Source organism: Suncus etruscus, chromosome 6, assembly GCF_024139225.1.
Source record: "Suncus etruscus isolate mSunEtr1 chromosome 6, mSunEtr1.pri.cur, whole genome shotgun sequence".
In the NCBI taxonomy this organism is placed as follows: Eukaryota; Metazoa; Chordata; class Mammalia; order Eulipotyphla; family Soricidae; genus Suncus; species Suncus etruscus.
The window spans coordinates 44321155-44392415 of record NC_064853.1 but is presented as its reverse complement, the minus strand read 5'-3'; the positions used below and the strand labels follow the sequence as shown (position 1 = coordinate 44392415).

General features: G+C 46.5%; 2 protein-coding genes across 2 annotated transcripts; one reads left to right on the top strand and one right to left on the bottom strand.

The window, feature by feature from the left end:
- Positions 1-19133: 19133 nt before the first annotated feature.
- Positions 19134-46343, bottom strand: TRIM62 (tripartite motif containing 62). The gene is made up of 5 exons (XM_049774818.1): positions 45936-46343; positions 33143-33238; positions 26437-26693; positions 25394-25509; positions 19134-19784 (listed from the first exon to the last, which is right to left on the bottom strand). Exons 1-5 carry the CDS (start codon positions 46341-46343, stop codon positions 19234-19236), a joined length of 1428 nt encoding a protein of 475 aa, XP_049630775.1. The 3' UTR covers positions 19134-19233.
- Positions 46344-61193: 14850 nt separating this feature from the next.
- LOC126011377 (small integral membrane protein 30-like) lies at positions 61194-61742 on the top strand. Its single transcript, XM_049775142.1, has one exon. The coding sequence runs from the start codon at positions 61361-61363 to the stop codon at positions 61538-61540; it is 180 nt and encodes a 59-aa protein (XP_049631099.1). The 5' UTR covers positions 61194-61360; the 3' UTR covers positions 61541-61742.
- The last annotated feature ends 9519 nt before the right edge of the window (positions 61743-71261 follow it).

The following is a 71261-nucleotide window of genomic DNA, read 5'->3' as shown; positions in this document are numbered from 1 at the left end:
CTGGGGAGAGATGCAGCTGGCACCAAGTCTGAACAGATTCCTAATAGAAGCTTTTTCAGGGTTTAATTTGCTGCAAAACTTACTTTTCTGCAAAAGAAACGGAGCTGCATGTGGCTTGTTTGAGAATAGTAACAATTTATTTTCCGTTATATTGTTTCTGTCTCTTTCCAAAGAAGGAAAGCTAGCTGTGAAGCCAGGCAGCATGCTGGGAAAGAAAGAGGCTTCAGCTGGTATAGGGGCTCTTCAGAGGCCTCCAGGAGTCCACAGTGAACAAGTCTTTGACTCCTTAGAGCACTTCCCTAAGTACTCATGAGCCCTAGGTCATCTGGATGCCCCAGAAGTCAGATGTTCTTGTTTGACTCCTCACAGACCTGCCCTGGAACTCACCTATGAGCATTATCCACTCAAAGTCCCAACATCTCACCTGTGTTTCCTGAGGTTCCTGTGTACTCATTTGCTCAGGTTTATGTTGTTGTTCTTGTGGGTTTGTGTGTTTGTTTGTGGGCCTCACCCAGTTGTTCTCAGGGCTTACTCCTGTCCATGCTCAGAGAACCATATGGGGTGCCAGGGATTAAGTCTAGGTCAGTTGCATGTAAGACCAGAACCCTAACCACTATCCCATCAGTCATTTTTTTTTTTTTTTTTTTTTTTTTTGGTTTTTTTTTGGGCCACACCCGGTAACGCTCAGGGGTTACTCCTGGCTATGCGCTCAGAAGTCGCTCCTGGCTTGGGGGACCATATGGGACGCCGGGGGATCGAACCGCGGTCCGTCTCCTAGGCTAGCGCAGGTAAGGCAGGCACCTTACCTCCAGCGCCACCGCCCGGCCCCACCATCAGTCATTGTTACTCACAGTCTCATTCAGTAACTTACTTGCTCACTCAGTCTCCCTGAGGGTAACTAGACATGCATCTAGCCCACTTCAAAACCACTGCCTTCTCACCCAGCCACTCTACATTCCATAGCAGAACCTGTCACAAATGATTCTCATTTCACTAAAAATACACATCCAACCTCACCCAGCTCCCTCTCCTGACTCCCTGCTTCCTGCTTTCTCACCATTTCCCATTCACCCAAGGCCACCAGGTCCCCAAACAATGGGGAGAAGGGAGTCCTTCTGGGTCAGTATTTACTATCTCCTCTGGATTGATCTTCCCAGTTTATCTTCAGGGATGGTTCACTAAAGTTCTGCTTGTCTTCTCTCAGGTGAATCTTCCCTGATCACCCCTTAGAAAATAGTCTCTCTTCTCCTAGAAGGCTTTCTATTTCTTCAGAGAACTGATATAACATTGACTTTGGTTATAACAGGTCTGCTTGTGTGTCATCTGACTAGTGGCCCCTCCAGAAATCCTTCTAGCAAAACTTTTTTTTTCTTGGCTGCTTTGTCTTGTCACCTAAAACAGTCAGTGTTCAACTATGGTGTGTTAAAATGCACAAACCGGGGCCGGCGAGGTGGCACTAGAGGTAAGGTGTCTGCCTTGCAAGCGCTAGCCAAGGAAGGACCACGGTTCGATCCTCCTGTGTCCCTTGTGGTTTCCCCAAGCCAGGGGCAATTTCTGAGCGCTTAACCGGTGTGGCCCGAAAAAAACAAAAAAAAAACAAACAAAAAAAATCTAAAATGCACAAACCAATAAACACAGCACTTGCTTGGTCTATTTACTCACTTGAAAAACAGAGATAGTATAGCTGGCAGGGCACTTGCCGTGCATGCAACCAACATGGGTTCAATTCCTGGTGCTCTATATGGTCCCTGATGCCCCTGCAGGAGTGATCCCTGAGCACAAAACCAAAATAAGCCCTGAGCACCATCAGTGTGGCCTAAATCCCAACATAAATAAAATGTGGAAAGGCAGCTTCTTCAGTATTATTATTACAAGTGGTTTTGGGCCACACCCAGTGGTGCTTAGGGGTTACTCCTGGTTCTGTGCCCAGAAATCATTCCTGGAAGGCTTGGAGGACCATATTGGATGCCAGGAATCGAACCTGGGTCAGCTGCATGCAAGGCAAATGCCTTACCAGCTGTCTATTGCTCCAGTTCCTCTTGAGCATTTATCAAGCACTTACTGGGGCCATGGCCTGTGGCAGACACAGATGCTGTGAGTCTAAGTAGTCCTTAGAGATAAGTCCTAAGTAGTCCCTAAGGTACTTTCCAGTCTGGGCAGTTAGACTAAGCTCTGAACAGGCAGGGAGCCTGTATTGCATTCTAAAGGGAGTCAGGAACCTTAGATGATGTTGGAGCAAAAGCACTGTCATCCTTTGAGACCTCTGAAAGTGTATTCCAGAATGGCAGAGATTGTGTCGCTATGCCAGCATGCACTTGCTTCCCTCTATGGGCTGGATGTGCAGGCCTGACCAGAAGCCTCTGAGGAACACAAATTGCCATCTCTAACCACCCTGCTCCAGAGGGAGATGCTGGCTCTGGGGTGTCATCTATCCCCTAGGAAACTCACCTGTTCAACCAGGCTCATTCCAACTGTAAAGAGAACATTAGGAAAACAGGTAGGACTTCCTACTTAACCCTCTGCTTCACTTTATTTTATAGTAATTTAGGTAAGATTCTAGTGTAGAAGTTTCTAGTGTATAAATTTGGTATTGATGTACAAAGTTACTGCATATCACTAAGAGACCATGACTCTTCTTCACTGTGTTTGTCACCTCTAGTTCAATTGCTCCCCACCTTCCTTTGCCCACTACTTGGTAACTCAAGGCTGAGGCTTTGACATGGCTCAATACATTTAGCCCCAAGTTTAGTCTCTATTCCACAAATGAGTGAGGGCACCTGGTATTTATTCTTTTCCTACTTACTCTGCTTCAAATAATGCCCTCCAGTTCCATCCCCTTCACAGTGAAATGCACTATGAATAAGAAAACTTCCTCCTGGCACATGAGCAGCTGAATCTGTATACATATGAGCAGCAAATTATCTGGCATAGGGCCCAGTAGTAATGTGACTTCCTTACAGGTGGGAGACCACAAGTTCAATCCCCAAGAACACTTCCATATGCAGAATACAATCCTAGCAGCCTGTTGTTGAGCCCTGATAGCACAAACTAAGCATGTGACCCATCCTGTGAATATTGCCACCATGTATGACCTGGACATAGCAACAGCAATTTCCACTACGAAGGGAAGGGGGAAAACTGATCCTATATAACCGATCCTAGTATTCAGAGGCTCCTTATGAAACATTCAATGTTGAGGACTTTCAGCTGATTTTCTATGGGATGCCAGTGAAAGCTATACTACCTTGAGACTTCGGTCCACCTTTCTGATATCTCTAATGTCATTTTACTTAATGTGCCCCTTGCCCATAGGGCTCTTCTCACGTCTTCACATTTACCAAGTTCTTTTCTGCCTCCAGGCCTTTGTTCTTTCTCTCCACCTAAACAGCTCTTCTCCAACTTCTCCACTGGCTCATTTGTCTCATAAAGGCCTCAGAATAAACACCACCTGCTCTAGGCGGCTTGTTCTCAACACCTTATTTGAAGACATTCTCCTTGGCCCCTGGTTATGTGAAGCCACACTTTATAAAAATTAGATTCTAAATGTAATACTCAAGCCAAGAAGTGTGATCATGATTCCTTAGAGGCCGGCCAGAGTTGCTGTCCAAGCCTCTCAAAGGCTGCTATGCCTCCTTATCCTCTGACTTTTCTCCCTCACTGCTTCAGGCTTTGACTCAGATGTCATGGTAGTCTTCCAAAACATTTAATTTTTTTTGGGGGGGGGCACACCTGGTAATGCTTCAGGGATTAATTCCTGGCTCTGCACTAGGAATTACTCCTGATGATGTTAAGGATTCCATACTGAATACTGACATGCCTTGCATGTCAGCCACACACAAGGTAAGCACTCTGACCCCCAAACACACTTTTAAAACACTCACTTCACCACATTCTAGATCCCCTGCTATGAAACTAAGCCCTGACACTTTCTTTAGAATTAAGCTTCCGGGACAGAGGCTTGTTTACTGCTGTGTCCCTGTTCCCTAAACCAGCATTCTTCTATGTTTCACACCTGTCTGTGCACTCCTCCAAGCATCAACTATCATGACAAAGTTTCCAACCTTTTCAACATCTGCTCCCTGGCAGCTGAAGTCTATCCGAGTTGCTTACACCTTTTCCACTAGCAAATTCTTTTTGTCCAAAAAAGGTTTTATGTCAGCCCATATATATATATATATATATATATATAGGTATACAAATAAAAATGTACTGAAAATGAATCGTAAGTTTATTTTAAAACAAATTTTATCAGCCTCTAACATTAGGGGACCCCAGTTTAAGAAGCTAGGTTCTAGAGGCTGAAGAGATTCATGCAGTTGACCCAGATTCCATCCCCTGCATCCCTAAGCACACAACTCTGAGATGTTTAGTAACTGTTGACTGAAGGATTTCTACTGGGTCTCTCTGTCCCTTATCTCCTGCTTTACTTGCTTAGGTATTACTTGAGTTTTCAGGGCCGGAATGATAGAACAGCGGGTAGGGCGCTTGCCTTGCAAGCGCTCGACCTGAGTTCGGTCACTGGCATCCCACATGGCCCCCTGAGCATGCCAGGAAGTCGTCCTGAGCAAAGCTAGGAATAGCTCCTGAGCATCGCCGGGTGTGGTTAAAAAAAAGACAGAAAAAAGGAAAAAGAAAAAAGAAAATACACTATTTTCTTTTCCTTTCTGCGAAACTTTGTCCTACATCCTTTCTCCTACTTGCCATTGTGATCTTGGCTTGTGCTTGGCAGATAGGGATAATTTGTCCCAAGGCAAGGGATCCTAGTCCCTCCTTATACGGAGATGTACAGTGACTGGTGTGGGTTTGAGGGTCTCACAGGCCCCCTTGAGGTCTTCTGGCCCTTTCATGTAATCCCTCCCCGTAGTAGGGACGCTTGATAGGTCTGTCCTCACAATAAAATACCAAAGGACCGATTAACCCTGATGTCAGCAAAGCTATGACTTTCTATCCTTATATAATCATTATATTCTTTTGCAATATCTGAACATCACACTAAAGCACCACGTATTTATACGAAACGCAACTCAAATGGAATTCACACCCTGGGGTGTGAATCCCCCCACTTCCTACACCCCTAAAATCAGAAGCGCTGCGCCTGGGGAACAAAAGCAAACGACTACTCTAGAAGTCCGTTTACTCATCAGATGGTCAGAGCAGGAAGCAAAGTATCCACCACTCTATTAGGAGCGTGGACCACTCGAGCCCTAGCCACGGAAAGTCCACGGAAGAGGCCGTGAACACCCCTAGTGGTGAAGTCACTTCCGTGTCCGAGAGGCTCCGAGTGTTCGCGCACGCGTGCTCGCGCCCTCTGCCGGCCGGGAGGAGTGGCGTAGCGGCTCGGCGAAGTCCATTGGCTGAGAGACGCCGCCTCCACCAATGGCAAGCCGGGCCTTCGGGGGAGGGCGGGGCTTCCACGGCCCGGCTCAGCGCGCCACGAGGGTGTGGGAGGTTACCCCGAGGGTCCAGGCAGGGAGAAAGAGCTGAGCGGCCCGGGTCTCCCTAAAGTAACCATCAGACTCAAGCACAGGGCCGGGCTCTCCTTGTCCACAGCTTCCTTCTCTTCCAGCGCTGAAGGGTCTTGGAGGAAAGGCCCTGGCTCTCTCGCGCAGCCATCCCCTTCAGAGATGAGGAGACACGCCTTATGCATTTGCCCGGGGTCGGGACCCTTTAATTAATCAATTTATTTATTTTTGTTTTTTTGGATTCCATTTTATTTATTTACTTTTGGTTTTAGGATTCTATTTATTTTTGGGTTTTGGATTCTATTATTTTTGGTTTTTGGATTCTTTTTATTTATTTGTTTTTGGGTTTTGGATTCTATTTATTTATTTATTTATTTTTGGTTTTGGATTCTTTTTATTTATTTTTGGTTTTTGCTTTTTGGGCCACACCTGTTGACGCTCAGGGGTTCCTCCTGTCTCAGAAATTGCTCCTGGCTTGGGGGGCCCTATGGGACACCGGGGATCGAACCCTGGTCCATCCTAGGCTAGCACGGGCAAGGCAGACTACTTACCGCTTGCACCACCGCTCCGGCCCTACAACCGGATTCTTGACTTCCTAGGCCACGGTGTTGCACTTTCCGGAGTTCGCTTGTTGCCCTTCCTGAGGATTTCATCGGATCCACACACGCCCATGGCCAGTGCCGCCGGCCAGACTCATGCCACGCCTCGCGCTGCCCTCTTGGCATCCTAGTCTTACCAGTTAGTCCCTGTGCCAGTTTCGTGGCACAGGGAAATGGAAGCCTTCCCCTTCGCGCTGTTGTTCTAAGAATTAACACATTCTCCTGGAAGGGGGCTGGAACAGCACTTGACAGGTGGTAACCAAGTAACCGCGAAGTATTTCCACTTAATAATTAGGGAGCAGGCACAGACAAGGAAGAAACTTGCCTATAGCAGGAAAGCCAGCCGAGGCAAGTTGGGGAGCGTCTGTGTCACGCAGTCACCATACCCGGCTGGCATCATTCTGGACTTAGAGGAAAATTTTAGTCACCATTCTTGCTTTTAGAGTCACAGATGGGTTTATTTGGGAGAGCCCCATTATCTGTGGCTGCTCTCTGGGCACTTCGCATCTCTGATTAAGATGAAAGAGCTTTTCTATAACTAGTCCTCCAAACCAGGAACAAGACTTTCGAGAGGTTAATAGGAATGACTAACCCACCACCACAATCTCACTGATAAAAGAAATGAATAGTTGGCAAGGAGCAATAGTTCAGCTGCTACACTCACTGTCCTTCAAATCATTGGAGGGCCAGACTGTAGTTTAAAAACCAAACTGAACAAATTTCTGTGAACACTGCACTTATCTTATTTTGAAGTTGAAAAGAAAAGGAACAAATACAGTATTTAAAATGAAGAACAAGGGGCCGGGCGGTGGCGCTAAAGGTAAGGTGCCTGCCTTGCCTGCGCTAGCCTTGGACGGACCGCGGTTCGATCCCCCGGTGTCCCATATGGTCCCCCAAGCCAGGAGCAACTTCTGAGCGCATAGCCAGGAGTAACCCCTGAGCGTTACTGGGTGTGGCCCAAAAACAAAAAAAAAAATGAAGAACAAGTAAAATTAAGTCAAAAAACCTACCAATATTTCAGTGGGAACTATGGGCTTGCTTGTGGTGGGCTCATAGTTTGAGGACCCCTGCCCGAGATTGAGTGGAGGGGTAAAGAGTCAGAGAGAAGGAGGGGAGTTGAAGAGTGTGGTGTACACCCCCACACATGTGCACTGCAAGCCTGGGAAGAATCAGGCTGCTAAGCAAGACAGGTAAGCAATGGCAAAAACACTGGGTAGGCCAGATATAAGTCCTCATTGAGTAGTATGTGGTCTGCAGGTTGTAGTAGGAGAACCCCTGCTACAGCAGGTAGGGCGCTTGCTTTGAATATGGCCTACGCAGGTTCAATCCCCCCACATCTCATTTGGTCCCCAAAGCCTTCCAGGAGTGAGTCCTGAGCACAAAGCCAGGAGTAAACACTGAGCACAGCCAGGTATGGCTCCCTGCCCCCTCAAAAAACAAAAAGGAAAAAATAAAGAGAAATGACTTTCTGAGAGTGTTGACTTTGAGTTCCTGTGAGATAGCCAAGTGGAGACCGCTGTATATGGTGTGATATGAACTGAGTTAGTGTCTGATGAGGGACAAACAGAATTGCCTGCTAGGGTAAGGATGGAGTAGGCAGCAGTAGCAAGTTGGTAGATAAATAGAAGGTAGCAGTAAGGGAATGCCTTAGCTCACTCCCTAAGAGGATTATAAAGAGGGCGTGGCCAGCCACTTTAAGATATTCCCAGTGACCTCACACTCAGTACCCACACTCATTCTGATGATGGAGTAGGCTTATTATACTGCCATGAATAGGTTAAAAGTGACAGACTATCAGGTCAGAGAGATAGGATGGAGGTTAAGGTGCTTGCTTTTGCCTGTGGTTAGATCCCTGACACCATAAATGGTCCCCTAAGCACCACCAGGAGAAGTCCCTGAGCAGACATGGCCCAAAAATAAAAGGTGACATGATAATTTCTGAGATTAGACTTCATAAATATGGTGGCTTGTGTGTTGGGTACCCTTCGTTCTCTTTCAATGCTTTTTTTTTTTTTTTTTTTTGGTTTTTGGGCCACAACCTGTGATGCTCAGGGTTTACTCCTGGCTATGCGCTCAGAAGTTGCTCCTGGCTTCTTGGGGGACCATATGGGACGCCGGGGGATTGAACCGCGGTCCGTCCTAGGCTAGCGCAGGCACCTTACCTCCAGCGCCACCGTCCAGCCCCCTCTTTCAATGCTTTTTAATAACTTACATCTCTATAGTAGCCAGTGAGAACTTGGAGATTTCTTTTCTCATTTTTTGGTTTTTGGGCCATACCCAGCAGCACTCAGAGGTAAAGTTACTCTTGGCTCTGCTCTCACAAATCACTCCTGCCAGGCTTGGGACATCATATGGGATGCCGGGGATCAAACCCAGGTAGGCTGAGTGCAAGGCAAATGCCCTACTGTTGTGCTATCACTCCTAACTCCAGGACTTGGAGATTTCTAACAGCCACAGCTTGGAACTTGAATGTGGATCCTATATCTCTGGTTAATTTTAATATGATTTTGGCCAACATCAGAGGGCAGCCATGTGAGACCCTAAGAAAGATATCTGGGTAAGTCACAACTAAATTCCTGACCCACAGAGACTGTGCTATAATAAATGTGCTTTTAACATGTTTTCAGGTCATTTATCAGATAGAAACAGAAAAGTAGATCATTAACAGAGGTGAGAGAAAGCTGACAATTGGGAGGAGATGGTTGTAGCTCAGGGAAGAAATTGTATATTGGGACAATAGAGAGTATTTGATGAACAGGGGATGCAGCTGAGATAAGTCTGGCAAAGAATGAACATTAACAATAAAGCTATATATGTGAATGAGGCAGAAGATAGAGAACAACAAAGCCAGTGTTGAGATAACAAGGGAGTTTAACTAGTTAGAGCTGCCAGCATGTGGGCCACTGGGGATAAGTTTAAAAAGTAGCTTCTTAAGATTCTGGGCAACAAGAGAGATTATCAAGGTAGGCAAGAGAAAGCTACTGTTGTGTGAGGAAGAAATAGTAACAGAAGATAGAATACAGGATAAAAGAACTGAAGAGATAGCTCTTGCATGAGTTAGGTTTATTTGTCAAGGGTGCAGTGTACTGCTCTTCTTTTCATCCAGACCTTCTCTCAATCAAGAGAGTTACTTAGTGTCTTCTCAGTACTAGGCATTGTTCCAAGCCCTAGAGACAGACTTCCCTAGTGCCCAATGGACATGGCATTCCTGTCTTGGTTGGAGAAAGAGAAACATGATTTTTAGCTTGAGGCTATCACTTTTTCCAATCCTGCTTCTCTCTGACACTTTGATAATTTCAATATAGAGATGATCTTCCAATATTCTGTCCCTAGTCTCTTGACCTCTTTTAAAGAATGCCCTTATTCTTCTCACTGTAGTGATGCCATTGTGTGGTCATACCCTAGGCCTTACCACATGTAATTTTGTAAGCAACAACTCAAGCCTTCTCAGTTATTCTCCCTCCCTATTCAGATTCCATCAGTTTTTCAAAACCATGCCCACAGGGGCTGAAGAGATAGCACAGTGGTAGGGCGTTTCCCTTGCATGGAGCAGAACCAGGACTGATGGTGATTTGAATCCCAGCATCCCATATGGTCCCCCATGCCTGCCAGGAGCAACTTCTGAGTGCAGAGCCAGGAGTAACCCCTGGGTGCTGCAGGGTGTGACCCAAAAAGCAAACAAAAACAAAAACAAAAAAAACATAACAAGAAACCTCTTTTCCCACTGCCCCTTCTAATCACAACCTTCCTAAAAGGCAACATGAGCTCAAGCTTTTTCCACAAAGGGTCAGTGAGTGGATATTTGGTGTTTCAAATCAAAGTGTTTCTTGACCTTTATTCACCCCTTTCAACCTTGTTTTGTTCTGTGTCCCACTGGCCCCTACCTTAGTCTTATACCATGCTCCCCCACACACACTGATGCAATTTTCACCTGTGATTCTCTTAGAATATCTGAGGGTTCCCATAGTCATGTCTGAGAAATGCAGGTAGAGCAAACATAGCCAGAGATAAATGGCAACTGAATGGACATGGCTGTTTTAATAATGTTATTTTGGGGGGGAAAGTGAGGGGAAGATCACACCCAGAAGTGCTCAGAGATCACTCCTGTAGGTACTTCAGAGACCATATGTGCTGCCAGGAATCAAATCTGGATCAGATATATACAAGGCAAATGCCCTACCTACTGTGCTATCTCTCTGGCCCCATGTTTAAAATTTTACTTATAGGGACTGGAGAAATAGCACAGCAGGTAGGACACTTACCTAGCATGTGATCAACCCAAGTTTGATCCCCAGACATCCTATATGGTCGGTCCCCTATCATCGTCAGGAGTAATTTCTGAGCGTATAGCTAGGATATATCCTAAAATAATATTGGCTTTAAAGGAGACCAAGAGACTGGGAACAGAATATTGGAAGATCATCTCTGTTTATATTGACTATCCTTGAATATCATTGGGTATGGCCCATAAAACAAAATCTTTACTTACAAAGACAAATAGAAGTGAAACATTATTTGCCAACTTTACATTAATTACAGCTTCAGTTCCCTTTTCTGGATGACTCTTTTCCATTTTCCTTCCAGCAAACACAGTCAGTTGGGTCTTAGTTTAGAAGATGCTTGTCTTGGAAGGCCAGAACAATAGTACAGCAGATAGGGCATTTGTCTTGCACATGGCCAACTCTGGTTCAATCCTTGACATCCACATGGTCTCAAATATCCACTCACGGACCCTTTGCAGAAAAAAGCTTACTGTTGCCAAAAGTTTCATGTTGCTTAGGAGTAACCTCTGAGCACCTCTGGGTATGGCCCAAAAACCATAAAAAAAGAAATAAAAAAGAAGATGCTTATCTTGGAAGTTTTTCTTTTTTGTTTTTGTTTTGTTTGTGGAGGAGGAGAACACCCAAAAGTGCCTAGGGCTACTCTAATGTATTTTCAGGGGTTTGCTCCCAGCCTTGTCCAAGGCATACCATGCAATATTGGGAAATGAACTCAAGTCTCCTTCAAGAACTCCAGCCCTTTTAGCCACATTCTGGAACCTTCATTTAATTCTGTCCGTTTCTTGGACAGTGGCTCTTCTCTTGGCTCGCCCAGGCTTCTACACCTCACCCAAGCACTTCTCATACTCTGTTATTATTGTTTTGTTATAACCACAAGAGTCTAACTGGGGCTTCTTTGTAGTTATGGCATACTCCTGGGGCAGTTATTAGTGGGACTTATCTCTGCCAGGTGCTGGTGAATGGTAGGAGTATATGTCTGAGGCCTTGGGCTGCAAGAAGTCTGAGCTTTTGTTTAAGGCCTCCCTTAAATCCTGGAGCTGAGGTAATCGCTAAGAGATTAGGGAGTGGAGGCTTTAGCATAGGCCCCTGAGCCCCCAGCAGTTCCCACACTATTTGAGTTGCATGGTCAGAAGGGCACTGCTTTTTACAGAATCATGCCATGACCATGACATCAGAAAAGATGTGTTTTCTGATGGAGTGGGGGTGGGTTTTAGAAAGATGTCTTAATGGGATGAACACATACTTTGCATGTAGGAGGCCTGGATTTGATCCCCTTCACTATAAGCACCACTGGGAGTGAAACACACTGTGGATGTGTCCATAAACAAAAACAATAAAGAAGGAAATTATCTATTTTTGGGGGGGGGCACACCTGGTGATGTTCAGGCTTATCCTGGCTTTGCACTCAGAAATTACTTTTGGTGATGCTCAGGGATATGGGATACTGGAGATTGAACCTGAGCTGGCTGAATGAATGGCAAACATCCTACCTGCCATACTACTTCTCCAGCCCCCAAAGGTGAGCATGAGAAAGTCTGAGAGTTATAAGCCTTGGATAATGTGAGAGATATGCCCCAATGTGTGTGTGTGTGTGTGTGTCTGTGTGTGTGTGTGTCTGTGTGTGTCTGTGTCTGTGTCTGTGTGTCTGTATGTCTGTGTGTCCTGCTTGGAGGACTTCATGGAGGCTTCAGCAAACCAGAAAAGATGTCCCAGGAAAGGCAGGCCAGCAGGTGACCAAGGGAAGCCTTAGTCTACAGTACCCCAGGGCCTAGTGCCAGGGGCAGCAGATGCCTGAGGGACTAATGAGTGATGGGCACTGGTAGTGGGGACCAATTAGGGCCCAGCTCAGCCTAGCACCCCTTGTTCCCTACAGGTCTCTGTACATCTTTACAGTCTCAATTGGGCCCCTTCAGGCATAGGAGATGGGGCTCCATGGGTCTTACCTGGGTCCTTCAAGGGGATGGTGGGCTGGGTCGGGTGAGCCGGGACCACCGGCGGCAAGTCCTCCATAGGAAGTAGCTGACAACCAGCAGAGTAGTTGAGGAGAGCAGGGTGGGGATGACGATCACTTCAGCCAGCAGGCCAACATCTGGCCCAAGGGAGAGCAGCATCAGTGCAGATCTCTGAGACAGGCTGCCCACTCCCACCCTTAGCAGCTACAGCCCAACAGTAGGTTTCAGTTTAGAGTAGGAAGCACAGAGAAAATTCTGGTGCAGAAGCCACATTTGAATGACTTTGAGCAAGTGGCCAGGAGTTCTTTTCTGCTAGTCCTCGGAACATGTTGTCCTGAACCCTTATACAGCAGGTTAAAACACTATGAGCTGTATATCTGTACACATGTGGTAAGTGTATTGTACATGCATGTTACAGCAGGTGTTAGTTTCACTCCTTCCTTTGGAGAGAGATGAAAAGGGAGTGACACCAGTTCTTCTCTATATACCTGGTCTTTTCTGCCCCACAAGGAAGCTGAGCTGAAAGGCTGGAAGGGGCTCAAGGGGTTGATCAATTTTGCAAAACTCCTGTGAATTCTCTGCTCCAGTTTTGCCCACCCCAAGCAAATGAACCCCTTACCTGCTTAGAACTGGCGTCACTTTAGGGTCACTGTAAGAAATGGTGCATTCTTCTCTTCCTCCCTCCTTTCCCTTCCCCCCTTTTCTCTTCTCCCTTCCCATTCCCTTCTTCCTTCTCCTTTCTTACTGTAGGGAATGATATGGCCCTATATCCCACATGTGGGCTGAGCCCTACTATTCATCTTCCTAGAACAGCAGCTCAACTCTTGCTAGGCTGACATGACTGAGTGGGAATGGAAGCGTTCCTCCCAGGCCAGTGATAAGGATTAGATGAGAAGAGATGTCAACATTCGTAATGTTTCACAGTGTATCAAGGACTGGTCAACATGTCAGGGACTTTGAGAGGATAGAGAAATAGTGTTCAAAGTTCAGGATCAGAGTAGGTTTTAGATTCGGGAGCTAGGAAAGCACCTAGTGAACTGGTGAGGAGACTGGGCATCCCCCATGCCTCATATGTACATCTTCACCAGAGAAGGGTCTCATCCAATATTGATACTTTATTCCACACTATTTGGCTATTAAATTCCCAGGCTTACCCTGGGTTGGGGCTGGGTAGTTAGTTGGGTGTTTGCTTTGGGAATCAAAAAGAAGCTTCCAAGTGGCTGAGTCCATTTTACCTCCTACCTGACCCTTCTCCAGTTCTGTCAGTATGAGGCAGAGCTGGCAGGGGCCATGGGGCCTCCCCAGTCACTACAAGTCCAGATGCCTCCTGCACTTTCTGTCAGATCCATCCAAAGTCCCTCTCCATCCACTGCTCTGGGGCTCTGATGCCCTTCCTTCAGAAAAGCTGAGTACTTACTGCAGCGGTGCCCAGCAGAGAAGTTGCAGGGAGGCTGTATGCCCATCAGTGGGGTGTAGGTGGCCAGTGCTCAGGGTCCCCCCACGACACTCCTTTTCTGAAGGGAAGAGGGCAGGTGCAGCTGTACCAGGACCCACTGCAGACCCTCCTCGCTTCTCCTCACTACAGGTGGGCCAGGAAGAGCAGGTCTCCAGGGCTCCCTGAAGTCAATCATTCTTATGTTAAACTGCTGTGTAGGAGACAACCTATCAGCATGAGGAACAGCGCTCAATGTTTCTTAAGAGCGGTAAATTAGGCTGCAGTAAGAGGGGGTGTCAGGATTTTTGTCAATAAACAGTATCAGTGAACAGCTCAGAGAGTTTGGACTTTGGTTTTGGACTTTTGGTCCAAAGAGTCTGGACTTTGGAGGGGCAGTCTACTGGGAAGCAGAGGGCAATGTCCCTCTGTGGGCAAGAGATTCCCAAGCCCCCCAACCCCACCACCACTACCTGTGGGCCAAAGTCCAGTCTCTATTGATCAGGGCCCCCATAAACTTGGCTTCCCATACTCACTTCCTGGCAGTCACTCCGTGGCCCCCACTATGTCCGCCACATATGTGCCTGCCACAGCTCTGACTCAAGGCTCCTGCAGGCTCCCTACTCCTCTCCTGCCTGGGTTTGGGGCCCTGACCACGCCCCTTCTCCTGGGCTCCAGGTTCCCCGGAGTGGGAGGAGGAGGGAGAGTCCACAGGGGAGCAATTAGAGGAGCAATTGCTGAGAAGAGCTAGTGGCAGGGAGTCAAGAGGTCAGCATCTGGCCTGGCTCTGGCCCCCTCTGAAAGGTAAGGCTGACTTGGAGGATCGCTACAATGGCCAGTATGTGACCCTGGCTGCCTTCACCCTGGTGGACTTCCTGACTGCACCCCTAGATTCTGTGTCCCTAACTCAGAGCACCTAGTACCCCTGCACCTTGGCAAGGTGACCTTGTCCTCAGCGCTTCCTCTCAGCCTGCGCCCGCTCCCACAAACATGTTTACCCTCTGTGCTTCATCCCTGATGTAGGCAGCACAGTGTGACCCTGAGCTAGAAACAAATCACCCTGGGCCTCAAGATTGGGTGGCAGCTCCTCAAGACTCCTCACGCCCAGCTTCCAGACTCAACACAGTTAGCCTGAAGTTTTGTGGGGGGCTCAAAACTTTGGATCTGGGTTGGGTCCCACCCATTGTCTTGTCATGGAGCAGAGTAGGAAGCCTCTGGGACCTGGGGAGCAGTGTGTTACCCTTCATATGAATTTTGGGGCATGTAGGGGCACTCTGACACTATTGTAGAGCTGTCAGTTTTGTGCAAAAAGGTAGAAGATGGATGTATATCTCGGGTGGAACAAAAGACATAATTTCATCCAGATAAAAAAACAATGAGTTGAGTTGAGTTTCAAAGTAAAAGTATACCAGCTCCCCCTCTCCCCACCTCCACCTCCAACCTCCAGCTCATCATCTCTTATATGTGATTCAGGATCCTAGGGGCTGCTGGGTGGAATCACAGGGGTCAAAACAAGAAGGAAAAACCAGGCCTGATGAGCAAAGATGAGTCAGACTTTGGACCGTACTGCACTCTCTTCCAACCCCCACCTCCCCTGCCCCACAACCTTCTCACCGGAAGCCCTTCTCTTTGCCCTTCTCTTCTGGGAAGAGATAAAAATGTTGCTTCTCTCCCTGGCTGGAAGGGAACCCCAAGGCATGAGCAGTCAGTGATTCGGCCCCAGAACCCCTGAGCTAGAGCGGAGCTGCTGAGACACCTTATCTCCGTTGTTTTCTGCTGTGCTGCCTCCCCTGGGAGGACCAGAGTTAAAGGACTGGCTAGAGGCCCCCAGGGCCCAGCTCTCCCCATGCATACAGTCTCACCCAGCTCTGGACCAGCCTACCTGGCAATCCATGAAGCTGATTCCCTCCAGGAGTGGGTGTTCTGGAGAAATGGGGGTGCAGGGTGGGGAGAGGGGCCTGCAGTACCGTTCCCAGAAGCTGGAGGAAGAGAGCAAGTTACCATGGCAGGGGATCGGGGCAAACTCCTGCTCTAATATCTGCTTACTCTTCATCTGGTCTCTGAAGGGGGTCCCTAAGGTAAAAACATATTTCCAGTATGTGGGGATCATCCAGTAAATTCTCCTTTCACTTTAGATGGCCCTGAATCTGTTTTGTAGTGCTTCTGAGTACTATGGGTCCCCCGAGAAGTAATGCCTCACCCTCAAACCAACCTCAGCCTCATAGACTCTCTCCACTGTCAGAGTGCTGTCAGAGGGGTAGACAGCATCTGTGGACCATCACTGGCCAATCCAAATCTATGGTATCTATGGATTCTCTCAGAGACTTACCTTTATCTCCACCTCACTCAATGCTGTCAATACAGGGAACCCCCCAGATTCTTTGGCTCAGAAATTCCCTGGGACCCAGGAATGAAACTATTGGCTCAGCCCCTGAACTGTTCCACGTGCCTGGTCCAAGTTCCAGGGCATTGTCATTTAGGATGCTAGGTGCCACTCCAGAGTGTGAGACCATAGCTAAAGATGTATGAGCACTGGGTATAGCACCAAGAGAGAATCAGAGGAAATCAGTTCTCTGGTCACTGAAACCCTTGGTTTCTGGGTCCAGCCCAGAGGTCCACAAACAAGCCAGACTCTTAGAATGGGGGCTGGGATGGAGTAGAGGCCAGTGTTTGTGGGACCTGGAACTGAGGATGAAGAGAAGAGAGCAGGAAGTAGCACGGTTGGAGTCCCTCTCACCAAAGGGAGATAGATGAGAAAGGGCAGATCCACTGAGCATGACTTTGGGGGGACCACAGAGGTCTGAGGGGTGCATGGAGGAGAATCTAATCTCAGATACTCCCTAACTTCTCCATAAACTGGAATGTTCTCCCTTTCTCCCTGGCAATAGGTCTTGAAGTCCTTGCCCATGATTCTCTTCTTCCTAGAATCCTAAATCATCCAATGAATGGCTTGTTCCTTTTACCCCTATCAGAAGATGAGGACTGGGAAGAGTGAACACACCTAGTACAATGGGATATGTGTGTGTGATGGGGGCAGTCAACTGCTCTTCACTGTAGCCCATCAGGAGTCAAACTTCCAGGGATGTGGTGGTCTGTCCATATGTGGGGTACACTGCTCTGCTTCTCTCGGTCTAGGTGGGAAGGGCTGACTACACAACAGGTCTTTCTGGCCAGGGGGCACCCAAATTCCTCACAAGAAATGAGGGAGAAGGTGGATTTTTTAGGTTCAGGCAGCTCAGAGACTCAGACTTCACCTCTAGCACAGATTCAGGTTCTGAATGTGGAAGGCAGCATGAAAGAGGTGGGACTTTAGGACCCAAGCAAAAGTGCAGCAGGTAGTGTTTTGTTTTGCACACATCTGACCCAGGTTTCATCCCTAGCAACCCATATGGTCCCCAAGTGAGCACCACCAGAAGTAATTTCTGAGAGCAGAACCAGGAGTAACTACTGAGCATTACTGGATATGCCCTCCCTCCAAAAGGCAGGCTTGTTTATTACCCCCATTTTCATGTGAGAAATGGAAACCCAGAGAAGTTAAGTCATTTCTCTGAAATCATACAAGAGATGAAGTTTGGCTCAAGTTCAGGTGGTTAGGTGTGTGAGATTCCAAAAATCAGGCTGGTGTTACTTTTATTTTTTGTGAGGGGCAAAGGACTTCTGGCTGTGCTCAAGGACCACTATTGGTGGGGCTGAGGGGACCATATGGGGTGCTGGCAATTGAACCAGAGTTAGCAGTGTGCAAGGCACACTTACTATCTCTGCTGTACTATCTCTCCGGCCCATGCTATAGTTTCTCTTATGAGGTGTCCTATCTCTGTCTAAGGCTCCCATACTTCCTCCCCAGGGCAAAGACTAGCTGTTTCCTGGCTGGCAGATTGTGACAGGCATTGGCTTAGAACTCAGGTCCAATCTAGAATCCTTCACTCATCAGTGTGGGACTTGGACTATAGGTAAGTCATGACCTTTTTCAGAACTCATTTCCCCTCCAATGTGAAATAGGAACAAGACTAACAATCTGACAGGATTGCTTGGCAGGTTAGTACTACACCCATATATGTACTGCAGAGGACAAGAGAGGTAGGCGTTTGTGCTTGTCAACAGAAACAGAACATCTTGCAACTTTAATTTATACAAATTCATCATAACACAGAAAAAGGAAATACTTAAAACAAAAATACTGCTGGGAGTGCCCAGATTCTGGCAGCTAAGCCAAAAGGGTAGAGGATGAGACTGAGGATTTCACCTATGTCCCCAAGTTCTATTAGCCTGTTTCTCGGGGTGGGTGTGGTCAGCCCTTACCCCTCTACCTCCCCAGTTCAGAATCTGGGCCTGGGACCAGAGAGGAGAGACACAGTTGGGGAGTCCTTTCAGCTGATACTCAAGTCCTGGGCAGGTACATAAGCCCATCACATCACTTTGGAAGCTCTGCTGCTCCAAAGTCATGCCTAGAAGAGACTTCAGCATCAACAAGCCTTGCTCTGTTTGAAAGGTTGAGGCTGGAAAGAAGAAAACTGCATTTCCCAGACTCCCTTGCAGCCAAAGTTCTGGATAAGACTGAGATTACCCTGAACAAAATTCCTGGGCGATGGATCTGGATTGGAAGGGTTGAACTGAACTGAGAGAAAGAGAGGAGGCCCCTTTGCTGCTCATGTGGTCTGCAGTCAGGGAGCTGTTCAGGACTGTATTTAAATCCTGTCCAGTCAGACAAGTTTGAGCAGTGCTTGTGCTGTGCAACAGGATCCTCAGAGAGGATGAACCCCCAAGGCTGAAGCGGGTCCCATGTTTAGGCCCTAACTACAACTGCTCCTGGCAGTCTATAGCACCCAGTTCCAGAGGCCTGGTCAGACCCTGCCCCAAAGCTGCTGGGGATTCCTTGTGTTTTGTAACCCTATTCCTGCTACTACCTTTAGGTTCTTGGGCATGGGGGTCAGGAAGGTGGTGGCATAGTGACAGGAATGTGCTAATAACTGGGACATGTCCACAGGCCCCAGGTCATCTCTCCTTGCAGAGCAGTAAGTAAGCAGGACCACAAAGCTCTAGGAAGAGTGGGTCTCTGACAATCTAGGGCCAGGTACAGTCTCTGGGCTCATTGTGAGCAGAGGGCAGGGCTAAATAATCCATCACTAGCTTGACTGGGGAAGTCCTGGAACCTGGGAGTCAAAGAGGGTACTGGTTATCTTTGGGGTTGCCAACTGCTGGCCACACTCAGTTTTCTGTAGCCAGGGCATCTAGGTAGAAGGAAGAAATGAGAGGGCAGATACCTGCTCTGGAGAGGAGGAAGAGAGGGCTGGGCAGGGGATGCCTGGAGAAGCCAGGTGGTATCCTTAGATCACATCTACGTCCTCTCAAGGTCAAGGCAGCAGCACATTAACACCAGAAGAACTGAGCTATATTGGAAACTCAGCTTCTGTTTCACAGACAGGGACATGGAGCCTGCAGGGGAACCAACTGGCCTGTTGCCTCGGGGAGGCTGAGCAGGGGCCCAGAGCCAGTTTGGTTCTGAGGCCTCTAGATGCGGACAGTGTTGATCCGTAAGGGCTGCACATTCTTGCCATTGGCATGGCTCTGCCCAGGGCTGAAGTAGGAACAGAGCTTGCCCGGGAACTTCTCACGGAAGGTATAGAGCCAGGACATGTCATCAGCATTGTAGAAGATGAGCAGCCCCTGGTCATAGTCCAGAAAGACGCCCACCTTGTCCAGCTTGTCTCGGACATTGAGCCGCGTCCAGGGCTCAGTGCAGGCACTGTACTGGTTGCCGTCATGCATGACGATGCAGTAGAAGCCACGGCTGGGCTGGATCTGGATGCTGCCTTTGCGGCTGGCTGCCTCGTGGGCCAGCCCGATCACCCACTGGGTTTTCTCTGCCACCACAACCTCCCAGTAGTGGACACCACTGCTAAAGGCCTCGGAGCCCAGCACCGAGACCTCCACGTCAAAACGCTTCGGAGAGTCCTGCAGTGGCTGTGGGTGCAGGTTCCCGTAGGCCACGATGGTGCAGTCATCAGATAGGATCAGACGCTGGTGGGCAGTGCCCGGGTCCAGGGTCAGGGCAGCAGGTACTGTGGGAGGATGAGGAGAGAGAATGAATGGGGAGAAGGTCCAGGAACTCACTCTGAAATGCCTCCCTGAGTGCTGGATTCTGGAGGGGTCCCCAGAAAATTGTATGACTTCTCAATATCAGTTTGACCCCTCTGGGTCTCAGCTTCTTCTGTGCAAGGCAAGGGTAATGGCTGGGGTCCTTTGAGATTTCAGTCGGGCTGCAGGGAAGGAGGAGCTCTGGGCCCTGTGCACTGAGATGTCACACTAGATGGGGCTACACTAGAGAGAGGAACTATGTGAAGCATTCACTCCCCACCATCCCTCAATTTCCAAAGCCTCACCAGATATGCATGCAAACAAAACTCTTTATAGTGATTTGAACTATTTTGTATTATCTGGTTTATATAGAAGAAAGGGTTGTGGTTTTTTTTTTTTTTTCAAATTAAAAAAAATTCTTGGAACCACACTCAGCTTTCCTCATAATTTACTCCTGGCAGTGCTTAGGTGACCATGGTGGTGCCAGGGATGAAAATAGGGTTGGTAGTGTGGAAGAACAATCATGCCCTCCTGTACGGTATCTTCAGCTCAGAGAGATCTAGTTTTAATAGACACTGAATAGTCTGGGAGGCAACTAAGAGAAGACTGAATTTTTTTTTGGAACCATCACTAGGAACTGTTATTCTTTCTGGAAAGCAAATCCCTAATAAGAATGAAGCCACTGCTCTGCCTTTCTGCCTAGGCCCTTACTAGGGCGGATGTTGAGCTCAGCAAAGCACCTGGCCAGGGCAGCGTGTCTTTCACGTGGCATGAATGGACACCTTCACATTAATATGCCCAGTATTTTGTTATAAGTTATTCCTTCTGTACTTCCTTGACATGACAGTCAAATCGATATACATGTAGGGGTTGTATTCACACGCAACCCTGACATTTTAAACAGTCAGGTTATCTTTAAGACACTGCACCTTTATAATAAAACAGAAGACAGGTGGGCAAACTCTGAAAGTCAATGACTACAGGCAATGGCTGTCTCTCTCATCAGAGAGACAAGGAAACTGACCTACAGAAGAGATGGAGACACTCTCAGCTCCTGCAGCAATGCCTCATGGAGACAGTGCAGCCCTAGTCCAGTTTTCCAAGGCCCCTCCTCTTAGCTATCTATCCCATCCTCCCACTCAGTTCCAAAGCCTTTGCTCAGACTTCTGGGTCCTCCATTCACCCCCATACAAAGTTCAATGCAAGGGGCTAGCCTCTGGGAAGCTTTCTGTATGCCTTTTGGGGTGCTCACTCTCCTGCCCAGATCACTTGACAAGAGGTATAGTTCTTCAGACACACTTAACCCCACTGGCAGCAGGAGGATAAGGCCCATGTCCAAGGCATGCTCAGGGCCGGGCTAGAGACTGGCAAGGGGGAGGTTTCTGAAAGGTTCACCAAACCAAACATTCTTTGGGCAACAGCACAGCCCCAGGCATCTGGCTACTGGCTCCTCGAAGTGAAGGAAGATTCCCCTCAGCTCTCTGATACTGGTAGAGCAGGGAAAAGACTACACTTGTTTGGGACACTGATCACTGCTTCTGTCACCCTTGCTGGCTGCATCCATGCTTAGAAATAAAATGCCTCAATGATAGCCATTGCCTCCACAGAGAGCAAGAGCTAGGCAACAAACTGCTTTTGCTCACATATCCAACAAAGTAAACTTACTGTTGTCTTTTCTAATAAAGTAAACTTAGTGTTGTGTTTTCCACTCTTTTCTTCCTGTTTTTAGAACTCAGAGGGCTGTATGGAAACTATTAGCCCTGTGACTAGAGGGGTCACTGGAAACATAATTTTCTGTGCAGGGATCTGAAGAGGCCGAGCTATGAGAGGACACTGAATCAGAGGATAAACATTCACTCTCCTGGCTTCTCAGAACCAGAAAGTTCCTGCCCAGAGGAATGTGGGGATTCCTACAGAGGGTCAGAGGGCAGGAGGAGTATGTGTGAGAGCTTGGAAGAGAAAGCTAATCAGATACAGATGGGACTTTTCCACCTGGGAGGGACAATACCAAGGTGGTCAGCAGCAGTTTTGAATGTCTTGGGCTGCTCAGCAACAGGTGGAAATGGAGGCTGAGGACAGAAGGCCAGTGGAGAGACTGGCATATAGGCAGGAAGGCTCAAGTCCTAGTTCTTTCTTTCTTTTTTTTTTTTTTTGTGTGTGTGGGTCACACCTGGTGGTTACTCCTGGCTCTGTGCTCAGAAATTGCTCCTGGCTGGCTCAGGGGACATATGGGATGCTAGGAATCGAACCACCTTCAGTCTTGGGTTGGCTGCGTGCAAGGCAAATGCCCTATCACTGTGCTATCTCTCTGGCTCCAAGTCCTAGTTCTTAAGTCTACTATGGGTAATAAGGGCTACTTCGGTGTTACAAGTTCATCAGGCAGAGATGAGTCTGGAGAATAAACTCTTAATTACAATGAATGTCAGCTCCTTGATTACAGCTCTGTTACTGCAAGTCCCAGGGACTGGATGAAGGCAGAGTTCTTATTGGGTGAACTAGGGGTAGTGTCTGCTGTTCATTGGCTGGTGCTGCAATGGAGGAGGTGCCAATGGCTTGTCCTTTTCTTATTAGAGGGTGTGACCTATTTATATCAAAAAAGGTCCTACTGGTTATTGCCTACCATCCTGGCCCCTCACTTCATCCTAAGCAGAGGTCCTGTTTTTCAGGTCTCCTGGCTACCTGATTGTTACAGCCCTCAGCACAGAGAGGCTTAGATGGCTAACTTCTTTTTCCCTTCAAAGAAGTTGGTGCCCGACTGTCATCTTTTCACCTCCTCTTTCTTTCTCAGCCCCTGGGTGCACTAGTTTACAGCTTCTTTACTAGAATTTAGGCAAGATTCTATAAAATACAAAGCAAGGGTCAGAGAGAGCTCAACAGGCTGAACACATACTTTTTGGCACCTCATGGTCCCCAGAACAATATTGAGAGCCACTCACAAGCATCACCAGGAGTAACTCCCAAAGAAAAGCAAGAAAAGCCCCTGAGCACTGCTAGATGTGGCTGAAAAACAACAAATATTTTAAAATTAAAAACGCAAAGCAGGCACTGAGACAGCCCATCCATCCTCTGGTTGTCTTTGCTCTATGGACATGAAAGCCCCAAGAAATGTCTCCTGACCATCAATAGCTACACTCTGCAGAAGTACATGAAAAATCAGCCTCAAAGAAACAATCAGCTGAGTTCCACATTAAAAGAAAACAAAAACAAAACAAAAACAAAAAAACCTGATAAAGTAACTCCCTGGGCAGGAACTGTTAAATTGTTGAAAATGTTTCCTTATTGTTCCTTCCACCACAAGCAAGCCGGAGTTAAAAGCACACACTAAACTTAACTAGAAGCCTTTCTTTAGACTTTAGACAATGGAGTGCACCTCTGAGGACCTCTCCCCACTGCAGAGTTAATGACTGTGCAGGTGCCCACCAGTCTGCACAATTTTCCCTTTCTAAAAATTGATTTTGTTTTTCTATGTATACCATATGGCCATATGGCAGACTAGATGGTTCATCTTCTAACCTACTGCCTTTTGCCAATAAAGCTCATTTGAGTTGTCACCCTATCTCTCCATTGGCACAAGATTGCCTTGGTGGCTATGTGAGCCAGAGACACCCAAAGCTCAGTGTGGTTAGCCCGTTTTTCAAGCCTCTGTCCATGAGAACGTGGCTTTGAGCCCACTAGGATGGCAGGTAGCAGTGGATTCCCTATGACCAGGTCTTTAAACAATGCCATTTAAAGCCTCCTGCCATGCAGCATGGGAAACATCTGCTCACTCTCCAAGTCATGAGTACTCTGCAGCCTCAGGAGCACTCATTTTTCTTTTATTCTTTCCTTTTATTTTCATTTGGGGGGGGGGAGGTCACACATGGCATTGCTTAGAGCTTATTTCTGGTTTTATATTCACAAATCACATCAGGCAGGGCTCAGAGGACCATATGAGGTGCTGGGAACTGAATCCAGGTAAACTATATGCAAGGCAAGCACCCTGCCTGCTGTACTGTCTCTGGTCCCAGCACCCATGTTTTGGGAAGAGGAAACCAAGGCTCTAAGATGACTTCTCTGCTCTAGAGGGCTTGCTCAATTTGCCATGGGACAGAGTGGGAATTCGAGCTAAGGTTCTTTCATACCATGGTCTTTCCTCTCTGCTGAAGTGCTCAAGTCTGACAAGATGCCCAGCTTAACTTATTCTAGAACATCTGAGACCACCCTGCTCACACCATCAGCTATGCCCAAGACACTAGAGGCTGTTCAGTTTTGCTGCTCAATTCCTAACTGGTCCAGTCACTCTCTTTCCAGAATATGTTCAAATTATGTTACATGAATCTCACTCCCTTCCCTGATTTGACTACACTTATGCTCACTCACTTCTCAGAATGAACTAATCTAAGAAAGCAGGAAGTTCCTGCCAAAGCTGCGCAAAGACACAGTAAGAGGCTTCCCCAAGAATGCCAGACAGATCTCTTTTCTTCGAGGCCTGTGTCAGACTGAACAGTGCATGCTTCTTTAATGTGTTGAGCTTGCCTGAATAGTCTTACTCTTTTGGTAGCTTCTTTGTACCACCCTTCTTTTCAGACCCAGTGGGACCTGCATTCAAGTCCAAGTTCACATTTATCTGTGGCCATTCAGCCAGACTGAGGAGCTGTGAGATGTGTCACAGTCATAGGGCAAGCAGGTGTCAAGTTTAGTGACAGGATTATTATCACAAAGACATCACGTGATTTGATATTCATAACTGAGATAAGTGCAGAAGAGGAGAAACAGGTTCAGAGATGGTAGACATTGACCCTGTGGCACACAGCAAGGCAGTGAGCCTTCTAGAACTCCAGATACTTGGATTCAGATAAGCATCGGGGATGATAGGAGTGAGGGGAGCAGGTGCTGGTGTCTTGGGGTCAATGGCCCAGCTGGGGAGGAAGTTGAGAGGGAGCTGGTGGGGGGAGTTAGACCAGGAAGCTGGAAGATTTACTGTGTTAGCTGAGAGCTGGGCTGGATCGGGAGGGTGGAGAGTGAAGGTTCTGGTGCAGGGGAGTGACAGGTGCTAAGGGATCTCAGGTGACCCTTTAGAAAGCCTGTGCCAGAGGGAGAGCAGCAGGAAGCTGCTGGAATCTATGGGCGAGGTCCCTGGGGACCCCGCCACTCCCACTCAGACATAAAGGGCCCAGTCCTGGCAGAGGCACCTGCCTCACATCAGAAGCCTACAGACAAAGGAAGGGGCCTGGCTAACCAGGTCATTGCTTCCCCAGCTCCCCAGGGACCCCTGCCCTTGGCAGGTGTTTGGGAGTGGGTGTGCTGCTGCTCCCTCAGCCCCTCTTGTAGGCACTGCTTCTCACGGGAGTGAGGGTGGGGGTGGGGGTGCCTCTCAGGGGACACTGAGATCTCTGAATGAACTGCCAGCACTTCGATATCTTCACCTGGAGGCTAAGTGTACTAATTAAACCTACATCCCAGGGTTGAGGAATCCTGGAACACTCTAGGAGCTCACCCAGGCATTTTCACGACCCTCAGTCTATACCCTGCACTGTGTTCAGGGAGGGATTCGGGGCTCAGGGTATCATAATAACACTTCTCCTGGCTGTGTAAGTAACAGGCTGGGCCTTACCTGGGTGGATGTCCTGGAACAGAGACTTCCAGATGGTGTACTGTAGGGGCCCTGTATACTTGGACGTGGGAAAGTCTTCGTAGGTCAGGTTGGTCTCATGGACTTTCCCCTTCAGCCTGGAAGGAGGGTGAGAGAGAACAGTTTTTTGGCATGTGGGGTCCCTGTGCCCACACAATGGTCCTGCAGCCACTTGGGCCAGCTGATAGGGAGAAAGCATGCACATGAAGGGTGGCTGTGCTATTCTTTCCTCTCTAGTCTTTCTTTCTTTTTTTTTTGTTTCGGCCAGACTGGTTTGATGCTCAGGTGTTACTCCTGGCTAAGCACTCAGAAATTGCCCCTGGCTTGGGGGGACCATATGGGACGCCGGGGATTGAACCGCGTTCCTTTCCTTGGCTAGCACTTGCAAGGCAGATACCTTACCTCTAGCGCCACCTCACCGGCCCCTCATCTCTAGTCTTAAGCTTGGTCTCTGCAACTGTAAGAGGTCCTTTGACAGCACATGCTGGGCTCAGTGCTGGGCATTCGGTCAGTACAAAACACACTCCACCAACTCTCAGTACAGAGCCTCAACACGCTAATGACTCAGGAGTATTATTACATTATTAAAGATGACTCTCTGGCCTGGAGACACATGATTTAATGTGGCCTGGGAACTAATAATACAAACTCTTCCAGATAATAAAAAAAGGTAATAATCCACTGCTCACTTTTTAGTGTGTGGTTCAGAGATATAGCCATATTCCGCCTTTCCTCCCTGACAGACACACATTATTTTCGAGGCAACATCCAATGATATTCAGGGCTTATTATTGGCTTTGTTCTCAGGGATCACTCCTGCGGGACACAGGGGATCATATGGAATGCTGGGGATTGAACTTGGGTTGGCTAATTTCCTTAACCCCTTAGCCCCTTAACCCATCTTGATATATTTTAAGGAAGATGTGTGTGATTCTCTGCTAACCAGCCATCTGCTTTCATTCCCATTCCTGAGTAGGCTAGGGAGGGTGCCCATCCAGGGCTGGCCCTTGCAGGCAGGCACTCACCGCTCAGAAAGCGAGGCCACCCCAGCCAGAAAGGAGTGTCGGTCGGTCTCAGCCAGCCGTTCCTGCAGGATCTGGGCGCCCTCCTGCACCTTCCGCAGCTGCTGACTGTAGCGCTGCACCTTCTGCTCAATGTCGGTCAGTGTGCGAGCGGTGTCTGCCTCCAGCTCCTCCAGCATGGCCTTCTGCCGCTCCCGCAGCAGCCGGTGCAGCCGCTCGAAGGCCTCACCAATGGTGGTCCGCAGGCTTTTGGTGGAGGACTGTAGGGACAGGGGAGGGGGTTATGTCAGGGAGGGCAGAGAGTGATCCCTGAGTGAGAAGAGAGAGGAAAGGGCATGCTATGGGGGCAGTGAAGCACCTGCAAGAGCCTGTGGAACAAAAGGGTCTGCATGGCAGGGTCAGCAAAGGACCACATGGAATGACACTGCCCAGCAGGACATGGGGCTTGAATGAGAGGAGAGTGTAGACCCTGGTGGCTTGCAAGGATACTTAGGGGGGAATCTCTTGGCACTGAGTGACAAGAAACAAAGGGGTTAAGGGTGATGTGCAGACTTCCATAGCTTGTGGTTGTGCAGCTGGGAGGGATAGGAAATCTGGGAATGTGGGGGAGTGAGAAGATGCTCACTTCAGGGTGGATAGCACAAAGCCCTAATTCTGATCATAGGGCGAAGGGGGTGGGGAAGAGGGCAGATGACTGGCAAAGTTCCTGCCTGGCAAGCATGATGTATGAGTTGCATCCCCAGCATCGCCCCGAGCAGCGCTGCTATTTAGGAGCCGCTGGTGCCGCAACAAAGATGCACTGTCTTTGGTACATACCAGGCATGCGCGAGCACAGCAACAAAGGCCTGGCCCTTCCGCTAAGCATGGCCATGAAAGTGTGCGAAAGAAATGCTACTGGGTTGGGAGATAGCACAGTGGCTAGGGTGCATGCCTTGCGAGCTCCCGAGCCTGGTTTGAAGGCCTCCTAACTCTGCTATGATCCTGGAGGCTCCAGTCACTGCAGGGCCTGAGGGAGCTGCATCTAGAACTGAACCACTAGACTGGGCAGCCGTTGGGAGCACAAACACCTTGTCCCCTGAGTAAAAGAGTACTAGTACTAAAGAGTGAGACCCTGAGGCGCGTGTGTGAGCACTGCAACGGCATGCAGCCTAGCAAGCGCACCACCACAACCAAGTGTGTGAGGAGGGTAGAGAAAAAGAAGGAAGAAGAGGGAAGAAGGAAGAAAGGGAGGAGAAGGCCAAAGGAAGAAAGGGAAAGGAGGAAGGGGAGGAGGAATAACAAAAAGTAATAAATAAGTGCAAGAGTGAAAGTACAGCAGTAATGCTTGCATTGCACAAGATTGAATCGGTTTCAATCCCTGGCATCCCATTGGGTCCCCAGAGCACGGCCAAGAATGATTCCTGAGTGCAGAGCCAGGAGTCAGCCCTCAGCGCCGCTGGTGTGAGCCAAAAACAAACAAAAATTAATGAATAAGAACCACTTGTGGGACTTTAGCACAGATGATAAGATCACAGTTGGCAATGAACTTTATAAACTGTGGCTGGGGCACTTGTGCCACCCTGAGAGGGACGGGCCAAAGGACAGGAGGTAAAGTCACAGGTATTCCACTAAGGCCAGAAAGAACAGAGGCAGTGTTTTCTGTTCCTGATGACATTGTCAAGCTTGGGAGGAGATGAGTGAGGCAGAGTGAAAGTGCTGGGCCCAATAACTGGGGAGGATTAGGCTCGTCTCTAGCTGTGGCTAAGTCAGTGGCCTCCTTATCTCTGAAGCTGGGGTTTCTTTTCTATTTTGCAGGAGGGTGAGGTGGGCTATACCCAGCAGCACGCAGGGGTTACTCTTGGCTCTGAGTTCAGAAAAAGCTCCTGGTAGGGTCAGGGGACCGTATGGGATGCTGGAGATCAAACCCAGGTCAGTCCCAGGTTGGTTGTGTGCAAGGCAAACACCCTACCGCTGTGCTATTGCTCCAGTCCCTGAAGCTTAGGTATCTTTCTTTCCTTTTCCACTTCCTTCCCTTTGTTGTCATCACAATGGCAGAGGCCACTTGGTTGAGTGCTCTCCTAGGGTCATGCATCGGGTTGTGGTCCAGGTACATGCCATAGAGGTGCTTTCTGGCCAGGGTCCTACATTTTCTGCTGCGGTGCTTGCACACATACTCACTGAAGGGTCATCCTTTTCACTGTGGTGCTTGTGCACCACGCCCACCCCAGGAGATACAGGCTATCAAAAACTGAGGACACAGGCAAAATCCTCAGTCTTAAGCCTCACTCTTTTAGCTGCCAGAAACTGGAGGTACTCGCAGCAGTGTTTTTATTCTAAGTACTGCCCATTTCCATGTTACGGTGAATTTGCATAAAGTTGCAAGATGTTCTGTTCTTCCAAGTTGTCTGCGGCCACAATCCTGGCCAGGTGCATGCACATCTTCAGTTGCGGTCCTCTCGTGGGGCTGTGCACTTTAATTCTGGTGCTGTGCATGTTTGCTGTGTGCTGGAGATCACATACTTTACAATGCCACCAACCAGCAGAGCCGCTGGGATGGCATATGGTGCATGTGGACAAACACCAGGGAGCAAACTTGTGGCCTCACTTTTGCCAGGCTGGCTCCTTTTGCTACTGACTCATCTCCCACCTTCTCAACATGTGTCCTTCTCTGTGCCAAGGGTAACACATGGCAGGGTCATGATGAGGATTAACTGTGACTCTAAGCACAGAATGAAGGTACTGTTCAAGAAGCAGAGTAAGAGCCCGTGTATGCCAAGGCACCATGCCTAAGAAACACATCCCTGAAGTCTTCGCCAGAAGCCAGCTTCTCACGCGGGGTCTGAAGGGTGGGAAGGATGTCCAGTGGGGGAGCAGGGAGCAGGCAGAAGCTGCAGTGCAAGTCAGAAAGACACAGCCAACAAGACTGCGGCCGCCTGCAGCAGTGTGTGGGGCCTGCCTCTGCAATTTCACTTTGTGGGGTTTGGCTGGGAGTTCAGAGAGTCAGAGACCCCGCTGTGTTCAATGCCCAAGGCTCTGTGGGAGGCTCAACAAAGGCTCAATTAGGGCCTGTTCCCTCCCCACCACGGCTTCAGGAAGAACTGCTGGCAGCGAGCCAACTTCCCTGCGCATGCCCACCCAGAGCACCAGGCAGACAAAGCGGGTGGAGGGGGCCTGGGGACAAGCGGTCGTCTGCTGGTGGCCTGCCCAAGCCCCTCACTTAGCAAGGATCCTGCTTTGGCCACACAGTCGCAGGTGGGAGATGAAATGTACCTTTCAAAGGTTGCCAAAGGCCATGGCTCTCCCACCGGTGTCTCTGGTTGCCCCCTCTGTGGCAGTTCCCTCTCTCCCCTGGTCCTTTGACACTGTGTCAGAACAGCGCCTCCTGCTCTGATCCTCCACACCTGCCATCACCACTCTCACTTCTTTGTGGAAGGTTCCAGTCCTTAGTCAGGGCTCTGCAAGGTACCTGGGTACCGCATTCACCTTTCCAGAAGCTTCTCCCATTTACTCTCTGGTCCTCCTGCATGGCTCTCCAACTCTTCACCCCACATGTCAGACCCATGTCTTAGCTCTAAACTTCCCCCCTGAGTAATCCTTCTAATATTCATACTGGGCCATAGACAGAGCTAAGTTGAGGAACATCTTCTGGCTCCTGGGTTGACTAGTGAATGCTAAATTCCTTAGCCTGGTGTACAGTGTCCTCAGTCTGACCCCAGCTTACCGCTTGTAATTATAATTCCAAGTAGTTCCGTGTTCCCAAGGCATTAGAAAAATTCTCTTAAAACATGCCCCTCTCCATCTCATATATGTTTCCCAGCTAGTAGGGCACTCTTCCTGTTCATCTCAGGGAGCTGGCTCAAGATGGTTCTGCAGAGATGAATGGAAAGTTTAAATCCTTTCTAGGGGAAGGTTGGGGTCCAGGACAAGAGGAAGAAAAAAAAAAACATTCCTGGGGAAGAAGCCTGGGGTTCACAGAACAAGAGGAAGGGAAGGAAATGGGTAAGAAGGCAGTTCAGAGCAGGGATACTCTGAGAAACTCCAGGTATGTCCTGATGGTTCTACTGGACCTACCTGGCCTGCTCCCTGCTAAGCCAGCAAACACCCAGGTAAGGCCAGGAGACTGGCACAAAGCTCTGACAGATGGGCCCAATGAGAGTTTCCCAGTGAGCTCCTTCTTCTGTGGGACCTCACCTCAGCCCCTCTACCTCTCTGTGCCTCCATTTCCTTGCTGCTAAAATGAAGTGAATGACAGTTCCCACCTCGAGTTAAGTATTTGCCAGTCACATTTGTGCTACAAGCATTAGTTATGAGGGAGGCACTGTGCAGAACATAATCTGGGGGAGTGTGGCAAGACCTTGAGTAGAAAACACAATCCCTCTGCTGAGAGTGGTTGAGCTCAATGACTGCCTCCTGCTCTCTCTAGTTCATTCTAGGGCAGTGGCACACACATAATGACTTCAATCCCCCCAGTGATAGGGCCAGGAAAGCAGCTGTCACGGTGGCCCCAGTGATATCCCTGGGGACACCCTGGAGTTGGTGGGTGCTGGGCAGGCTCAGGAAAACACCCTGCCAAGAATGCGTCACTCAGCAGGACAACCAAGGAAAACACTGGGCTGGGGAGGGAGATCAGACCAGCTCTCCCGCCTGCAGGAAGGCGAGGCCAGCACCAGGTGAAATATGACCTCCTGAAGCATCCATAGGCATTTCTTACATAAACACCCCAGTCCAGACAGGATGTGGGGTTGGAAGAACTACAGGGGAGAACCCGCAGGACCCCCCCAGAGTTAGACAGATGGACAGGAAAGCAGGGGGAAGAAGAGGTCAGTGGAGAAAAACAAGAAAGGGGTTCAATGAGGAGAAAGGGGTGCAGTGAGGAAGAGAGATTGTGGCAGTGAAGAAATAGACCCTAACAAGTCCCCGTCACCCTTACATTGCCTCACCCCCTCAGGCTTGTATTGCCTTTTCTTCCCCTGAGAGATGCAGAATCACTGCAGATGGGGAAACTAAGGCTGTGTGAAGTCAACAGTCTGGGGTCCTGGAACTGTTTCCCAACTGCTGTCAGTTGGAGTCCTGACTCTAAAATGTTCCCTGAAAATGTTTGCTACGACCTCCCTGTGACCCCACAACTGCGGGTGGTCATGCTTGGGCTCAGATCTGCTTCTTCATGGCCTCTCCCAGGCAGGGTGGTGACCTCCGAGGCCCAGAGCTCTCCTGCTGCTGGCTCACCAGTGAAACCAGAGCCAAAGCACTACAGAGCCCAGCAGCTGGGCCTGGTCACCCATTCAGAAAGCCAGGCCAGGGGTGGAAGCAAGTCCTGCCCAGTTAGTGAGACACCTCTGAGAGGGTAAGGTGGGAGAGTTAGAGGGAATACCTGGAAAGAGTTCTAGGACCCACAAGATGGATCTGGAAGGAGGTGGACCATCCACAGCACAGATGGGAATACTAGTGACCCAGAGAAGGATATAGTCCACCCAAAGTCACACAGTGAGTCAGTGTTTGAATCAGAATCCACAACCTTCCTCTAAGGCTTAGAAGATAAGACTTCAAGACACTGTAGCCAGAGACTATAGATTTGACCTGGTGCTCTGGGTCCAGAGCCTCTTGTCCTGAGCTTAAAAGGGGAGACAATTCTTTCTTTTCTTTTCTTTTCTTTCTTTCTTTCTTTCTTTCTTTCTTTCTTTCTTTCTTTCTTTCTTTCTTTCTTTCTTTCTTTCTTTCTTTCTTTCTTTCTTTCTTTCTTTCTTTCTTTCTTTCTTTCTTTCTTCTTTCCTTCCTTCCTTCCTTCCTTCCTTCCTTCCTTCCTTCCTTCCTTTCTTCCTTCCCTTTCTTTCTCTCTTCCTTCCTTCCTTCCTTCCTTTCTTTCTTTCTTTCTTTCTTTCTTTCTTTCTTTCTTTCTTTCTTTCTTTCCTTCCTTCCTTCCTTCCTTTCTTCCTTCCCTTTCTTTCTCCCTTCCTTCCTTCCTTCCTTCCTTCCTTCCTTCCTTCCTTTCTTTCTTTCTTTCTTTCTTTCTTTCTTTCTTTCTTTCTTTCTTTCTTTCTTTCTTTCTTTTCTTTCTTTCTTTCTTTCTTTCTTTCTCTCTCTCTCTTTCTTTCTTTCTTCCTTTCTTCCTTTCTTCCCTTCCTTCCTTCCTTCCTTCCTTCCTTCCTTCCTTCCTTCCTTCCTTCCTTCCTTTCTTTCTTTCTTTCTTTCTTTCTTTCTTTCTTTCTTTCTTTCTTTCTTTCTTTCTTTCTTTCTTTCTTTCTTTCTTTTGGTTTTTGCTGGCTGTCTGCTCAGAAATAGCTCCTGGCAGGCACAGGGGACCATATGGGACACCGGGATTCGAACCAACCACCTTTGGTCCTGGATTGGTTGCTTGCAAGGCAAACGCCGCTGTGCTATCTCTCCGGGCCCAAAGGGGAGACAATTCTAGGGTAGGACCCCAAATCATCAGTAGGGCCTCAAGGAACACTAAGCACTGAATGGAAGGCAGTGCTGGGCTTATGGGATGAGAAGGAATGGGGATTATTTAAGTTCTCCCAGTCCTGTAGTACTCCAGGTTTTCTGGAGGGGTTCTGTTCCCATTTCAACTTGGACCCAAAGAAGGAAGGGAGAAGGGACCCCACATCCAATCCTTCCCCTCCCTTACTTCCTTAAAATGAAGCTCCACCCTCACAGCAGTAGTCAGCTCTGCCCATTACCCACCTGGCTCCGCCCCTAGCTCTTCCAGCGCCTGGTCCCACATCAGGCTTACCTTGGTCTCGGCCAGCTGTCTCTTGAGCAGCTGCAGTGCCTCCGTGTGCTCACGTTCACTAGCCTGAAGGGCCTGAAGCTGCTCCTTCAGCTCCCTCTGGAATACACACAAGGTCCCAATGGAGCCAGGCAGTCAAGCCTGGGAGTTAGCCCTCCTGGGTGTCTTCACACCCACGCCCACCTCCACCATCCACTTCCTGTCCCAGTTCAACCCTGTCCAGTCCTGCATTGTCCAGAATCTGTTCCCATCTTTCCATCTTTCACCTTAAGTTTTGACGCAGCTTCCTGCCTGGCCATGTAGACTCCCACCTCAATGCTCTGAGGAAGCAAGGCTGTCCACTGTCATCCCCGGGACAAGCTGGGAATGTTCTCCAAGAGGTTTAAGGCACTGTTCCCAGCCCTTGGCTTATATCTATTATTTGACCCATCCAGAAACCCAGGGGCAAACCTATTAGTGCTACCCTCCTCTTTCCAACAGAGAGATTAGCACTGAGAGGTAAGAAACTGGCCCCAAAGCTCACAATAGAGCATGTGAGAGCAAAGCTGGAATCGAACTCAGGCCGACAAGACTTTGGGCCTGTGGTCTTGACAGATGATGTTTGTGTTGTGAAGCTGCCTTATGAAAGACAGCAAGCCTCTGTGACCCACACATCACAATTTTACACAAGGACAGGATCAGACTGTCTGACTTCTTCTTTGCCTCAGATTCCAACACAGCTCAGCATAGCACTGCTAGTGATCTTGTCTTTATTTAAGAATTTGATATTGGGATGAAGCTCTGCAGTAGAGCACTGGCCTTGCATGTGTGAGGCCCTGGGTTCACTCCAAAAGAAAGAAACTGCTATTTTATTTATAATGCTTCTTTTGGGGGGGGAATTATTTTTGGGGGGAACTTGGGGTTATGCCTAGTGAGCTCAGGGTTTACTCCTGGCTCTGCACTCAGGAATTACTCCTGGTGGTGATCAGGGGACCAGATGAGATTTCAAGAATAGAACCTGGGTCAGCCACATACTAGATAAGTTTTATAACTGTGCTATCACTCTGGCCCCTAGTTTTTTATTTAAATATTTTTTAATTTTTTAAAATTTATTTTTTGGGGAACCAGAGTGATAGTGCAGCAGTAGGGCATTTGCCTTGCATGCAGCTGACCCAGGACGAACCTCTGTTCGATTCCCAGCATCTGATATAGTCCCCCAAACCAGGACCGAATTCTGAGCGCATAACTAGGAGTAACTACTGAGTGTCACTGGGTGTGGCCCAAAAACCAAAAAAAGAAAAAAAATTTTTTTTAAAAATTGCTCATGTTGATTCCTGAATTTGGGGCACTTGCTTCAATCTTCTAGCTGAGCAAGTACCCCCTCTCCCCTAATTCTCATCCATTTCCATCACCCTCTCCATCCAGCCCAAGTGATCTTCCTTCTGGCCCTGGTCGCTCTGGGCATGTTTCTGCCTACAGCTGTGCACTTGCTACTTCCTCTCAGATGTTCTCCCAGGGGTGCCTTGGACCATTCTGCATGACTCAGATGCGCAATCTCAGAGATCTTCTTGCCTGACCACCTCTGTGTAGCAGATTTCCTCAAGCAGTCACAACTTGTGGCATGGTTATTACATACCTCCCACTGCTGCTCTTGCTCATTCCTCGGCCATTTCTTTCTTTGGCTGTTTACTGAACAACTCCCTCATGAGCATGGGAGCAGTGCTGCCTTTTCCTTGCAGACTAACATAAGCACCAAGTAGGCCTGCCTCAGTCATTATTTGTCAAATGCTCTGAGGTACCCTCCAGTATAGGATCCAGAGATCTGTACTCACAGAACCAGCCCATGGTCTCATAGCAGGTTCCCCATCTGTCCAGCCAGTGAGTCCTCCAGAAAGGGCCCCTTTGTTCCCTCTTGCAATTCCCTACAGCCATGAATATCCTGACACAGAGATGGGGCTCTGAAAGTTTGCTTTGTAAACAAATACCTAGGGGAACTGCCTCTGAGCAGGATCTGGGTTCCTGAGTTAGCCTTGGCTGTGAGTGATGCTGAGAGGCAAACTTACTCATTCCCACTCGCCTCTTACTTATTCTTCCAGCTTCCAAGGAGGGCCCTTATGAAACGTTGAGTTCCACAAATTTGACACACTGGATAACAACATGGAAACATGGTCAGAGAGGAAAGAATGCTAAGGGAAGATTGTGGAAAAATAATCATCTTCGCTTACTTTCCCTTAGTCATTATGTGACATTATTTACTGAGCAAATATAAGTGGCAAGTACTGCTGAGGCTCTGGGGATGTACCACAGAGGACCACACCGATGCCACTCTGCCTAGGGGTTTCTTCCAGTCTAGTGGGGGGAAGGCAGATAATAAACGAGAAATAATGACCAAAGATAGTCTGTGCTCTGGAATAAATAAGGAGGGCTGCAGGGTGGTAAATTTAGGAAGGGACAGTGGGGGGCAGCTTTTCTCAGGAGGTAACAAGTGAGATGACAGCTGGAGGATGAGGAGAAGCCAGCATGAAATGCAAGTCAGATAGAAAAATAACAGCTGTTTTGTGAGACGAGAGCACTTGCACAGATGCGCTGATGAGAGGAAATCCTGGCAGCCAAAAGGCCCTCATAAAGATAGAAGTCAAAAGCCAAAATCAGAGAAAGAAAGAAGAAACTTGGGCCCTTGGTGTCAGGAGGGACAGTCATACTCTCATGGGACATGGGACACAGTGAGATGTGAGGCCCTTGGGACAAAAAGCCCCGCTTTATAATGTTTGCTCATATCTGCAGTGTAAATGCTCCCTCCAAAGCCAATTTCAAGCTCTCAGCAGGAGACTCTGGACAAAGAGTTTGAAAGAGATATGTATAATCAGTTCGCAGGAACCAGGCAAGAAGCTGGAATCTCCAGCATCATGGCGTGAAACCCTCCCAGGAGATTCATTTCACCTGGAAGAAAAATAGGCCCCTCATATAACTCCAGCGCTGTCCACTAGGTCACTCAGACAGACCTCTGAGAGTTGGTCCTCATGAATTCTTGTGATTTTGACTAGTTAAACAGGCAGATGCATTCACTCAAGAGGCAGATGTCCTGGGGCCTGTCCAGCTCGGGTCACAGGCCTGAGATGCAGGTATGTGAATGCTACAATCCTTCCTCTTGGAGGTCCTAATGGGTCCACAAGAGACCTAGCAAACCCAGGCAACTTTCCAGATTCTTTGAGCAAACTGCTCTGGTGGCCACGTTCCTCACATTGCTCAGGGTTCCTTGGGGACTTGGACAAATTCCTCTCTACTTCCAAGGCCAGGAAGAAAAGAACAGGCCTTCTCCTCCTGGATCCCAGGAGCCAGGGAACACTCACCCATTTTACATATACAGCCTGAAGCCCCCTTGGTTCCTAAGTGGTATCAGTGACTGGGAATAGGATGAGAGACGTGGTATACCAGTCAGGAAGGCGGGGACACTGACATTGGCGTCACAGCAAACATAAGGCTAGTGTTTGGGGAAAACTACTTCTCCCATGTGCCCATATTAGAGTTGAGCACCCCCCACCCTCCCTATCAGAAATCTGGGCATCATCCTTGACACTGCACAAAGTGACCACTCAGTTTTTACTGGAATTTCTCTCCATACCCATTGTTCTTAGTACCGTTTTCATCTGGGTTAGGGTCTCAGCTCTCCCTTGGCCCTGAACTCTCTAAATGTCCCACAGAGCAGTTGTAGTAATCTTTCTAAAGAGTGATGTGTCCACTTTTACTCCCCTCCCTCACCTCAGGATCTTCCCAAAATTTCTATGTGGCATGGGAAGGAAAAGGGGCACAAAGCTTGAGCATAACATTCAAGGTCATCCCTACTTGACCCAGGTTTAGACATGGAATATTCCCATGAGACTAGAAAGTTCTATGGATAGTGATGCTCTATAAGAACTGAGTATCTTGCAGTTTTCTCCTTCAGGTCTATTCCTTCTGTAGTGCTTGTCTCTATGACCTTCCCTACTCTCATGTCTTCACTACACTTGATCTTAGCCAAAAGGCTGAGAAGCGATGAGTCTCATCTCTTAAAACCTAGATCAAATGACACTTGCTGGAGGATCTGCACTGTCCTCAGACTCTTCTCTGTGCAAAGGTCCCTAGATGTGCACTAAGTGAGCAAACTGCAAGTTCACTGCAAGGTCATGTGTCAGCCTCCTCCACGATACTGCGGTCCCAGCTAGTTTACTGCTAGTTTACATTCTTAGTGCCCAATTGGATAGGGTGCTTGTTTTGAACCTGGCTGACCCAAGTTATCCCTGGCACCTTATATAGCCCCCTGAGCCCCGCCTAGAGACAGGAATAAGCCCTGAGCACTTCTAGGTGTGGTCTCAAAACATACACACACTAGAAAAAAGGGGGGGGGGGCGAGGAAAGAGCCCAAGGCCAACAGCTCTACTCTGGTAAGCTATAGAACCCAAGGGACCCACTAAACTAGGAAATCAAGTCCGAGACTCCACAAGGAAGACAAGGAAGCAGCCTGAGCTGTCTTCTCTTTCACACAGACTCCTTCTCGGTCTGAGATCAGACCTGTTTTAGGAAATAGGTTCTGTCACACAAGCTGTGTGACCTGGAGCATGAAGCCTAATCTCTCTGGGTCTCAGTCCGTTATCTGTGTGAAATGGTACTAATACCTCCTCAGATTGGAGGGTGAGAGGAGATATTAGTGAGGCAGGGTCAGGCCTACACTGGCTCTCAAAGACAAAAAGTCACAGGCTCCATATGAGGCTGCTTGGTCACTTTGTGTCCAAATCCCTCTCTGTCTCTTCAGTAAGGAGATTCAAGGAACCATCTGGCCTGACCCCCTGAGTTTCCTGAACAGGTCCAAGAAAAGGTCTGTGTATCTTACAGGATGACAGCAAATCAATAACAGTTGAGAAACAAAAAGCTTGACAAGCCCCTAAGTCAGAAGCAGGGCTGGTGATGACAGGGCCTAAGGGCAGAAGATGGAAGGGGGGGGCAGTTTGGTTTTAAATTTCCTATCACCTGATTCTCAGAATTCTATGAGATTAGTGCCTTCATCACTTCCATCTCACAGAGTGGGGAAGAGAGGCTCAGAGAGGCCAGGTCACAGAGCTCCTAAGAGGTACAACTGGGCTTCCTGGTGACTCCAAAATCCAGAGGAAGGGCCTTCTGTTCAGTTCAATGCACAGTCAATTTTGGACACCCAAAGGCAGACTTGATGGCAGCCACCCCAAGGGCTCTGCTTTTCCCTCCAGAAGTTGACCATTAGTTGGGGAGGCAGAAATGGAAAGCACAGATGCTTTCCAGGGAAAACAGGACAAAGTGCCTGGGATCCTGTCCAGCCATAACTCCTGACTGCATGCATATATGCCACCTTCCTTCTACCTCTGTTCCATCCTTGTCAAATGAAGTGAAAAACAGTGCCTTCACCCTGCTCTGATAGTTTCCTTTTTGGCCTGCCATGCTGCCTCCAGCAGATGTGCTCAGTCATTCTTAGTTGCTGCCATTATGGTGGTAATAATTATAATTACATGTGATAGGGGGAGGGTTGATTTCTGATGAGCAGGAGAGTGAGGAGAGACGGCGGGTTCCTTCAAGTCTCCAGGGTGGTGTCAGAATGTTCCAGTAGAAAGAACTAGTCAGGCCAGGGCACACCCTCAGGAAGTGGGGGGCAGGCAGGGATGGCAGGAGCCAGGTCTGTGATATGGGTGGACTCCAAAGCAGGAAAGGCCAGTGGGGCCAGCTGGGGTGAGGGCAGGGGTGGAGGAAGCCTTGACAGCCTGGAAGAGCTGGACTGTGAATGACCACGTCAGAGTTAACCACTCTTTAACCTCTTTCTGCGGAAAGGCCATCAAGGCTGATGTTGACAACACAGGATGGAAAAATGTCAGCTCAGTGTTTTGAGGCTCTTGTGGGGGGGAGGGGCCAGGAGTAGAAGATACAGACCACCAGATCACCTGAGCCCCAATGCCAGGCCAGCGCTCTTCTCCCCTCGCTGTACTTCTAAGAGGACAAAACTGCAGGAGGCTCATCTCCAGGGCACTTCACAGAGCTGCCAGAGTCCATAAAGTTGGGTTCAAGTTCCAGTAGGATGACCTTAGACTTAGCACTTGTACCCTTCTCAGGGCCATATCTGTCAAGTGGAGATAAATGCTCCAGGGTAGTGATAGGACTAAAGTGATGTGCACAGGGGCCAGGACCCAGCCTGCTGGGTGCCTATCCATGCTCACTACTGCTCTCTTCTTCTCTGACCCCTTATTAGACTGGCTGAACTGGCTTCTTCTGTCTCTCAACCCCCACACCCTGATGCTCCTGATTCTTCTAACAGAATTGAGCTCTGACATTTCTAAGACATTACTAAGACCCCACTCCAATGAGTCCTGGATGTCCCTCACTCACACACCCTCCCCGCAGTCCAACTTGAACACCGCACCAAAGACACAGGCCTGATAAGGCCACACAAATTTACTCAAACCTTTTCTTGCCTTGCCAGTATCTCAGGACACAGTGCAAGCTCCTTGGGGTGGGATGATATATGCTCATTCTCCCCACAAATCCTTGTTGCCTCCCCCAAGCCACAACGAAGGTGAGCTCACCTCAGATAACCTGGATACCAGTTATAGCTGCAGCAATACTTAATGACCATATGTCCTTAGACATCATTTCTGAGCCTCAGTTTCCTCATTTTTATATATAAAAAAACCCATGAAGTCTACCCCAGAGTGTTGCTATGAAGACTGAAAGAGGGAGTTGGATGGCCTGGAGCAATCCAGGGGATAAGGAATTTGCCTTGTATGCAGACCATCTGGGTTCAATTTCTGGCATCCCATTCGGTCCCCTGAGAACTACCAGGAGTAATTCCCGAGTTTAGAGCCAGGAGTACCCCTGAGCACTTCCAGGTGTAGTCTAAAACCAAAAAAGATAGAAAGAGGGAGATGGAGTAAAGGTGGTTACCAGGCACTACCATTGCTCCTAGCATTCCCACACCAAGGCAGTTGTGGCTGGAATGCTGTTCTCTATGCTCAGAACTCACAGCTCTTGTCAGGGAGGCCAGAGTTCATCTGCAAAATGAATGGGTACTGGCCATTTTGGGAGCAACAGAGGAGGGGCTATGGTGGGGATTGAGGTCCTGTAGCCTACTCCCAGAATTTACAGAGTTAGTGCTCATCAATGCTGCCAATCGTTTGTGGAAAGTTATGACATCTTGCCCTTGTCATTACAGTCCTTTTCTCCCTATAAAATCAACATCCTGCCCCCATCCTAAGATTGCACTCTATGGCTGTGCTTGGCCAAGGTGCCCTAGATAAATGTGATGCTCTGGTTGTCCACAGATGCCAATTGAGGGAGATTTAGTTGCTCATACTTAGCCGTGCCCCTGTGGAGGCTGCTGTTGGCACAAAAGTGCTGCTCTGTGGCAAAGGGATGGCAGAGGCTGTGTTCCCAGGACACAGCTGGATGGACTTTGTCTGTTCCCTGCACAAAATGACAGGCCTTCTCCCCTCATTTCCTTGGGTAGCCAGCTATGTGGTCTCCCTCGACATCTGAAGTAGATTGTTTTCTTCCATTTTCCTGGGAAAGACTGATGGCATGGCAGTACTTCCCACCAGAAGCAAGGACTGGATCTGGACCCAGTTATCTCATCTGTCTTCTCATGAAGCATCCTCAATGTCTCTGCCACCATCCCCCACCTATCAGTATCTCCCTTTGGATGAAGAAAGCCTCCAGAATGGCTCCAAGGGTCACACAAGGCCTGAGCACTGGTGGGATGGAATTCAATACCCTTTCTGGAGGAGAGGAGCTGTGCTGGCCAGAGCATGGCCAGGATACCATGGCTGACCAAGATGCCAAGCAGCCACCTGCGCTTAGTCCACCAGTTGCCACAGATGCTGTGTTCTTAACCTGACCCTGTGCTGAGCTTTTGAAATGTAAAGATGGGCAGGGTGAGTGGGAAATCAATCCTCAGGGCTTGAAGGTGACTTGGAGCTAGCAGATTGGCTTCAAACCCTGCCCCTCCATTTACAGCATGAAGGGACAGAACAAGTCCTGGAATTCCTCTGAGCCTGGTTTCCATGTTAAAGAAAAATAACAGCAGCCTCTCAACAGGAGATTAGAAAAGGGTCAATGAGGGGCCAGAACAATAATATAGTGGATAGGCCACTTGCCTTGTACAAGATTGATCCGGAGTCCCAAAACCCCACCAGGAGTGATCCCTGGCACAGTCAGGAGTAAACTCCAAGCCCTGAGCACCTCTAGTACCTGAGCACCTGGAGGTATGGTCTCCAAATGAAACAAAGCCAAAGAAGGGGGGAGGATCAGTGAGATAAGACAAGAAAAGCACTTAGCACCAGCCAGCAGTGGAGTAGGACTCAGCATGTAAAGCTAAGGAGCTTTAAACCTTTGTAAGATATGGCTCCCTCCCCTCTTAGCTGTGTGATCCATGTTCTCAGCAGTGAATGATAAAAGGAAGGTAGACAAATAGCCGCGAGCACACACACACACACGCGCACACACACACACACACACACACACACACACACACACACACACAAAACGAAGTCTGCAAAACTGTAAAGAAACTAACGATGTTTTAGCATGAAGTAGCTCTATGGGAGAACTTTTACTCTGACATTAATGTATCTCTGTTTACTTATAGTCACAAAAAGTAAAGCTATTTTATAAGTGCTGCATGCTGGGCATATATTGGGCACTTTTGATAGAGCCTATAAAACCATTACAGATTCTCAGGAGGATCAATTACCCCCAGGTGGCAGATAAGAGAGGTAAAATAAAGTGGTCTGACCAAGACACATGGCTCATCAATGATAATGCCAGCACCTAACCCCCAGTGCTGGAATCTGGAACCCAGAGCAATTCTGCTGGGCAATGCAGGAAAGGCTTCTCAAAAGAGGTGGTGTGTAAGCTGGGTCTTAGCGACTGAGCAGTCCTTCTGGAGGTGAGAGGTCTGAACCAGGGATAACTGGAGTTGGGGTGGGAAGACCTTTAATAGTTTTTTATTTGTCATAACTTGGTGGGGTGTATACTGCTGGCATTCTGTGGAGAGAGGCCTGGGATGCTGCTAACATTCCCAGTGCACAAGATTGTTTTGCCCGACAGGAACTGATCTGGTTCCAGCTGTCAGTCATGCAGAGAGCATGCTGCAGCAAGTTAGGGCTCCTATTTACTGAATGTAAATGCTGTTCTGGGCTCTTGCAAAGATTATCCTAGTTCAGCAAAACCCTGTTACTCCCATGCTGTCCATGTGAAAACCTGAAGTTAGAAATAGTAACTTCCCTAAGACCAATTGCCTGAAAATGGCAGAGCCTTGCACTGGGGTTGTCTGAGCACAAATCAGAGCTCTTAACCTTTCTGCTCTGCTGCCTCCAGGATAAATACATCCGCTTTAGACCAACAACAAGGAAGGGTTTAAGGAGACTCAGTCTAATTCTAGCCCAGCCTCTTCTGGTATTAAGGGCAAGGTTCTGTCTCTCCCCCTGCCATTTCCCCATCGTTTAGTGAAAGAAGATCTCTAAGGTTCTGCCAGCTCCAAGTCTGTGATTCTCCAGGAGAGAGACCTGAGCCCAGGGGACAAAACCACCAACTGCTGGGAGAGAAGGGATGTGACAGCAAGAACCTTCCTGAGGCATAAGTAGCTAATGAGAGCTGTTTCCCCACAGAGACAAGGAAGGGCAGAAAGGGGTGGGGTGAGGTTTGTTCTGCTGCCACCTTCTTACTAAGTCCAAAGGTGCACCAAAGGCAGGCCTTGTCCTCTAGCAGGAGGGGCAGGTTTGGGCATTTGCCCATCTGGGCACATGAGTTCTTGTAGGCAAGAGAATGGGTGGGAACATGAGCTGCCCCAGCCCTATCATGTGCTAGGCATCTCAAATAACAGGTTCATACCAGGTCAGACTCATGAAAACTCCAGTAGGAAAGAACCTTCTTGACCCCACTTTCCAGGCAAGTGCACTGAGGCATCGATGAAGTGACCTGTGGAATTACAGTATTGAGAGGAGGTTTGGAATCCTCGTGTATCTGGCCCAACTAGAGGGTAACTAGAGGGTAAGTTTACTAGAGGATAATAGAGGGGCTACCCTTCCTTTTTTTCATCCAAGAATAAAAATGTTTCAGTATTGTTGGGAGAAAAAGTGTTCAATTTCTCCTGCATTCCCCAGGTCATGAAGTAGGCATCAAAGAACCAAAACACATACTTCTTTTTTTTTTGGGGGGGGGCCATACCTGGTGACACTCAGGGGTTACTCCTGGCTATGCACTCAGAAATCGCTCCTGGCTTGGGGGACCATATGGGATGCCAGGATTGAACTGAAGTCCTTCCTGGGTCAGCCGCATGCAAGGTAAATGCCTTACCACTGCACTATCACTCCGGCCCCTAAAATACACACCTAAAAGTCCCACCTTCAGAGTCAGCGGAGAGAGGAGGAAGTGAGAAGCAGATGAGGATCCGACTGGCTTAGGCCATGCTTCCTACTAGCCAGGCTCTTTAGCCTTCTGGTATTGTGGGTGTGGTAAGTCAAATCACAGACCCACATCTAGATAAACCAAGAGGCTACACAGATGGTTTTAGACATAATCTTTTCACACCCTCACAGCCCCAATCCCATCAAAGGCTCTCTCTCCTCCTTCCTGCTGATATGACTTCATAAGTAGTAGACAAAGGGTTCTTCATCTTCACAAGAAGTTAGAAGGCACCCGGTGCTTTGAGGGAAAAAAAGCATAGGGAGGCAGTGATGATGAACATTGGCCCATTTCTCCTAGAGCCAGCACTAGTCTCCATGGCCATCACTAAGTGGGTTGACTCACAGACACATGTGTAAGGCAGAAGTCAAAGTAGGTATTGAGCTTTTGCTTAAGCATCTTCAGGGCTAGCAAGCTCACAACTCTGATGTTAAACCATTGCATTCTGATAAAATGTTTGGAGAACCCAATTCCTAAAGTTCCAGATTCAGATTCACAATTGATCATTCATTCATTCATTCTTTACTGAGGTGCACTGTGAATCAGGCTTTGGTATCATCAATATGTTGAGAGACTGTTTAGCCCTTGGTGAATGGTATATTAGACTGGTATATCAAGGCTAGAGACAGGGGTTGCTGTATAGAAATGGTTCCATTTGAGAAAGATCCTAGGCTCAGAGAAGCTTTGGAGCCATTTTATTAAACATAGTTGAAATGGACTGCTTTGCTGCAAGATTTATTCAAGCCCTTAATATGCAAATGTACTCTGAGAATCCTTCAAGGTGAGTATAGAGAATATGCATTTCCCAAAAATATTTAAGTTTAGTGAACTACTTTTTTTTTGGTTTTTGGTTATTTAGTTTGTTTGTTTTTGAGCCATATCCAGTGGTGCTCAGACTTACTTCTGGCTCTGCACTCAGGGATCACTCCTGGTGGACTGGGGGACCATATGGAATGCCAGGGATAGAACCCAGGCTAGCCACATGCAAGCTGAAAGCCTTACTTGCTATACTATCTCTCCAGCCCCTAGGCTACTACATTTTGAAATATTATAATTGGGAGCACTTGGAAGAAATGTGGATATAATGCTATATATATATATATATATACTTTTGGAGGGGTCTGGTATAACTTGATTAAGGTTTCAGAGAAGACATTCAAGTAAGCCTGGAAGTTGAGTTGTCAGTGAATATAGGGAAGTTTAAGGGGGAGCAATTATAATACTAGGCTGACTAGCGGAAATTATCTGCCTGAGTGTTCTCTTTTACTACGTGTTCAGATGTGTGGTTTGGGTGACAGAGCCAAGGACATCATTTAAAGCCCCTAGAGACTCCTAGAGGCCCACACCTCTCCCTCTTTCTCAAATCACAGCACCTGCTAAGTCTTAGTCTCTAAAACTTGGGTCTACTTTGGTTTAAATGGGTTCTTAGCATGCATAGATTTAGGCCCAATCTTAACCATTCACGTTGAGTCCCCTGGTACTGGGTACTAACTCCACCCTCTCAAGGAGTTTGCTTATACCCTCTCTTAAACTAAATCCTGACCTGCCCAGCATAATCTAACCCTGATACTCTACTGGTGACCCGATGGAACCTGTTTCATAATGCACCCAACCCTGCTGTCATCGAACCCACACAGTCTCTACACATTCTCAGAAGGGAGCCCTGCCCTCACCCTGACCCAGTGCCTATCCCCATCTTTGTCTTTGTCCCCAACTCTGCCTCGGGGTTTTCAGGAAGACAGGCTAGAAGGTGAGTGAAAGGATTTGGGCTACCCCTTGGTGATCAGGGCTTACTCCTGGCTGTTCTGGGACCATTTCTAGCAGCGCTGGAGGACCATATGTAGTGGTGGGATGTAACAAAGAGTGCTTTACCTTAGTTCTATATCAATGACTACCTTGAGCCATTCTCAGGCAGGCTCCTATCTCCAGATACAGTCTCCACCACCTCGACCATGGCCCTGCTTTTGCCCCGTTCTGGTCTGTTCCTATTCCCAAGGGGGCTCCAACCCCATCGGGGCTCTGATCTCATTTGTATTCCTCTCCTTCCCAGTCCCACCCCACCGACGACGACCCATGCATGGTCCCACTCACTCCAAACCCAAGTGTTATCTATCTATCTATCTATCTCTGACCCCGCGGTACAGACAGACCGCCTGGGCACGCCCTCGGAGCCCCGCCCCTCGCCGCGACCACGCCCCTCGCCGTGACCACGCCCACCGGGCTACCCTGATTCTGACAGGCTCCGGTTCGACAGCTGGCCACGCCCACCGAGCCACCCTGGTTCTGATAGGCTCCCGCTCGACAGGTGGCCACGCCCCCGCCACGACCCCGCCCCGCCCCGGGCCCTCCGGGCCGCGCCGCGCACCTGCAGCTCCTCGAAGGCGTCGTCGATGCCGGTGACCTGGTGCTGCTCGTGCAGCGCGGGCTCGTCGCAGAAGAAGCAGAGCAGCGTGCGGTCCGTGAGGCAGAAGAGCTTGACCTTGTCGTGCGCCTGGCAGGGCCGCGCGGCGCGGCGCGCGCTGAGGATGGCGTCCAGCGGGAAGGCGCTGTAGCGCTCCACGATGTTGGCCAGCTTGAGGCTGGGCGCCAGCGCGGGCTCGGCGAAGGTGCGGCGGCACTCGGGGCAGTCGCGGGCGCCCTGCGCCTCCTGCCGCACCCAGTGCTCGGTGATGCAGCGGCGGCAGAAGTAGTGCTCGCAGCCCAGGCTCACGGGGTCCTGGTAGATGCTCAGGCAGATGGAGCAGAGCAGCTCGTCCTTGAGGCTGCACGCCATGGCGCCGGGGCCGGCGGGGGGCGGGGGGCGGCGGGGCGCGGGCGCGGGGTGGACCGCGCGGGGCGCCGCGGGCCGGCGGGGATGCGGCGCGAGGGAGCCGACGCCGGGGGGGCCGTCCCGGGGGCGGGTGCCGGCGGGCGGCGGGCGCGCGCGCGGGTGGGGAGCCCCCGGGAGGCCGGCCCGGAGTCGGGGTGCTGCCGCTGCTGGCCTGGAGGCGGCGGGGGATGCGGGAGGGCGCGGGTCTCCGCGGGCGGCGGCGTCGGGGGCAGGGCCGGCCCGGAGGGGCAGGGGCCGGGGCCGCGCGACGGGGGTCCGGGCGGGGGGCGGGCGCGAGGCGGCCGGGGATGGAGAATGGACAGGGAAGCAGGCGGGCGAAGCCGTACCTCGGTCGGGCCTCTCCGAGGAGAGGCGGGCGCCGGCGCAGCCTCCTCCGCGGCCCGACTGCGGCTGCAGCCCCCGGACGTGCCCTCCGCTCGCGCTGCGCCTCGCACCCCCGCCGGTCGCGGCGGCCACTGAGCTGCTGCTCCGAGCGCTGCCTGCCGGGCTGGCCGCTGCCTCCCAACCCGGAACCAGCCGAGCTGGAGCGGCCGGCGCCGGGCTCTGGCTCCGCCCCGGGAGGCGTGGCCCGGAGACTCCGCCCCCTCGGGCGGACGGGGGACAGGGGCGGGGCCCGCTCCCTGATGCAGGTCCCCCTCCTCTCCTCTTCTCTCTCTCCTCTCCCTTTCTCCTCTCTCCTCTCTTCTCTCTTCTCTTCTCTTCTCTCTCCTCTCCTCTTCTCTCCCCTGACCCCTCTCCTCTCTCCCTCTCTTTCTCCTCTTTCCTCTTTTTGTCCTCTCTCCCTCCTCTCTCCCTCTTTCTCCTCTCTCCTCTCCCTTCCTTTCTCTCCTCTCCTCTCTCCTCTCTTTTCTCTCCTCTCCTCTCTCCTCTCCTCTCCTCTCTCCTTCTCTTTCTCTTTCTTCTCTTTCTCCTGTCTTTTTGTCGTCTCTCCTTCCTCCTCTCTCTCTCTCTCTCCTCTCTCTCTCTCTCTCTCTCTCTCTCTCTCTCTCTCTCTCTCTCTCTCTCTCTCTCTCTCTCTGTCCTCAGGTCTCCCGTGGATACCCAGCTGTTCTTTCATTCACGATCTGGGCTCGCTTTTTGGGTTCCATGGATGGGTAAAGCTCTGACTCCGTTCATTTGTGAGGATCGCAAGTAATCGGGAGCACCTTTTGGGGGATTTAGGAAAAATACTCTTTCATTATGAAAACAAACAAGGGTGGTTACAATTTGCAAGGAATAGCTCTCTTGCATACGATAGAAAGAGAAATCTGGAGAAATAAATGTCTGTCTGTAGAGAGCAAGTTCAAGATCCTCACCCTTAACCCTAGTTCCCTTTCCTCTTGCTTTTGTGCGTGTGTGTGTGTGGGGGGGGTGTGTATTTCTGACTATGCCTTGCTGTACGCAGGACTTATTCCTTGCTTGTTCTAACCTCAGAAATCACTTCCTGGCAGAAACCCTGTGCGAAACTTCATTTATTTTGTTTGTTTTTGGGGGGCCACACCCGGCAGCACTCAAGGGTTACTCCTGGCTCTATGCTCAGAAATTGCTCCTGGCAGGCTAGGGGGACCATATGGGATGTCGAGATTCGAACCACCATCCGTCCTGGGTCTGCCGCTTGCAAGGCAAATGCCCTACCACTGTGTTATCTCTCCAGCACCAGAAACTTCACTTTTTAAGGCGTACTTGACAGGGAGGTTTGAATGCCTCACTCCACCTAATATTAAGCTCCAGGTGACCTCCACTCAACAAACATTTCCAGGGTGCTATACGTGTGTGTGTGTGTGTGTGTGTGTGTGTGTGTGTGTGTGTGTGTGTGTGTAGACAGGTGTTGGGGTTGTAAGTGGAGGAGGCAGGGGTGGGGAAGTAATAGGAGATAGCCTTGTATGCCAGATGGAGAAGGGATAAAGGATTTGTAGACAGAGGGGACAGCATGTGTGCAGACACAGAAACATGAAAGGGGAGGGCACATTTGGGGGAACTTCAGGACCCTCCTATGGTAGGGATAGGGGATGGACTTGATTGAATTGCTGGCCTTGACGGTCATGGTAAAGGATTTTCTGCAAGTATTGAGATTCTCAAAGGGGAATGACCCTGTTTCATGAGAGAGTTCTGGGAGTCAGGGTGATACTCATTTTGCCACCAGCAAGGCACGTCTAGTGTATCTGCACGTATACAGTGCTCAACAACCAGAGAAAGGTGTGGATTGCGGGGAGACGTGGTACCAATCAGTCACAGTGCTCTTGGTGCATGTAGGAAGGGAAAATGAACTGGAGTCATGACCACTAGAGAATTTTGTAATGGATTAGGATGAGGTGAGATAGAGGCACTGATAGTTGCTCCACAGTTTATGTCTTTTTCAGAGATGCCTTTATTGGAGTTATCCTATTGGAGTAGCCTTTTAAAAATAGCTGGAACCAAAGCAATAGCACAGCAGTAAGACATTTGCCTTGCACGTGGCTAACACAGGATGGACCCCCGTTTGAATCTCGGCATCCCATATGGTCCCTGAGCCTGCCAGGAGTAACTTCTGAGTGGCACTAGGTGTGATCCAAAAACAAAAACAAAAACAAAATTAGCTGCAGTTTATTTTACATTAGTCATTCTGTTAAACTATTACCATTCTCTTACAAATCCAGAGTCTCCATCATTGTCAGAAACACATTTTCTCATGCAATGCTCAAGCAATGGCCATTCCTTGAACTGGCTTGAGGAGAGGGTCTTCTGCGAAGGGCTTATTAGCCTTTTTTTGTGCTGCCAAGAATGGAATCCAGAACCTTGTTCATGTAAGGTGTGTGCTCTTCCACTGAGTTAGTTCCTTGGCCTCTTAACTTTCAAATACAATTTCTTTTTGTATTTTGTTGTTGTTGTTGTTTTTGGTCACACCTGGTGATACTCAGGGCTTACTCCTGGCTATGTGCTAAAAAATCGCTCCTGGCTTGGAGGACCATATGGGATGCTGGGGGATCAAACCAGTCTATCCTAGGCTAGTGTAGGCAAGGCAGACACCTTACTGCTTGAGCCACTGCTCCGGCCCCTCAAATACAGTTTCTGCTCCTTTGCAGTGTGTGTTCATATAATTGGACTGCTCATGGTCATCTTGCTTCCAGACTGAGACACAGCCAACTCATGTTGGAAGAGTCAGAGGGAAGAAGACCTGGTGCTCTAACCCAAAGCAGAAACTTGGAAACTTAGATGGACTATTAATGATTTAAGTATATGTCATAGCCTTAGATGAACTGTTAATGATTTAAGTACATGTCATAGGCGTGTGTGCTATTCATTGGTAACTACAGGAATCCCAAATGATACACTGATACACATCTCCAAATTTTTAAAAGAACACGATTTAAATTATTGAAGCATTTGGAGTTAAATGTGAAGAGGCATAATAAAACCGAACTTCATTTAGTCAATGGAATTCAACTCTTCTCTAGCACTATAGTAGCTAAGAAATGAGTTTCTTTTCTCTTTCAACTGCTCCTGTAGCCCAGTATGCTTTTGGATACCAAGTCTATCCCCTGGAATGTAAATAGGAATAGTCCTGAGGCATTAGGGCTTTTGTTTTTTCATGCTCTATTTCCTTGCTTGAGTTGGAAGACAGAGATACTAGCATTAGTAATGTTTCAAAGGGGTTAACAGAACAAGTGTAAGGAAGGAACCTGGGTTTCTGAATGATGCTCTGGAGTGCAACCACCACCACCAGCATGGATTAGAGCAAGAAATAAACTTCATTTTATGTAAAACATGTATTTTGGGTTTCTTTGTTATAGCAGCTTAGCCTACTCCATTCTATTCAACAGCTGTTGTTAATATTTATTATTACTTTCTTTTGGGGGTGCATCTGAAAGTTCTGGAGGCTTTTCTTGGCCTGGTGCTCAGAAGACCATGCAGTTCTGGGATTAAATTCAGTAAAGCACACACTCCAGTCCCTTAATCCATATTCCGAGAGCATCTGCAATTGTTTTTAGAGGCACTGACATAATTTTATATTCTTGCCTAAAGCCTGTTGAAAGATTTGTTGTTGTTTTTAAAATGTAATTTGTGGGGGCCGGAGAGGTAGTGAAAGCGGTAGGGTATTTAGCCTTACATATGCTAACCTAGGATGACGTGGTTCAATCCCCTAGCATCCTAGATAGTCTCCCAAACCAGGAGCAATTTCTGAGCGCATAGCCAGGAGTAATCCCCGAGTGTCACCAGGTGTGGCCCAAAAATCAAAAACAAAAATGTAATTTGTAGTTTGTTTGTTTGTTTGGGGGCCAAAGCAATAGGTAGGACATTTACATTGTTTATGGTTGACCCAAGGTTTAATGATCAGAACCCCATATTGTCCATTAAGATTACTAGAAATAATACCTGAATGTGGAACCAGGAGTAGGCTGTTGGGTGTGGTCCAAAAACAAACATACTATAGATAAGTGGAATTATATAGCATTTGGCTCTCTACATTTCAATCAGCATAATGTCCTCTCGTTGCATCCATATTGCTGCAAGTGACAGATGTTCACCTTTTTATTGCTGAGTAGTATTCTATTTTGTATGTGCTCATACACACATGCACATGTGTATTATATGTTATTTCTGTGTCCATTACTATAATTAATCCTCACAACAGTCTTGAGATTTTTCTCCCACTCACAGCAGCTAGGGGTGTTTGCCTAAAACAAGAGCACACAAATGGCACTAGTTTCTCCACCCAAGCTGCTAAAGAAGAATCTTGTATTGTCCAACCTATATCAGGCCAGTTCTGAGTTCTAATTTCTATTTATAAATGATGCCCCCTCTGAGTCCCTCTCCTGAGGTTTCAAACCTTTGCCTCTCTCCTCTAATCCCATGATACTGACCCCTGATTTTTGGTTTGGGAGTCACACCTGCAAATGCTCAGGGTTTGTTCCTGACTCTGCATTCAGGGATCACTCCTGGTGGGCTCAGAAAACCATATTGGATGCTGGAGATTAAACTTGCAAGGCAAGCGCCCTACCTATTATACTATATGGCTCTGGCCCCCACCCCCTTTCTTGGTGAGAGACTTTGCCTACCTCACCACCAAACAAGCAGAGTTCCTCTGGAAGACTTTTCCACTCTTGCTCCTTGCAACTCTTCAACTGGTCCATAGAAACACCACCAGTCCTTTGTGAATGAGGCAAAGCAACAGAAGGGAAAAGCAAACACCTGGCTGAAGCCAACACAGAGAATGTGTTTTCTTTCTTCTCCTCTGAGGATCAGGGTACCTTCTGTGCAAAACCAATCCCTTCACCTGGACCTGTCACTGATCCCCACAGGCCTCCCCTGGGACCTGACCCTTCAATTATCCCCCCTGCACCAATTTTTCTCTTGTAAGCATCAATGGTTTTCCCTCAACCTATAAATAAATCGGCTCAAATAAATAGGCTTCTTTTAAAATAGCATTCTACAGTCCTCTTACCCCCCATCTTTAGCCACCACCTCATTTTTTTTGTCTTTGTCTAGTCCAGTTCCTTTAAAGAACTAGCTACACCTCCTCCCTGGCCATTCTTCAGCCACCACAGCCTTGATAATCCCCACCGCCACCTAAACTCATTTAATAATCTTTACATTGCCAGTGATGAAAGAGTGCTGTAAGTCTACAGTACTGAAGAAAAACAAAACCCTGGAAAATGAAAAAGAAAACTGGTCCTGCAGCTAGCCATAGGCACCCTGGGCTGACCACTTAGTCCAGGGGACTGAGATCTCCCCACGCCAGGCAGGTCTTCAGGGCCACGCCTGGTTAATCGGGCCCTGGGGGGTGGGGAGGGAGAGAAATTCCTCCCTATGCATCCACAAACTACAGAGGCAGGGCTGCACCTGGAAGACTCCACATGCCAGTTCTTCTGTGTCTCTTCAGCTGGTATGTTGGGGGCTCTGATTAGGACAGCTAGCCATAGGCCCCCTGGGCTGACCACTTAGTCCAGGGGACTGAGATCCCCCCACCCCAGACTGGATCCCATTCAGGATTTCTCTTCTTACTATTATTCATCTTCAAAATAAATACTTTTTAACAACACCCAAAAATATTCTTAATTCTCTACTGTTTTAGGAAAAAAAATGGAATTCCCTAGATTTGCTGGATAATATTCAAATAGGTCTCTAAAATCAGTGTATATGTAGACATGACTTCCTATACTGTGGTCCTCTCTGACTGCCAAGCCTGACCATAAACAATTTATCTATATATATGTATATATATATATGTATATAACCCCTCTGATATATTTCCCCTCCTTCACACAGAGCCCCTTCTATTCCCTCATATCCCAATCCGGATTTGTTATCTTTCCCTTAATTAACCCTCTTTACCCTCAGTTCTTTAATTTGTTAGGCACCAAGACTGACCTCCTTCTCCAACAGATTCTGCCCTTGTGTATTTTTTTTAACAGCTATAACTCTTTCTAAATATTCTTTTACCGTGACGATTCTATCCACTGTTTATCTTGTCTTCTCTTTGTGAGCTGTTCAATAAGGAATTTTGGTGGAAGAGTCCCTCAGTTTAATGCTTATGATTGAACCATGTCATGGGGATTGTTGGACTTGTTCTTATGGCCCCCATATGAGCCGACAACACCAAATGGCATTGTTCCTTGTTTGCATAGGCACATTAAAATGGGAAAATACTATACATACAAATAAGTTCTTATCTATTAGAGATCGGAATACACAAATCTCGTAGTGCAATGGGGCCTTACACCCTGAACATTGATATAATGACCTGGCACAGGCCTCAGAAGAGTGGGCATCCTCCATTCACCCATGAACCAGGGAAGGTATCTACGAAACATCCAAGGTTTTTATAACAACACCTGGAAGCAATCCTCTACCAGGAAGATACTACCACGGCTCTGACATCGACCTGCTCAAAAGCGTCTTCCCTTAACACTAAGAAGACTTGACAACAACAACAACCTGCTTACAGGACAGGGTTCTCTGCATTGCCCTGCAATGTAGGATATGCAGATTCCAGGATCTTTAATACAGAAACATGATACCAACAACAGAGACTGTGTGAAAAATAAAAGTGTATTGGCACTACAGACAATGACCTGGATTGGACAAACTAGTTTGCCTGGAGCCTAGAGTTGGTCTTATGCCAGGAAACTTCAGGGGTAGGAGGATCTCCTTGTATTTAGGCCAAAGCTTTTCCATTCCATGTCCCTCATATTTTGGTGGGCTTATGCAAACAATAATTGCCACTCTAACACCGTTTTTACTGTGCTCCTTTGACTCTAATCCTTAAGAGAAACAAACCACTCAAACTTTTGAGGTTAACTTAAACTAATATGCGTGTGCATGGAAATGTAAAAAAGTACTTTGCCTTCAATGTTTAAGGAGTTACATAAGTGTTATGTCTTTAGATTACTTTGTGTGCTGCTAAGAAATATTATGTATTACAATCTGGGGACTTGAGGGACAAAGCAATTGTACATAGGTTCTGTTTTATTTTTCTTAATGTTCTTTGGCTGAAAGTTCAAAGTTAAGATATCAGCAATAATGGGGCCGGAGAGATAGCATGGAGGTAAGGTGTTTGCCTTTCATGCAGAAGGTCATGGGTTCGAATCCTGGCGTCCCATATGGTCCCCCGTGCCTGCCAGGAGCAATTTCTGAGCATGGAGCCAGGAGTAACCCCTGAGCACTGCCGGGTGTGACCCAAAAACCACAAAAAAAAAAAAAAGATATCAGCAATAGGACTACTGAGAATTCTGTTTATGAGTGATTGTCCTTCCACTGTAACTTTACCTTGTCTTTTTTCTTTGCATCTTTGTTCTCATAATTAAAAATAAAAAAATTAATAAAAAAAAAAAGAGAACTGGTCCTGATTTTCCCCACCCATCAAGAGCTGCCATTCAGGGGTGGAAAGATAGCATAGCAGTAGGGCATTTGTCTTGCAAGTTGCCGACCCAGAACCGGCATTGGTTGGAATACCGGCATCTCATATGGTCCCCATACATGCCAGGAGCGATTTCTGAGCACAGAGCCAGGAGTAAACCCTGAGCACCACCGGGTGTGTCCCCCCAAAAAAGAGCTGTCATTTATATTTAATTTATATATATTTATTTATTAACCTTATGCGTATGTGTATGCACAAAAGGAGAGAGGGAAGTAGATACTTTTTTTTATTCCCCCAAAATTTAGTATTCACTCTAAATCATTGCTTCTCAGAGCATGGTTCTTGAACCACCTACGTCTTAGCACAAGCTCTTCAAGAGCTGACATTACCAGTAAGGTCTAAAGAGAAAGGGATTATTCTACTATTGTCTCAGTACAGAAGCTTCTGATCGAAAAGTAGTAGGATCAGTGGATAATTTGGTCACATGCTCACTTCCCCCACAGTCATGTCTGATGATGATAAATTATACACTAGTAGTCCTGAGATATTAATGCTAGTCAATATATTGTGTACTGAGCAGACAAACATGTATGGCTGTTAAGACAAGAAAGTCATGGTCCCTCTGGGATGAATGGGGTCATTGCAGTCAATTTATTCTCAAGTAATTAGAAGCTCTTCTTAAGCAATGGCACCACATGAAGAAGGCAGCATGTCTCTGTTCAGACAAAGGAGACCTTGATAGTAGAAATGCCTAATAAACCTTGGTGGATGGGAGCCACACTTCTGATTCACCCTCATCCTGATCACCTAAGTTCAAGGATACTTTGGAGTGGCAAGAGAGAGAGACTGGATAAAGTCCCTTGGAAGCCCCAAATTATCTGCTTCTCTATCTCCTCTTCAATGGGTACTCTCTGGTAAGGGATTGGCATGAGACACAGAACCATGCATTTTGTGTTGGCCCATACCTGGCAATGTTCAGGGATCACTCCTGGAAAGGCTTGGGAGACTTTATGAAGTGCTAGGGACCAAACCTAGCATGAATTGCATGCATGAATTGCATGCAAGATAAGTGCCTTACCCATTGTACTGTGTTTTTGGGTCCTGAGCTATGCATCTGGCCCTTAACTGCATTCGAGGGTAAAGTCACAAACTTTATTTCCTTCCAGACTTCCTGAACTTGCTTTTCATTATTGTTCTTAGATATTCCTGATGAGTTTGTTTAGAGTTCAGGGGTCTCAAACCCAACTTACCTGGGGGCCGCAGGAGGCAAAGTTGAGGTGATCCTTGAGTGCAAAGTCAGTAGTAAGCCTTGAACATTGGGGGGTGTGACCCAAACAACTAAAACAAAACAAAACAAAAAAGGATTCCTCTAGGGCAGGGCCACAAAATGTACTGAGGGCCGCAAACGTCCTGCAGGCCGTGAGTTTGAGACCCCTGGTTTAGACTGTTTAGGACTTCCCAAGAATCTTTTCTTCAAGCCACTTCTCTTTGGCACCAAGTAGAGGACTCAATGCACTTTTTTGGGGGAAAATGTCCCCTTCCCTCAATCCTGCTGAACTCCCCTAAATGAAGCTGTCATGCAGCAGAAGCACTTTTTTTTAATAAACTATAGCATTGTGTTAGCATATTCATGAGCCAGCTTTGTGAATCATTTAACTCAATTAGATCACTAATATCTGTGAATCTTACTTTGTGTACATGTGTCCTTTTTTGGATTTATACCTAGTGGTGTGGAGAGGCTACTCTCTGCTCCATGCTTGGGAACACTCACAGAAAATGTACTGTCAGGAATTGAACCTGGATCGCTGACATGAAGAACATGTACACTAGCCTTTTACTTTTTTTCTTTTGGATTTTGGACCACATCTGGCAGCATTCAGGAGTTACTCCTGGCTCTGCACTAAGAAATCGTTCCTGGCAGTTTCGGGGTACCATATGGGATACCAGGGATTGAACCTGGGTTGACCTGGGTTGAATCAGTGCAAGGCAAATGGCCTACTGCTGTGTTATAGCTCTGGTCCCAGCACTAGCCTTTTTTATATATCCCCAGCATCTGACTTATATATATTTTTGAGAGGGAGGGAGGATTGGGAATCTAACTCAGGATCTCACATATACAAGGCCAGTGCTCTACTACTGAGACATGTTTCTGGCTAAAAAAATTTTTTAACACTATTATCATGTCTGAGAGAATGTGTGCAATTTCAGAAACTTTCATTTGACTATCCTACCTCTGTTTGTTTCTGTGTGAATTAAGAAACCAAGGCAAAGTTTCAGTAGGCCTCTAAATTGTGTTTATTCATCACAATTACATGGCCAGGAAGGGTTAAAAAATCACAGATGGGGCCGGGCGGTGGCGCTAAAGATAAGGTGTCTGCCTTGCCAGCGCTAGCCTAGGACGGACCGAGGTAGCCTAGGACGGACCAAGGTTCGATCCCCCGGCGTCCCATATGGTCCCCCAAGCCAGGAGCAACTTCTGAGCACATAGCCAGGAGTAACCCCTGAGCGTCAAAAACCAAAAAAAAAAAAAAAAAATCACAGATGTGCAGACTCAATTGAATAATTATTAGAGAGGCTTTGGTCAAGATTCTAAGTGTTATCTCGCCTCTGTTGATCCCTATTTCTACAAGTGGGTTATAGAGGCATTTTAGATGCCCTGGTAATAGTGTTAGCCCTCATCCTAAATTCAAAAAGTACAGAAACATCTGGCTATCCTTCACTTTTCATTGTATAATTTCTTGGGCTAAATGACCATTGGTCTCTTTGGGGACAGAATCAATTTGGTAGAAGCTTACAGCATTACTGCATGGTCCTTTCTCAAGTGAATCTGGTTTTTTCTTTGGGCTCTGGCCTCTAAGGTTTAGTTCAGACCTGGAAAAATGAGCAAGGGATAGTGCTTTTCCATTGTGATGGCTCACATCAGGTTTCACATCTCATGTGCTTATCTGTCTAGTTTATCAGTAACATCTTGGCTACTGTTTGATCTAGTTCTTAGAAACCCCAAGATCTTTTAACTATCCTTCTATCCCTGGTTGACTTTTCATCCACATTGCCTTAAATGCTACCACAAGATTTCTGATGTTCTGGAGTCAAGTTGTCATCATTAAGAAAACTAGGTAGGGGGCCGGAGAGATAGCATGGAGGTAAGGCATTTGCCTTGCGTGTAGACCAAAAAAAAGAAAGAAAAGAAAACTAGGTAGGGGCTGGAGGGATGGCATGGAGATAGGGCATTTGCCTTGCATGCAGAAGGATGGTGGTTTGAATCCCGGCATACCATGTGGTCCCCCGAGCCTGCCAGGAACGATTTCTGAGCGTAGAGCCAGGAGTACCCCCTGAGCGCAGCTGGGTGTGACCCAAAAACAAACAAAAAAAGAAAAGTAGGGAGTCCAGCCTCTATTGTCTAGACCAGGCTCCTCAAACTATGGCCCGTGGGCCACATGCGGCATTTATCCAGTCTGCCAGGTGTTTTTGTGCTGCTGCCTATTCTGTTAGCAGTTGATTCATTCCAGGCCCACAGTGCATATGTGTGGGTTGTGCACGGCACTCTTCATCTCCCCTCTTTCTGCCTCTTGACTCCTTCTCTCAGTCTCAGGCAGAAACTATGCTCCCCCTCAAACTACATCCCCCACCCCAAAAGCAGGCCCAAATAATTCCCATTAAAATACTGGTAAATTTGTTGATTTAACTTTACTTGTTCTTCATTTTAAATATTGAATTTTTCTCATTTTGTTTTTTCTACTTCAAAATAAGATGTGTGCATAGGAATTTGTTCACAGTTTTTTTTTTTAACTATAGTCTGGCCCTCCAACATCTGTCAGATAGTGAACTGTCCCCCTATTTAAAAAGTTTGAGGGCCCCTAGTCTTGACAATACAGCTGCCTCCTCTATTGTCTGCCTATGTTAGAAAGAATAGCTACTGGTGAGCTGGAGCAATACAGAGGTAAAGCATTTGCATTGCACCTGGCTGATCTGGGTTTGATCCTTGGCACTTTATATAGTTCCTTGAGCCCCACGGAGTATGCAGAGGCAGGACTGAGTACTAAACATCACTGGTGTGGCCCAGCCACCCAACCCCATCCCAACTAAACAATACAAAACAAAACAAAACAAAAAAAAAACAAAGAATAACTACCATTAAGCTATTCTATGATGCCACTGGTCCTTTCACAGCTCATTTCTTTCCTTTTATAGTCTATATGTTTGGAGTGCTGTGGATCAAGCCCAGGATATCAGACATGCAAGTCATGTGCTCTACTACTGAGCATATTTCTGATTGCCCCCTTGAAAGAAGTTTACCAGGAATACTTCAGTGGGAGGATCCATTGATTTTAAATAATACATTTCCATTGTTGGACTGACCTCTCTGAACTTTCTTTTTTTTTTTTTTTTTTTGGTTTTTGGGCCACACCCGGCGGTGCTCAGGGGTTACTCCTGGCTAACTGCTCAGAAATAGCTCCTGGCAGGCACGGGGGACCATATGGGACACCGGGATTCGAACCAACCACCTTTGGTCCTGGATCGGCTGCTTGCAAGGCAAACACCGCTGTGCTATCTCTCCGGGCCCTCTGAACTTTTTTTTTATGCTTCCTCCCATTCTGGCAATTAGTACATTTCTATCAGCAGCTAAGCTACCTTCTATCTACTCTGCTGTTAACAGTGAAAAATGGACTTTAAAAATCATGTTGTATCATTGCCAGTTGCTCCTGACTATGCCTGGCCAATAAGGAAAGCATAAGGGCATGTATGAGGCCAAAGTTTGGAGGAGGGACTTGTTCCTGTGAGCATCACCTAGTAAAGCTGCTTCACGGTGGCTATGGGGAAGCTTTCAAGCTGCAGCTGAGCCCAGTCTTCAATTCCCAACACTACTGTCCCTCATCAAAGGTCTGAATTTCCCTTTTGAGAATTTCCCTCCCCTGAGCTTCTCAGTTTTAGTAATTCTACCCTCTGACCTTATTTCACCAGTTCTGCTACCTTTGTACTTTGTAATTGCTACCTTTGTAATAACTTAGGGCTCTCGCTTACCTTTTCCGTTGTCTAGTTAATGACAGCATACTTATTGAATAATTTACATAACATCCCATTTGTATTAGTATTATATATAGTTTTGTCTATTGAACTCTGACACCCCAAGTTTTAAGGAGACAGCTTCAGCTCAAGTGTCCTTGCAAGAAGCTAAGCCTAGAGATCCCAAATGCAAATCCCTATTAGCAAAGTTCTCTGATCCAGCCCTACAGTACCAATCCCTTCTAACCTTTTTTTTTTTTTTTTTTTGGTTTTTGGGCCACACCCGGTGACGCTCAGGGGTTACTCCTGGCTATGCGCTCAGAAGTCGCTCCTGGCTTGGGGGACCATATGGGACGCCGGGGGATCGAACCGCAGTCCGTCCTAGGCTAGCGCAGGCAAGGCAGGCACCTTACCTCCAGCGCCACCGCCCGGCCCCCCTTCTAACCTTTAATTCCCATTGCCAGACATGTTTTCTAGTCTTCTGTTTCTATGCTGTGATTTTTTGGGGGTAAAACTTTAGTTTCTCTATGTAGAGACAGTACTTCTCCACTGTTGCCATACTGAGATGACCCTAGAGTGACCTTCCTTGATCTTGAGAACGGCTTAGAGTTACAAGAGGAAGCAGGAGCTGGCTTTGAAGAGGGCAAATATCCTTCAAGATATTATCTTAGGTGAAGGAGGTTATGGCCAAGAGGAGGAGTCTGCTATTTCCAAATGGAAGTGAGATTCTTCTGCTACTCATCATCAGGACAGGGACCTGGTTTTCTGCCCTATCTTGCCTCCAACTCTATTCCTATCTATTCCAAGAGATAAGAATCAAAAGTTACCAACACGTATAAACATGTTGGTACTAACGTGATACCAACATGTGAAGGACTACCAAAAATGGGATCTTGTGCTGTTGACAGGCAAGTGACCCAGTTCTAAAATTCTATCTTAAGGATTTGCTTTTAACTTCATTTCTGGTATTAAAGCTGTCTTTGCTTAGGAGTTTAGAAGCAGATCCTGTGACAGGCTTGAGTTGAATGAGCTTATTTGGGAAGTGTCAGTTACACTAATAGAGAAGTGGCAAGTGATACAAGAAGGGAAGACAGCTCAAAGAATGCACAATTAAAGTCAACAACCACAGTTGGCAGTTACAGATTAATTTGGGGCCAGAGCAATTGTACAACAGGTTGGGCATTGCCTTGTATGCAACCAACCTGGGTTCAATCTCAGTACTACTTAATATGGTCCCCAGGCACTTTCAGGAGTAATTTCTGATTGCAAGCTAGAAGTAAGCCTTGAGAACTTCTGGGTATGGCTCCAAAACAAAAAAATTAAAGTGTAATTCAACAAGAGAAAAATATAAACAATAGTAAAAAGCATTTGTCTCTGAAGTAAACCATCTCAAGGCTGAGACACACTCAAGCAATTTTAGCCTTGAAGCAGTCTGGGATTCATATGATTCTCGTGTTTACACTCAGAGCCTCACATATATGAGTCATGTGTTCTATCCCTTGAGCTATCTCTCTGGCCCTGAATGGAATGGCTTGGGAAACTCCTTGGCTCTCCTCCACAATCAACGGCCTATGGAATGTCTATAACAACACCCAGTAGCAGAAACATTACCAACTATTAGAAGAGACACACTGCTAGGAGATAAAGTTAGAAGATGAAGCAATTTGGGTAATTCACATGCTATGTTAGTTGAGTTCTCTAGATAGTCAAAGTAGGGATGACCTTAGGAGAGTAAAGGGTTTATTGAGCAATAATGCCCATGAAATAGAAAATGAAAGGAAGTAAATTTGGGCATGATGTAGATCTAAAGAAGTCCTGAATAGCAAGTGGATGTGAAGTAAAATATTCCAGAAAGGCTAGGAATGTAGTTCAATGCACATGCCCTGCATATGGGATGACCTGGGTTGGATCCCAGGCACTGCAAAATCATTTGCTTTGATATATACAGATTAAAAAATCAAGTTATGCCCGCCATCTTGGTAATGGCCGCTTCCTGGAAGGCGCTGCCTCGTGGAACTTCTTAGTTTCAGTATTCTAAACTAAAGGAACTGGGTAATTTAAGTCAGGAATCACAGGTGCACCACTTCTCTGAAAGCATCAGCTCTCAAGAGTAAGAGGACAGACAGCTCCAGAGCTCATCATGACCTCAGTTTACACACAGTGGTTCATAGTCCTCATTTCACTGCTTTCAGTGCTCCCCATCGTTGAAGCAGTGGAAGATGGAGATGCAATCGCCCTCTTGCTAGGCGTGGTCTTCAGCATTACAGGCATTTGTGCTTGTTTGGGAGTTTATGCTCGAAAGAGAAATGGACAAATATGACTGAATCAAACCTTGTTCTAAAAACCTTTGTGCTCTTAAAGTTAAAAGTGAGCTTCAGTATCCAAAAGTTCCCAAGAAACAGTAAGTAGGATAGTTTCACCATCTTAATTGTTTCCCTAGAAATGGGAACAAATTGTTGCCTATTAAACGGACAGGAAATTTTTTTCCCCATAACTCATAAAGCATTGGTAAAATACAGCCTGTAACTTGCTAGTTAGAAGGAAGGTAAAAAATGTAACATTACTGAATTTTACATAAATAACCTCATAGTTTCAGAATGTCTGAGCAAATAAAATAAGAAGAATATTTGTCCAGATTCCTAGAAAACAATCACTTTTCAAATCACTGCCTCCTGCATTGTTGGAGTCTTTTCTCTATAATTTTATTAAATGTTTGCTTTGTTATCTTCCTAGTGAAGTATTATATTTAGATATCAAATAAATTTGTGAAAAATTTAAAATTGCTTAAATACTTGGAGGGAGGGGGTAAGTTTAGAAAAATGTATTCAGTGTATCTAACAATGAAATGGAAAAATGATCTGTTTAAACATTTATATTGACATTGGAAGAAGAAATTTAATGTTATGGAAAACAAACTTTTTATTAACTAGTATCCTCATGGTGAGAAATATAATATTAAAAATATAATCTGATTACATTGTAAAAAAATCAAGTTATATTGTATCTTTTCTTAACAACTTTGTGAAGGTAATGCACAGCAAGAAGAAAACTAAGAAGAAATATTTTTCTCTAGTCCAGAAATGGACTATATGCACTCTCCTATATGAAACAACTAAAAATGGGACAAAATATAAAAAATAACTTAGGAATCTGGGGATGAGACAATATAGTTCAGTGAGAAATGGGAAACAAATAAGGTAAACCTAAAATTAACTCATTTTACATGCCAGGAAAGCTTTTAAGACTTGGTTACAGAAAGGGGAACCTAAGCAGACACTAGCAATATTACTTTTCAGTTTGGGGTCATATCTGGCAGTGCTCAGGAGTTAATCCTGGCCTTGAGCTCAGGAATCACTCCTGGAGGGCTCAGGGAACCATATGGGATGCCAAGAATTGAACCCAGGTTGTCCATGCAAGGCAAAAACCCTACCAGTTGTGCTATCACTCTGGTCCTAACATTAGAAGTCTTGACCAGATTGCTGAGAGGGAAGAAATGCTCAGTTTTCTGTGTTAATCATTGTGTCCACATGAGGAAATAACCAAAAATTGAGCAAAGTAATTTACAAAAGCAGTATTTGGTATAGTTTGGTATAATGTAATTCTCATGAATTATATAACAGAATGGAAAATATCATGGTTCTTGGAGGCTTGAGTAGAGAACTAAAAACAAACTTTGCCTTTGTAATGGCAAAAAATATCTCTAGCTATCTTTTACTCTGGTCTCGCCTAAAATGTTTAAAAACAGGACCTGAAAATGACATCTAAAAATAGGGCATCTCTACCCTATCCAGACAAATCTGAAGACTATTTATAGGAATGCAAAAAATATCTAGCCACTATGATATAATTTATAATGATTGGCAACCTATCAAAAATTACCAGACTTGCAAACAAGCAAGAAAATACTCCTTACAAGGAAGAGAAAAATCAATTCAGATTAACTCAGACATGAGACCAATAAACTTAGGAAACAGACATTAAAAAACCTGTTATGACTATGTTTCACTGTTCAAGAAAGTGGAAGTTTATACATGTTGTGTGGGATCATGAAAAATGAAATAATCCCACATTGATTTTCTAGTATTGAAAATTATATACTGGGAATAAAAATACACTTGATGGAATTAATAGCAGTTTTGATCTTGCAGGGAAAAAAGTTTGCATATTTGAACTCATAGTCTTCAAAACATTTAAAACAAGGTACAGAATCAAAAAGATGGAAACAAAATGTAAAATACACTAGTGGGGCATGGAGTAATTTGGAGCATCCTAAAGTACTTGTATTTGGAGTCCTGGTATGGTGATGCAGGTAAAAAGGAAAGATAAAAACAATTTTAGGAAATGTCTGAATTTTTTTGAAATCTGATGAAAATGTCTTCAAGAAATTTGATAAAATACAAACACAACATAAAGGGGCTGGAGAGATAGCACAGCGGCGTTTGCCTTGCAAGCAGCTGATCCAGGACCTAAAGTGGTTGGTTCAAATCCCAGCATCCCATATGGTCCCCCGTGTCTGCCAAGAGCTATTTCTGAGTAGATAGCCAGGAGTAACCCCTGAGAACCACCAGGTGTGCCCCCCCAAAAAAAAACCCAAAAAACCAAACAACATAAAGAAAAATATACCAAGATATATGATAATCAAATTGCTTAAAATAAATGAAAAAAGAAGGGCCAGAGCGATAGCACAGTGGTAGTGCGTTTGTCTTGCATGTGGCTGACCCAGGACAGACTTGAGCTTGTTTCCCAGCATCCCATATGGTCCCCCAAGCCAGGACCTAGTTTTTTTTTTTCTTTTTTCTTTTTTTTTTTTGGTTTTTGGGTCACACCTGGCAGTGCTCAGGGGTTCCTCCTGGCTCTACACTCAGAAATCACTCCTGGCAGGCTCGGGGGACCATATGGGATGCTGGGATTTGAACTACCAACCTTCTACATGCAAGGCAAACGTCTTACCTCCATGCTATCTCTCTGCCAGGAGTAACCCCTGAGTGTCACCAGGTATGACTCAAGCCCCCCCAAAAAAAGACAAAAGAGAAAAATCATAGAAAACAGTCAAAGAAAGAATATGCTTTACACAGAGAGGAACAAAGGCAACTGCTATCAATCTAGAAATACCCAGGCTAGAAGACAATGGACATCATCTTTAAAGTGTGGAAAGAAGGGCCAGAAGGACCAGCCCATAATATAAAGTTTACCACAAAGAACAGTGAGTACAGTTGGAGCTCTAAGTGCACTGACATTTAACATGGAGAGAAAGAGAGAGAGAGAGAGAGAGAGAGAGAGAGAGAGAGAGAGAGAGAGAGAGAGAGAGAGAGAGAGAGAGAGAGAGAGAGAAGAGCAGTAGAAGACAAGTCCTGAAGACAGGCAGGGTTGGGGGAGGAGGGAAATGAGGGACATTGGTGGCAGAAAAGGTGCACTGGTGATGGGTGGTATACATTCTATAACTGAAACCCAACTACGAACATTTCTGTAACCATGGTGCTTGAAGAGATAATTAAAGAAAAAGGTGTGGAAAGAAAATCTACCAACCTAGAATTCTATACCCAGTAAAATTTTATTTTAAAAATAAAATCAAATAAATACTTTTCCAGATAGAAGCTGAAAAATACTTATAACCAGAACTTCAGTACATAAATGGTAAAAATTATTTATTATTCTAACAGAAAAAAATGATACTAAGTGAAAAAATCTAAATCTACATAAGAAAGTACAAAATATTGTAACTGATAATTGTATGGATAAATATAACAACTCTTGGGGAAAGACTGATGGTATGATGGGGGTAGGGTGTTTGCCTTGCACATGGCTGACCTGGATTTGATTCCTGGCATCCCCATTGGTTCCCCGAGCACTACTAGGAGTGATTCCTGATCACAGAGCCAGAAGTAAGCCCTAAGCACCACTGAGTGTCGCCTCAACACAAAACAAAATAGCAACTTTTTATAATTTTATTAAGAGATGATCAACTATTTAAATGCAATAAATAACTGCATTGTTTTGGGTTTTAGGGGATCATACTCAGCAGAGCTCAGAGGCTATTCCTCTCTTTATGTTCATGAGTGACCCCTGGTGGTGCTTAGAGGATCATAAGTAGGACTGTCATTCAAACAAACTAAATTAATCTCAATGACATGCAGGACAAGCATTGTAGCTCCTTTACTATCTCTCTGGCTCCTAAGAATGTATTATATTGTTAGATTGTAGCAAAATGTATGCCAAAGCCAAGAAGAAAAATACATGATAACAATAGTACAAATAGCAACATGGAATGAGTGAAATTAGACTATTGTAAGGTTATCTCAGACTCTAAAAAATGGTATGCCACAGGAAAGCAAAATGTAGTAAGTTAAGGATGTTGGGGGCCCGGAGAAATAGCACAGTGGCATTTGCCTTGCAAGCAGCCGATCCAGGACCTAAGGTGGTTGGTTCGAATCCCGGTGTCCCATATGGTCCCCCGTGCCTGCCAGGAGCTATTTCTGAGCAGACAGCCAGGAGTAACTCCTGAGCACCGCTGGGTGTGGCCCAAAATCAAAAAAAAAAAAAAAAAAAAAAAAAAGGATGTTGGGGACCGAAGCGACAGCACAGCGGTAGGGCATTTGCCTTGCATGCAGACGACCCAGGACGGACCTGGGTTCAATCCCTGGCATCCCATATGGTCCCCCGAGCCTGCCAGGATCGATTTCTGAGCATAGAGCCAGGAGTAACCCTTAAGCGCTGCCGGGTGTGGCCCAAAAACCAAAAAAAAAAAAAAATGTATATATACTATACATACTAAATCAACTACTAAAGTAAAACAATAAGTTTTATAGGTCAAAAGAGGAAATGTGATCATAGTAATACTCAAACAAAATAAGACAGAAAAAAGAGAAAAATGGAACAAAGTACAAGTGGGACAAATAGAAATCAAATAGTCAAATTTAAATCAAGTATATCATCAGTTAAATTCTAAAAGGTAAAAATGCCTCAGTTTAAATGAAAGCACAGAATTTTTAGATTGAAGTAAAAACAAAGGCAGGGCATAACTCTATGCAGCCTATCAGAAACATTTTAGAGGGGCTGGAGAGATAACATAGTGCTAGGGTGTTTGCCTTGCATGCTGCCGATCCAAGACAGATCAGATTAGACCAGGTTTGATTCCCGGTATCCCATATGGTCCCCTGAGCTTGTTAGGAGCGATTTTTGAGTGCAGAGCTAAGAGTAACCCCTGAGTACTGCTGGTGTGGCCCAATAACCAAAACAAACAAACAAAAAATAACTCAAATTGATTAAAAGCACAAGCATGGGGAAATATTTAGTATATGTGCTGCCAAAGTGAGCACAAGAATGAGAAAAGATAAATTACATTACAACCAATCAATGAAAGTATATTTTAGAGCAAGAACTATTGCTAGGGATAAAGAAAATTTGTGTATAATGATACTAGAATTGAGGTAGCAATCCTAAATATTTCAGCACCAAGTAACAAAGTTCTGGTCTGAGCAGTGCCCCTCTACTGATATGTTAGTGCTCTATCTGCCAGTAATGGCATTTGTTCTTTCTTTTCTTTTTTTAACTTTCATTTAAAAGTTTTATTATTTTGGGCCCGGGCGGTGGCGCTAAAGGTAAGGTGCCTGCCTTGCCTGTGCTAGCCTTGGACAGACCGCGGTTCGATCCCCCGGTGTCCCATATGGTCCCCCAAGCCAGGAGCAACTTCTGAGCACATAGCCAGGAGTAACCCCTGAGCGTCACCGGGTGTGGCCCAAAAACCAAAAAAAAAAAAAAAAGTTTTATTATTTTTAGCTTATAATACTATTGGTAGTTTTTTTCATGAACATAATTCCAGCACCACACCCATCACCAGTGGGAAATAAGACCTTTAAAAAGATAATTAAGCTGAATTGGGTCATTAGGGTGGGTCCTAATCAGAGTGGTTTTATTTTAAGAGGAAGAAATCTGGAAACAAATGAAATACAGAAGGACTTAATAGAAAGGCCTTAGAAGAAACCAATAGCAACAATATTATAATCTTAGACTCTTAACCCTGGTACTATGAAGAAATAGTTTTATCATGACATCTTTAGGAAATTCACAATTACATGACGCTAAACTTTATACAACTGCAAGGAATAATACCTAAATCCACAGTTACAGTAGCAGATTTTTATACTATCATATTAAAACTTGATAGAAAAATAGTTCCATTTTTGGGCTGGAGAGATAGCATGGAGGTAGGGCATTTGCCTTGCATGCAGAAGGACAGTAGTTCGAATCAGGTCATCCCATATGATCCCCGAGCCTGCCAGGAGTGCTTCCATGTGTGACCCCAAAACAACAAACAAACAAAAAACAAAAAGAAAAATAGTCCCATTCTCAAATGTTTACTCGAAAATGCGGCAGTTTTTTTTTTTTTTTTTTTTTTTTTTTTTTTTTTTTTAAGAACCAAGATTGTCCTTGGCATACCAAATGTCCTGGAGTAGAACTGTCATAAGCCTTTCCACATCTGGAAAGTCTCCTCAGCTTTGGAGCACCCCAAACAGGGCCCAGTTACCTCTTGACATACCCGTTTTCCTGCCTTGGGAAGTATGGAGCTAACACATGGGATCTCACTTTAAATGAAGAAAATGTCTAGTCTGAAAACATTTGCTCTTCTATAAGTCACCATTAAAAATGTTTTGATTTGGTACTGAAAATGATCTCACTGGAGTGAAAATTATCACTATGGTGTAAAACATGACCCAAAAAGCAAACAAAAGGTTTATTGGATTAAAATAGTACTGTATTGATTTGCCAAAGTTTTTTTTTAACTTAGTAAAGCTATTGTCTTCCTTGAATTTGTACTTATGGTTTAGTATGCTGTACTGTGGGCTGGTTACGTTAAGTGAAAAAGTAAAGTCATAAAGTCATAAATTTTGCATCTCTCTGAAAAATTATAGTAAGTATAGTAGTAAATATACAGAATATATGGACAATATTATCAACTACTTGACTTGAAAGCTATTGATGGAGCCTTTCATTCTGAGCATCTCATACAGAACATTCACTAAGATAAATCATATTCTGAGCCATAAAACAGTGTCAATATATTTAATGGACTCAAGTCCTATAAAGTATATTTTCTGAAAACAATGACATTAAAATGACAGAAAGATTTCTGGAAAATATTTTTTAAATATAGAATTAAATAATATATTTCTAAACAACTCATAGGATAAAGAAAAAATTAAATGGAAAATCATAAAGTGTTTTGAAGGCAGTAGGTGTGGCTCCAATGCTAGCACATGTCTGGAATTTAGTCCCCCAGGTACTATGAGTACCTGGCTCCTAGTGAGCCCCACAGCAATAACTAACAGTGAATTTTAATATAAGTGCACAACATATTAAAGTTTCTTGGCTGTTGCTAAAGTAATACATAGAGAGAAAGTTATAGCATGAAATGCCTATATCAGAAAGTCAGGGAGCATCAATGAATGATGCCAGTTTTCATCTTTAGAAAGTAGAGAAGTATGGCCAGAGTAATAATACAGCAGGTAGAGTACTTGCATTTCAGGAGGCTGATCTAGGTTCAATTTCTGTATGGTCCATTATGCCCACCCCTTAAGGAGTGACTCTTAAGCACAGAGCCAGGAGAAAGCCCTGAGCACTGCCGAGTAGGACCCCAAAACAAACAAACAAACAGACAGACAAACTAGAAAACCTGGGAAGGTCACACTCCAACACCATATGCTACCCAAGCATCTCAAATATAACCCTTAAGGCCCTGAGTATCATCCAGGAAGCCTTGACAGTTGTTGGTACTGAAGGACTCCAATAGTTCCATATACTGGGGCCCTAGCATTGAGCCACCCAGCTTGATTGACAGAAGATCGTTAGAAGTGGCTCTCTGCCCCCTGAGCACCACCTCAAGGTGGTGATGGGCCCCCAAGAAAAACAAACTTACTAGAACTCAAAGGAGAATTTAGTAAGAGTTTTGGCTATTGATCACAATAAAGCAATGCTAAGAGAAATTGAAGAAGATCTAAATAATTGGAAAGATATATCATGTTTTTTTTTCCATTGGAAGGCTTATTGTCATTAATGGATTTAGAAAGTAAGAATAATAAACTCTGAACTTCATTCTAAAATGTAGTAGACCTAAAAAAATCAAAGAGAACTCTGGAAAAAAATGGAAAATGAAGGATCCACATCCACTTGATTTTATGATTTTTTATAAAGTTAGTCATCGGACCAGTTTCAAGATAGACAAATGGATTTGTGAAGCAGACTAGAGATTCCAGAAATAGACTCACACTCAATAGATTGATTTTTTTTTTTTTTACAAAGATGTGAAGGCAATGCAGTGAGAAAGTACAATTCTTTCAAGAAATAATATTGGAACAATATCTTTAAGCAACCTCCACATGATCTTCCCACAAAAACCATAAAAGTAATAAAACTAGGGCCCGGAGAGATAGCACAGCGGTGTTTGCCTTGCAAGCAGCCGATCCAGGACCAAAGGTGGTTGGTTCGAATCCTGGTGTCCCATATGGTCCCCCGTGCCTGCCAGGAGCTATTTCTGAGCAGAAAGCCAGGAGTAACCCCTGAGCAACGCCGGGTGTGGCCCAAAAAACCAAAAAAAAAAAAAAAAAAAGTAAAACTAAAAAAGGAATTACATATTCATATTTACGACCTAAAATGATAGAACTTGTAGAAGAAAACAAAAAAGAAATTATTTGTCCCTCTTTGTTGTTATTGTTGTTTTTGGTTTGTTTTTCCCTTTCCCACAACTTAGCTTCTGGGTCTGTGTCAGCCACAGACAGGCCCTGGTTGTTTCTGAGGAGCTGTGACTTCCTGGCTCAGGCAGAGCGGAGGAGATTATGTTGGCCAGAGTCACACTCCAGAGCACTGGTGGCCACTTGTTATCTGTGAAAACACACCAATGTCTGTCAAAACTCAGCATCTGTGGAACATCTGTGGAAACACACAGTGTCTGTGGAAGAGAGTCACTTACTATTGACCTGAATCCTGGCCTTTCAGCGCCACCCTGGGCAGGGAGCACTGTGGGTGCACCTGACCCTGGGCTGCAGGGGATCCAGCACCACTCAGCATTCCACACTTTCCACTGCTAAGTCTAACTTGGCACTCCTGTCTCAAAGCAAAGGTGTTAGACGAGCAGCCCCTCCCCATTTCTCCCCCAGGACTCGCTCCAGAAAACTGTCCTAGATCCAGTCCCAATCCTCTGTGCCCCCTAAATGTTCCTAAATGTTCACTAGCTTACCTTAGCCCCTCCCTTGGACTTTATCAGTTATGGAAGCAGGATCCTCTAAATTCTTCCCTCAAAATAAAAACAGCTTTAGGTTGTTTTTATTGGAAAAACAGTATGGATTTATTGTTTAAAATGTGAACCCTTGGGGCCGGGTGGTGGCGCTAAAGGTAAGGTGCCTGCCTTGCCTGCGCTAGCCTTGGACGGACCGCGGTTCGATCCCCCGGTGTCCCATATGGTCCCCCAAGCCAGGAGCAACTTCTGAGCACATAGCCAGGAGTAACCCCTGAGCGTCACCGGGTGTGGCCCAAAAACCAAAAAAAAAAAAAAAAAATGTGAACCCTTACCAGATATGAGAAGAGAGAAATTTAAGTTCAATCTTCACAAAGGTAGCCACCATAGAAATTTTGAGAACAATCTTGTTTGCATGGCTTTATGAATATACATGCACATACCAGTTGCTCTTACAAGTGACTTTGTATAGATAGGATTGTTATATTTAACTGTGTTACAAACTAATTGCTTCAAGCCATAATATGTCCTGATGTCATGTTAAATATTTACTGTTATTAAATTTTAAATGTTTTTATTATATACTGACATCTAACTGCCATTAGAAAAATGCACAAATGGGGCCGGGGAGGTGGCGCTAGAGGTAAGGTGTCTGCCTTGCAAGCACTAGCCAAGGAAGACCGCGGTTCAATCCCCTGGTGTCCCATATGGTCCCCCCAAAGACAGGGGCAATTTCTGAGTGTGTAGCCAGGAGTAACCCCTGAGCATCAAACGGGTGTAGCCCGAAAAACCAAAAAAAAAAAAAAAAAAAAGC

Excerpts from the sequence above, each read along its gene's own strand:
- LOC126011377 (XM_049775142.1), top strand. The coding sequence starts at position 61,361 with ATGACCTCAGTTTACACACAGTGGTTCATAGTCCTCATTTCACTGCTT.
- TRIM62 (XM_049774818.1), bottom strand. The coding sequence starts at position 46,343 with ATGGCGTGCAGCCTCAAGGACGAGCTGCTCTGCTCCATCTGCCTGAGC. Across the intron at positions 26,694-33,142 it reads GACAGCTGGCCGAGACCAAG|TCCTCCACCAAAAGCCTGCG; the intron begins GTAAGCCTGATG and ends CTGTCCCTACAG. Across the intron at positions 19,785-25,393 it reads GTTCCAGGACATCCACCCAG|TACCTGCTGCCCTGACCCTG; the intron begins GTAAGGCCCAGC and ends ATCCTCCCACAG.